We start from the raw sequence: 72,089 nt of genomic DNA, 5'->3' as shown, positions 1-72,089 counted from the left end.
CAGTATAATATTTAAAGTCTCTATCTTCAGCTTGGTCTCTCCTCTGGGGAAGTTACTGTCATTTCCTCTCTTCAGGAAATAACCTTGATTCTTCCCATCTATATGACCTTCCCTATGGAAACTCAGAAAAATACGGGACATGTCTAGTTATGGCTGTCCTCGGCTGTTCCTGACCAGCATGTAGTTGGCTCATTTAATCTTAAGATCGCATTCTCTAGTATTATATTTTAAAAACTTTGTAGTTTTTTGATGTCATTGCCAACTGCTCCAGTCCTCTTGTTGCTTTGATGGCTGAGGTGGTCGGTCCTGATGCTTCTCTGTCCTGCGGTGACTCTTCTCCTCTCCTCTCCCATAAGATGTTCTTTGGGAGAAAACCACTGCACACTGGGGGCACTTAGGTGGTCACTAGCTGTGCCCTGCCTCCTCAATGGCTGTGCATCTTCATGAATGATTTAGAAATCTTATACATGGGATATTGGTCTCCTGATGTACCAAGTAAAGTATTTACCAATATAGATGTGTGGACAGCGTGTATTTCATCTTATAGTTTGATGATGCTTTACTTAGTCCCACGTTTGACCACTAGGAGCCTGTGGAAGTTGTTTTTGTGTACCCGTTGAGTTCATCAGTATGGCTTTTTAAATTTAGAAGAGAAACGTCCTTCCTCTTTACCTCTCTCCTCTTTCCCTCTCTTCCCTTTCCTCCCCTCCTCCCTCATTTTCTTCCTCTTCCTTCTCTCTTTTGCCATAAGATACTCCAGTACACAACTCCTCCCCAGTCCTAGAAGCTTCCATTTCTCCAAAGAATGTTTCTTTTACAGAGAAATGGCAGTAGGCTTGAAGTTGGTGTTGGGGATGCTCATTGCAGTTAGTGTCCCACTGAGACTTGTCTTCAGTGATTTCTTTAACCATAGTTTCTGTTCTCTAACAACCTGCACTCGCCACATTGATACAATGTAACAGTATGAATTAGAATTCGCCTAGGAGATAAATGGAGGCTGCTCTCTAGGAAGAGCCTTTATGGCGAGAGTTATTTGCACTGAATGATCCATTTAAACTGCGAGTATTTTGTGCATCTGTTAATGTTTTTTGTTCCATTTATACAAATAGTTTTTTTGCTCAAAAGATAATAAAATCAGTATTAGTAGCTGAGAGAATCTCCAGCTGGGATTATGTAAAACCAATATAATTTCTCATTTTTTTCCCAATATAATTTCTCCTCATCCTTAACAAAAACAGAGACTAATTTACATGTGTATTTTAAATTTTCCCATTTATTTGTAAATGGTTGTTCATGCACTGAAACGTGGAACTCAAGATCAAAACTTTTGAAAGCCGGTTCTCGTTGCTTTCATCTGGTGGGCTCTGGGACTGAACCAGGTCTTCCATCTTGTGGGGGGGGGGGCTAGGTGTACCATAGCCGCTTAGAGACCCAGAAGGGAGTTGTATGGTCTCCTTGTGTGAATTGTCACCTGCTTCTGTAGAAGTTGGAGGCCGGTTGATAAAACAGGTCTGACTAGGTGGCACCTGGTCACTACTGATCTCATGGACTCTTCCTTTCCCCAGAGGACTGGCTCAAGAGCAAAGTTGATGGCCCCATTCCACTCAGCCTCCAGTACCGTCTTTGGGTGCTTGAGGTTGAAGGTTCAAAAACACTGAACTTTGTTCCTCACTCACTTCCTCATGGCCTTATGGTATCACCTGGCTCTGGCAGGGAGGTGGTTCTGGCTCCGGGTTTGACTGTAACCCTCTGGTTTATCGAGGCCTCTCACAAGTCTGCGTCAAAAAGGGAGTATGGTCTTATCTGAAGGTTTGGTTGGAAGCAGGGTCGGCCTCTGCTGACTGATGTGGGTGGATTTGATTCCTCATGAGTGGTTGGTCCGAGCGCACTGAGTCCTCCCTGGCTGTTGGCTGCAGGGACATATCAGCCCCCTGTCACAGCTTCTCTTACGTTTTAATCAGACACACCTTAGCTGTTGCCAGGTAACCGTGGGGGCAGAGCCTAGACGAAATGCCAACATCTCTAATATGACAACTGGCTTTATCACAGTGTGCAAGTTGAGGTGCCGCAGTATCACCTAGCAGATGTCACCTTCACCTATGACCCGTCGCAGAGAGGAAAGGTGTCCTGTTACTGTACCTATCTCAGACTCCCGCAGTGGGTGGGCGCCAAGTGTGTGATGAGCAGAGACCTCTAGTGTTAAATGGAACCTTCACCACACACTCTGGCGGGATCATGTTTCCTCTGGACTGGCCTGCACAGCAAGGAAAGAATGTACGCCAACAAGTGGCGAGGTACACCTGCTTAGTTTCGTTTCCACAAACCTTTCATGGCAGGAGTCCCCAGCTGACACCCTGTGAGTGAATAAAATTTTTTTAAAAATTAAATTCTTTTTACATTCTAAGCTTTACTTAATCAATTAGTTTCTCTTTGAGACAAGATCTTACTATGTAGCCCTAGCTGGCCTCAAATTCACAGAGATCCATCTCTACCTCTGCCTCATGAGCCCTAGAATCTAAGGCATGAGCCAACAGCTTGTGCTACTTGGGCACTAAGAACTGAACTTGTGTCCTTTGGAGAAGCAGCAAGTGCTCTGAATTGTGAAGCCATCATGCCAGTCCCTAAAAAAAAAAAAAAAAAAAAAAATCAGTCTTCTGTTCAGTAATACAAGACTTTCCTAAAAACCAGCACTTGTCTTAAATGTTATATATATATATATATATATATATATATATATATATATATATATATATATATATATATATATACTATGTTATTATAAACCCCACATCAGGTCTGCAGGGACAGCATTGTTACCAGATAATATGCTAGAGGGGCATCAGAGAGGCTTTGCAGCATCTGGCCATCAGATACCCTAAGAAGCTCACACCTGCTCCCATGAGTCCCTTGACTTCCTCAGTTGCTCCCTCCCTCCCCAAGGCTTTGTGTCAGAACAGTGTGCTGGGGCTAGAGTTGAATGACGTTTCCATCTCCCTTCAGATCTGCTGACTCTCCCTGGGGTTGGCCCCAAAGACACACTTGGCCTCCTTTTCTATTTCTGCTTCTCACCATACTCCCCTGAACAGACTACAGCCCAGAGACAAACTCCTTGGCTCTATCCCAACTGGATTTAACAGGTCAGATGGAATGGGGACACGAATAAATATATCCACAATGGTGATGTATCCACAACAAGTCATAGATGGTAGTCAAGGTCAGGAGAGGATGGGTGAGTACCAGGAGCTCAGGGCAGAGGTAAGAGTAAGGCAGAAGGATGTGGGCCTCTTTTACACCCCAGGATTTTGCTTCATGGTTGGAAATTGGGTGGGGTCTATCTCTGGTGATACCTCTACCACATCCAGTACACCCGAGACATTCAGTGTACTGTCTAGCAAAGGTCTGCCTCACCTGCAACTGCACACTTCAGTATGTCCCTGAAAGAATGATAGTGTTTTTTAAGGTTGATTTCAGAAAATGATAGGCAAAGCATCGAGAGAGAGAGAGAGAGAGAGAGAGAGAGAGAGAGAGAGAGAGACAGAGACAGAGACAGAGACAGAGAGACAGAGAGAGACAGAGGGGAGAGAATGTCACCCTGTCTGTGTGATGCTCAGTGAGAGGTAGACGTTGGATCTCCTGGAGTGCTTCTCCATAGTTCTCAGTAACCATGGGGACTCTCCAGTGGCCCAGACTTACTATTACAGTCAGCTGTTGGAGTTTCATTTTGGCTCAAAGAGCACGGTATTCACTGTCTTCCTTGAAAATGGTACATGGGCTTGTGAATTTCCTTTGCCATGGGGTCCTCTTTGGTCAACTGAATTTATTTATGATCTGGGAAGAGTATTCCCTAGTGTCTTTCTAGAAAAATTTCGACATTCCAAATGAGTGTCTGTCTGGGTTAGGATCCGAGTATGTGTTGGGATCTTGTTCCAGTCAGATCTTCCAGAAACACTCGATTCATCTGAGCAGTCTCTGAAAACCTGTCTGGAAACCTGCTGTCTCCTGGGCTCCACTTTCTTCCAGTCTCAAATGCAACCTAGTTTCTGCGGGCTCTGAGGTGCCCTCTTGTTTTAATGGTACTTATAATGAATGGGTTGTCCTAGGTTAGGCAGTCCTAATCTTTCTGGCATGACTTAAAGTCCTTGTTCAGTCCCCACTGTTACTTAACCACATGCCAAAGACTCAGATGCTGTCTCCAGTCTTCATGGACCACAAACTCAGGTTGTAAATATGATATGTTTCTAAATAAAAATAGCTTTATTTAAAAAAAAAGTCAGATCACCCCTCAAACACCCAAGTATAGCAAGTAGATTCCTTAGATTCCATATTTAGATGGAAGACTGCCTTCCACACTAAAGGCTGTGTTGTGAAGCTAGTTGCCCCAGTCCAGAAATACGGAGTAGGAGGAATTCAAGTTGGAAACTTACCTCATCTAGTGTCAAGACATTGTCAGTCAGAGGACATGTGCTATAGAGATATGCTATAGGCCTCCAGCAGGAGGTGTGGCCCAGATTAAAGGTGTATACTGCCACACCTGGGTCGGGACTTGCTTTGTCCCAGGCTGACCTTGAACTCAGAAATCTCCTTGCCTTAGTGTCCTGGTGTTAAAGGTATGCACTACCTTGCCTGGGCCCAAACTTTTCATAGCCACTATGCCTCAAGATCTCCATGTCAAGATCCAGGTCAGAAATTTGTGTCTTTCAGCCTCAAGATCTGTACCACAGGTGAGCCCTCCAGTTCTGGATTATAGTTCATTCCAGATAGAGTCAAGCTGATGACCAGGAATAACCATTACAGCCCTCAAGAGGCAATTATCCTCCATTTAATCATTATGCCACTCCCCTGGGCATTAGGAGAAATGGGGTAACAACATTCCTGAATACATTCAATGGTATAGTTAGACAAAGTCAGAAGGGGGTAGAGCTAGGTAAAGCTCCATTCATTTTCTCACACAGGAACAGGAGTCAGAAACCCCCATGTTACCAAAGTGTTTCTACACTTCATCTAGGTAGAGATTTAGCAGACATCATACACAAGGGACAAGGTACCTTGGCCCATAGAGCTCGGAGCTGGGTTGAGTTTTGGCAGACACCAGCAGGTACTCTAGTTCAGATTGTTTGAACTGTCAGTCAAGGAGTCTCAGGGACTTCAGCAGGGCTCATCCAGTCAGTGTTGGCTCCCAGGTTGAGCAGAGAAGTCAGTGGGCTGAGCACCAAAGATGTGGCAGAGTATGTGTTGGGAGAAAACCCCAACACACATGACTACTTTCTCTACAAAGGGTTCCTTGGGGGACTCAGCAGTTAAGAGCATTGGCTGATCTTCCACAGGTCCTGAGTTCAAGTCCAAGCAACCACATGGTGGCTCAGAACCATTTGTAATGGGATTTGATGCCCTCTTCTGGTGTGTCTGAAGACAGCAACAATGTATTCATATACATAAAATAAATGTATAAATTTTTAAAATATTGTACACAAGCACACCTGTCCTGTTTAGGGACCAGAGAGATAGCTCAGCGGTTAAGAACACTGACTGCTCTTCCAGAGGTCCTGGGTTCAATTCCCAGCAACCATGTGGTGGCTCATGACCTTCTGTAATGAGATCTCTTCTGGTCTGACTAAAGACAGTGACAGTGTACTCATATAAATAAACTAAATAATTCTTTAAAAGGGGGGGTCCCTGTGGTCTCCTACCATCACAGGGAAAAGAAGAGGGAAAGGCTGGATGCAAGAGAGGTTGTGACTTCCTTATCTAAAGCATCTCAGTCTGAACTAGCTCCAGTCTGAACTAGCACCATCTTTTCCTTACCTCCATCTCCTAGTGGGTCAGGAACCATGGGAGGAGCCAAAGTACAGGTACAGCTTTGAGCTTTGGGATTACGTTTACTGAAGCTGTCGATTTCTTCCACCAACACAGCCTGAGCTAAATAGTTTGCTCTTCCCCCCCCCCCCAAAAAAAACTCCTAGCTTCCCTAGCTTAGCTGTGAACCACATGGCTCCCCTCAAGCCTAAGGCCCACTTTGATGACAGGCCCGTCCCCTCTCATATGTCACCCACCAGCCCTCTCTATCCCTGGATGTGTCTAGAGACTTCCGCTTCTCTCTTCTACCACAACTCATTCTTGTACACTGGGCTGTAACATACCCTCTTGCTTTTGCTCTGGAGGTTGCTTCTGCATGGCACGGTATGTGCTATGAAAAGGAGATCTCTTTAGAGCTGGGGGTCACTTGACTCCATTGGCAAGAGTTCAGATTCCAGTACCCAATTGTTGTGACCACAGCTCTTGGGTGGTGGAAGCAGGAGGATCAGGAGTTCAAGGCCATCCTCGGCTGTATAGCAAGTCCAAGGCCATTTTGTCTCAACAAACAGCAGAACCCCTTCTTTCTAAGGATAACCATCCCTGTACAAGATACAGGGCTTGCAGTGTAGGCAAGTCATCAATCTTGGTCCCTACTGACCCCCTATGCCTGATGCCCTTGCAGAGTTCAACCTAGGAGGGCATAGCCAGCAGCTTTCCCTGCCCCCACTGTGACACCGGTGTAAATCAGGTTTCCTCATTCTGGTAAAGATCCTTGACTCAGAAGTTAGACTTGCAGCTTTCCATTGTAGCCTGTGATGCCCTTCCTGGTCTAACCTCTGCTTCCTTTTCCAGCCTCACAACTGGATCCCTTTTTTCTAACATGTTGCCAGTCCCTTTTGTTTTGCTCTTGTTCTGTGGGACTGCAATAAATGGCTTGGCTCCTTCCTGTCACTGAGGTCTGGCTGGGATCCCATGTCCTCAGGAAGGACTGACCTAAATGGCACGTTAATATGACCCTGCTGCAGCCTCTATCACATTACCTGTTGTTGCCCTAGAGACACTAATCGGCCTCTAAGATCACTCTCCCATTCAGCTGTTTGGATTTCACTCCGTTCCTTTTCCGCAGAAGTAAAATCTCCAGAGTCAGAAAGCAGTCTGGCCCTCTCTTGTCTTCAGAGTCTTGATCAGTGAATGGCGGTTGCTGAATAGACCCTCGGGGTAATGAATCTGTGGTTAAAGTTGCATATGGTGCTGTTGTGCACATCTCATGACAAGACCAGCAAAGCCAAGTCTTTAGAATTTCTAGGAGATGTCAGTGACATCAGTAAGAAGAGCAGAAACAGAAGAATGAATGCCAGGAAATGAAAAGCAATTTTCTAGGCAGCGAGCCTTGTCTCCGTGCCCCCAACGTAAACAACATGGCGGGTTGATCCCAGCACCGTTGGTGGTGCTCATCCAATGTTATAACTCAGTTTTCCAGAACTTCAGGAAGCTAAAACATAGTTGTTCCATTATGTGCTTGGGATATGAAACTGTTGATAAATTTTGTTTGTGTGTTTGTGTCTCTGTGTGTACACACCACACCACGGCACACATATAAAAATCAGAAGACAACTTGTAAAGGTCGATTCTATTGTTTATCTACCCTGTAGGTTACCAGACTCGAACTCAGATCATTAGCTTTGGTGGCAACTACAGTAACCTGCTGAGTCATCTCATCAGCCTTAGAAGAAAGTATCTTTAAAACACATTTATGGCTGAAATTAGATTTCTTTTTAGTGTATCCCCTCGAAGACTTTTACATAAACAAAACCCTATTTTTATTTAATGTTTACAAGTTTACTGAGGCTTGTTGATTGAATAGTACATGATCTATGATGGAGAATGTTGGGTATAGTTCTAAAAGTGAGTGTTTTTCTAGTTTGGGGTGTTCTCTAGACATTTATTATACCCATCTGTCTTGATAAAAAACATCATCTTAATGTAATTTATATAATGTGAATGGTAGTGAAATGCTTTCTCTTTTCCTCGATTATAAGGCCTGCATATAAACGAATGGGTAAGGTCTCTTTCGGCATGTTTATACCAGTGAAGACTCACAGGAAGTGTTGCTTGCCAGGACTGCATTTAAAAACTAGAAAATGGTAAGTTTTAAAAATGGTCACCTACTTTGACAAAGCTATGCAAAACACACTCTCTTAGTGATCATCTCTGTTTCTGGCACCCAAACATTTTTTTTCGTCTCAGCATAAGTCTTCTGCATCCTGTTTGTGGTTTGAAAAAAAAAAAAATCTGATCCGAGAGACTGATACACAGCTCATCCTGAACGATTGTCAGAGCGATCTTCCCACCTCCGCCTCTGCTTCCTCAAACACTCGAGTTTGTAAAAACTCTATTCACGGTGTCACTAAACCCACCAAGTGCCCACACTTTCACACGGTTTGCCCCAACATGGAGACTCTGAAAAGCCGATGGCGCCGCCACAGCCCTGTCATAGCAGTTCATGGAACCAGAATGATGAGGACTTCTATCGGGCGTCACTATCTCCTGTTACCTCACTCGCGCCTGATCTTCAAGCTCCTGTGGTCTGAGGTTTCTCTTGACTTTTTTTTTTTTCAGTTTAGGAAAAGCAGCTGCTTGACAGACCAGCTTCATGACATCCTTTGAAATCTGTAAGATACTAGCTAGCAAATTATAAGGTCTGTCAAACACAGGAAAGACTGTTTACTAGAAACTTGCTAGATTTTTCTTCCTTCAGTTCATTCCCTAGCTTTTCTCTCTCTCCCTGCTCCTTTCCAATATGATTGTGTAGTGATTTTCCTTCCAGATAAAACCTTCCATCTTAAAGGAGAAAGTTCCTTTAGACGCAGGAAGGGGTGAAACAATCCAAGCAGTAGGAATGCTTGCTTGCTAAGCTCAGGAAGAAAACAACTCAATAGCTTCAGGAAGTCCCTGAAACTGACTAGATTTCCTAGGTCCCTCCCCAAGTGCTATGTGAACAGTAAGGCCTCCAAAATGTTCCCCAGACCAAGCAAGCCACCCAAAAGGGACAGAAGCCAGCCCACTGACTAAAAGACTCTTAGGCAAGTCAAGCTGCTTAAATAGTTCAGAACAACCTGCCTGCCTAAAGCAGTGAGCAGCGGGACTGCCCAGCAGAGGTTGTGAACTGAGCTGAAAAAGATTCTCCAATGGGTGGGTAGGCTTCTCAGGGATGCACCTGCCTCTGAGTTAGCTAGGTGATTGTAGATAATCTAGAGAAGTTCACTGTGCACTGTTATACTTGGGTGGAATTGCTACGTTCTACCATTTATGGAAAATAGATATTGGTTCACATCTCCTCAGGTAAAGTCATACAAAGGGGATGAAATTCCTGTCTGAAGTGAAAAGGCTAGATGGTGACCAGGCCTGAGCTGAAACTCAGCATCCCCTACTCAGGGTTTTCCATTATTTCACTTTGGTCACGTAGATGGTACTGGCTGACCATATTTTGGAGTTGTGGGACTACTCCAGTGTGATGGGAAGTGTCTCAGTCAGTGTCCTATTGCTGTGAAGAGGCACCATGACCATGGCAATTCATATAATGAAAGCATTTAATTGGGGCTTGTTTACAGTTCAGAGGGTTAGTCTATTATATGCATGGGAGAGGTGTTGGGGCATGGTGACACACAGACAAACATGGTATCTGGGACTTCTACATCTGAATCTGCGGACAGCAGGAAGAGAAAAACTATGGGTCTGTCTTGGGCTTTTGAAACCCCTATATCCCACCCCCAATGACACACTTCCTCCAACAAGGTCATACCTATTCCAACAAGGCCATATGTCCCAATCCCTTCTAAGTATTGCTTCTTCACAGTGACTAAGCATTTAAACATAGGACTTCTGCTTTTTATTCAAACTACCACAAGTAACAAGCTAATTATAGGTTTAAAGCCTCATTACGTTGTGTGGTTTGTATTACATGATCTGTGGCATGGCTTAGCTGGTCATGTGAGCCACCCTTCCGATGACAGAGATGGCAGAATGATCTTGCTGAAGCACATGAGCAGTGCCCCACACATCAGGAGTGCCCTCGTTGGGACTTCCATTTCATGTAATAAGGTGAGGCACAGCTATACATGGCCATGGCTGAGGAGGTCCCACTGGCCTATCTCTCATCTCACACCAGTGAGACAGTTCGCTGTGATAGAGGAGGTGCATCCTAGGTATGCTGGGGCATCATAATCTTTTCCATGGCTTTGAGAGTCAAATTCTCCTGTCCAGACATAACGGCTGAACCTGGGATCTCACTGTGGACCTGACAGTAAGTAGTTTTGCTTCTGGTCACAATATATTCAAATAGTCATATAGAAACCTCACATGAGCTAGGCATCTAAGCTGTTATCAGAGGCTTTTCTGTGTGATTCTCTTTGAGAGGAAGGAGGTATCTAGAGAGAGGGTCACTGTGACAAGGGGCATACCATTAGGTTACTAAACACCAAAACACTTGGGAAGTTTGTCAGGGCTTGGTCTCACGAAGAGAACTTCTGTTGACCCAGTGTGACCAACTCGGAGCATGTGTGCCACACTTTGACCTCAGAGATGCTCTTTTGGTTAACCAGCAAGCGTGAGTCCCATTTCCACCTCAAAGCTCTCCTTCAACAATCTGTTCAACAGTGAAATACCTGGGTAGATGGAACAGAAGAAGTCACCTGAGGTGACTGGCTGGTCCAAAGATGCCATGAGACAGTATACAGTTGACAAGTAATTTCTCTTTTTTTCTTATGCTAATAATCCATACCATAATAGATTTCCTGAGGCTCAGATGACATTGTGTAAATGTCAGACTGCCACATGGGCTCATATCACCTATTCTTTTATAATATCAATGTGTCAAGAGCAAGTGAGCTCTTGAATCCATTAAGCCTCCCAGGGCTGCCTGATGTGCAAGGGTGATGTGTGACTATATGTAATTACAGTGCTCTCTTTGTAACATGCTTTAAGATCACCAGATGAAGGGCATTGGTGCTTAATGTATGAGAAATGCAGAATGCATAATGATGATGTGCTTCCTTTAACCTTCCATGGGCGTGCTCTATCTTGGGTTGTCTATGAATACTTGGTGCTGCTTTTCCTAGGGAAGAGACATTAGGCAGGACAGATGACTCCAATCTACTCATTTAACCTCCATCTATCATTTAACCATGCTAACCTCTCTCTCTCTGTACCCTGTCTTTATATGTGTCCAATTATCTTCCTACCTGTGTCTTCTCACGATAGGAACGGTTTTGTAAGATGCTGGGACTCTAATTTGCCCACCGCTGTCTGTGTAACTCTGTATTCTGGATCCCAAGCACAACTTAGAGTCATGGGGATAGAGTGGTGAAGGGCACAAACATCCAGCCTGCCTGAGGGGTATAGCAGGTGGTACTAGGAAGAAAGACGAGGCGAAGCTGCCTAACCAAAGTCCTGAGAGTGAAGACAACTGTTACTTAGGAGTTATCGTGCGGGTGGAAGGGAAAGCGGGTGCAGAGTCTGAGGTGTATGTTTAGAGGGCACAGCAAGGAGGACTGTATATGGAGAAGAGGGAGGGAAGAGAGTTATGGGAAGAGGGGACCAGAGACATGGGGTTGAGGGCAGATGGATGGAGGAGACATCACAGGTCCTGCTAAGGACTTTTACTCCGAGTCAGAGAAGGCCACTGGATGAGCTAGAGCAGATGCTGTGATAGTGACAGTTCTAGTTCCTGCTCTGAGAATTTGTGGGTGAGTACAGTAGAGGCAAATGGCCCATTAAGGAACATGATGACTCAGGCCGGTCTAGTGGCAGGTCACCGGTGATGAGACTCAGATTATGGTCACGTTTGGAAGGCGGGGGATTTGCTGACACGGGGACAAGGTTAAGAAATTGAAAGAGTCAGATAATTTCAAAGTTTAGCCCCAAGCAACTGAAAACTGGAACTTTTATTGGCTGACACAGGAGGACAGTAATAGATCAACTTTTGGAGACCATCTGGAACCCACTATGGACAGAGATGAGAGATATATATTACAACCTAATTGAAATGAAGTAGAGAGTCTGCAGTTCAAGCAAGAGACCACCTAGAGTCCTTTTGAGCCAAACCACCACAGGATGGCCAGGTTCCATAGGGACTACACAAGGCATCTCTCTATGTCCTCTGCCTACGACATCTCTCTGGCCCTAGGAGCCTGCTCCAGCTGAGTAGCCACAAGTGACCCAGTCTGATGGGGACCTGTTAAAGACATCCTCCTTCTCTACCTGTACTCCACCCTCTAGCCTCCCCCAAAATGGTCAATCCCACGGCTTGCCTCTAGGTCAAGGGCACTATACCCCCTTCCAAAAGCGCCATTCTCAGAGTCCAAAGGAAAAACAATCTAAATGAAATAGAAGACGTGGAATTCAAAAGAGCTCTGTGTGGCATTCATTGGGAGACTTGGTCAACTGTTTGAGGAATCAGCCGTGGTTCAAACAGTAGAGACTCTCATTGTTGCCAGCCCCTAGCTGTGCACACAGGAAGCATGCGGCTCACAGTCTTCTCTGACTTGTTGAGTACATCATTCTTGACTGGCAAATCTTTTGATATCTGTGTCTCTTTTTGCCCAAAGTCGTTTTAGTGACCCTGTTTTTAGAGGTGTTTTTTTTTTTTTTTTTTTTTTTGGAGGGGGGTTGTTTGTTTGTTTTTGCTGATAAGCTATTAAGTGGTTGCTTTAAATGCTATTTCTAGCAGCTGTGGAGATGGCTCAGCAGGCCAGAACATCAGCTGCTCTTAGAGGACACAGATTCAGTTCCCAGCACCCACATGATGGCACTAAACCATCTATAATTCCAGTTTCTGGGGACCTGAGCCTTCTCTGCCCTTTGTGACCATCGGCTATACAGACTGACATGTAGGGAAAATACTCATACACAAAAATAATAATTATAATAAAAATCTAAAAACATTCTAAAATTCAATTCCATTTAATTAATTTAGTTAGATATGTTAGTTAATTAGTAGAACTATCTGGGAGACTTGGCAAATCACATGAGGAATCAACAATGATTCCAAGAATTAGATCATCACTGCAAACCTCCCAGATAGGGCTTTTAGCTATTAAATATCACAGTACATTTCTGTATTTTGTCTGAAATTTATTCCAATTTTGTGAATCCAGTGTAAGAATCTTATAATTGTCTATTCCTTCTACTGAATTAAAATTAACTCAAATTTTAATTATTCCTATTTTATTTATTTATATTTTATGTGTATAAGTATTTTGCTCTCACACATGTCTGTGCAATGTTAATTGAGGCCTGATAAATCCAACAAGCTAGTGTGTGTTTGTGTATTTGTTACCCAATATTCAGATAACCCCACTTCACAGATCTCCAATTAACATGGGCAACCTTGCTATTAAAAAAGACATAAAGCTTGAAGCCTTAAGAGGGTGTGTAAGAAAGTATATCCATGTTGAATTTTTCTTTTTGTTAAAGTAAAAAAAAATCTAAGTGTTACTCTTGCTAATGATTACTCTTGGAAATGTCCGTCACCAAGGCAACTGTGAAGCGTCATCTGTTACCTAGCTTTCTTTTATTAAGGGGCTTTGGAGTGAATGCTCCCTTTCTCTCAGTGGTTCCAGGTTTGTGCCAACAAAGCAAGAAAATGGGGGTTTGTTTTTCACAAATATAGTACTCTGGAAAATTATCTCTAGACTAACAAAGTATTCCTGTGGCGTGTTTAGTTCAATGTGCCAATAGAATCATTTGATTATTTTTAAGCAGATTGTATTTACAGAGCCCAGAGTGGTTTGCCAGGACCCCAGCTTTTCAAACTACATGACCTACAAAGAGAGAAGCCAGGAGCCAGTGCTACACTGAACTGTAAGGACTGCTGTGCAGGAGATTCACTAGAAAAGTAGCAGGCAGCAGGTTAAAAGTCGTTTATCCTCCCTGCTTTAAAAAAGAAGTGGTTCAGGTCCACAAAGCGGAGTAAGACAAGGTTACCGTGTGCCAGAAGCAGGCGTTAATGAAATCGTGAGCTCTGTTCAATGCCCTGGCTTTATTGATTCTCCAAAGCAAGTGGTGACGTTGAGTCATCGTTGTCCGTGGTGACTAAGCCTGACCCATTTAGAAATGCTTCCTTCCTAATTTCCCATTCATGGGGGCTTCAAGCTTCGAGGACAGTCAAGTGCTGGTGAGTTCTTTGTTTAGCCATGGATTGTGAGAAACAGGATTTTTTTTTAAACGATTGGCCTTAATTTTTGATAAAATTGAATGTTTCACTTATTGATTTTCCTTGGGGGGTTATCTAAGAGATTATGAAGTAAAAGTTGTATTTTTTTACAACTTTTTAGAATATTTTTTTAGAAAATATTTATGTTGTAATCTAGTACTGTGGAAATTTATTTAGAAAATATTTATGTTGTAATCTACTACTGTGAAAATTTATTTAGGAAATAGATGATACATCCTTTTAAGTGAAAAAAAAATCATTTAATGACAAATAGGTATCCAAAGAATAATTAATTTAAAATAAAAGTCCAAGTGGAATAATAACAAAGGTAAAACTTTATACAAAACAGTGTGTTTAATTATCGCCAGTGTTGTGTGAGTGTATCCCTGTGCTTTGTTCATCTTTGCCCACTGGGAACCTTGTCTTAGAGAACCTTCTCCTTAATATTTGTATTAACTCTTGAGAACATCACACAATGTATTTTGATCACATTCACCTTCTGTTCCTCCCGCCGTACCCTCTCAGATCCACCCTCCCCTCCTGACCTCCGGTAGTGAATCCCCTCCTGACCTCCGGTAGTGAATCTGCCAGCACTGAAGACGCAACGGGTGAGACAACTCTTGATATAGTGAGCTCACTAGTCACACCATCCCAAATGACAACCCCCTTCATAAGAAAAGTTTGGAAGCAGCGGTGTTCAACAGTAGTAAATGCTTAGAGGTTCATTGTGGGTCCACTTCCCGTTAGCATTTCTACTGTCACATCTTCACTGGGTAGGAGAGAGCTAACATTTTGTATTTTTTTTTTATATGAAGACACTAATGTCATCCTTACCTCCAGTATCTAATTGGCTCCTCATAGCACCACATCCAGTAGCACCAACTTCCAGTTTAGAATTCAGCAGATGAATGGGGAGGACACACGGACATTCTCAGCAAAGCACTCATTGTGCGCCAGCTGATATCTAAGCCCTTGCTGTGAACAAATGCCTTAGCCAGTTCAGTAACTCTCTGAAAACAACCAGCACCCTAAGTTAGCTTGTCCTTGGTACAACAGGAAGTAGCGGGATCACCTCTCACTGTCTAAAACCCAGAAAGCAGAGGAAATGAGGCTCCTTCTGCATTTGTCCCTTAAAGGCAGGCTTATCATCTCGGCAAAGTCCTTCATGCAGGTTAACACATTAGAAGGCAGGGTCGGGTTTCTAAGGCCAGGCTGGCCCTGCTCTGTTCTTGTCTTATGTGGTTATGGTTCCCCCCTTTCTCATTTTTTTTCTTGCCTGATGACCATAAGTGGCCCTGTTTTCAGGATCCCTGTGCCTCTGCCTCCATGTTATTTGCGTCTGTACAGCTCCTCAGTCTAAATCTTTCCTCGTCTCTCTAGCATACTGTTTTGCCCCTGAGCCCACCCCGTGAATATTCCTTTCTATTGCTTGTTCTCTATAATATACTAACCACTAATATTACTGTATGCCCCCCCCATTTATAATCAACTACTTGGCTAGAACCTGTCCCTGCACAAGCAGGAGAACCCCGTCTGCCCTCTTTCTCCTAACCCCGACTGCACCAAGAAAACTCCCGAAGAAAGGAATGGTTCCAAAAGCCCAGTTCCTCATTTCTGGCAGCAGAGGCAACCTGACTTTGCCATGGCGAGCCCACCCCAGTGCCCACCCTGGGCCTTAGCTTTAGACTACATTTGGACACAGTCCCAGCTTCTGGGGGACACCTTATCACCCCTTTGTCTAAGGTCTATAAAACCTCCCCACCTTAACCCAGGCACCTGCCTGACTTCTCTGGCCTCACTGAATGCACTTGGGAGCAATGCCAAATAAACATCATTTATGTGCTTTTAATCTGGTCTGAGCTGGCCTTTGTGTCACAGATAGCTAACAAACAAGTACTAGTCTCTTTGTTCCCTAAAAGGATTGCAGCTTAAGGGTGTGGCTAGTTCTGACTGGGACAATGAGGTTATGAGGAAAGAACACACACATGTGCAGAAAAGCTGGGGTCAAGTAGGCCACAGGCACTCTGATGGAGCCGAACCGTCAGGCAACAGCAGCCTGGAACCGCAGCATGGGGGAGAGCAGTCTCAGGCTGAAACTGCTGGGCCAGGAGGCTACAGGAGTTACTTTTGCAAATACTAGATAATTGATCACCAGTGCCATACTTGTCAAGGTTTGCACTGGAACCAAAAGAAGATGTTGCCATTCCTCTGAACCTTACCCTCGGGGGCGGGGGGGGGGGGATACAACAACAACAAAACAAAAAAAAAACAAAAAAACTTTGCATCTCTCTGAACCTTCTAGGGTAAAGGCTTTGTCATTTCCCATGATGCATCAGGGTCCTTGACATGGCTGCGCTCACATCAACATATGTCATTCCGGGCTCGTGAATTTAATCTCTGCGTTCACTCAGGGCTTCTTTAGCTATGCATGAGGGTAAGTTGAATAGTTGACTATGACTCTGGTTTCTTCATATTAAGTTTAATCCTGGATAGACTTGCTGTCTTAGCCCATTTGCTATGCTACAACAAAGTACCATAAAGTGGGTAGGTTATTATCTTCATTAGGGTTTCTATTGCTGCAAGAAAATGCCATGACCAAAAAGCAAGTGGGTAGGTAGGGGTGTTGTTTCAGTTTACACTTCTATATTGCTGTTTATCATCAAAGGAGGTCAGGACAGGAACTCAAGCAGGGCTGGAGGCTGGAGGCAGAAGCTAATGCAGAGACCATGGAAGGGTGTTGCTTACTGACTTGGTCTTCATGGCTTGTTCAGCCTGCTTTCTTCTAGAACCCAGGACCATCAGCCAGAGTTGTTCCCACCCACAATGGGTTGGGCTCTACTTCACCAATCACTAATTAAGAAAATGCCTTACAGCTGGAGCTTATGGAGGCATTTTCTCAACTTTGGTTCTCCCTCCTTCTAAATAATTCCAGTTTGTGTGTCAAGCTGACGTAAGGCCAGCCAGCACAGCATTGAACAATGGGGATTTATTTATTTATTTATTTATCAACAGCAAGGAAGGGCTAGGAATAGAGCCTGATTCCCTAATCACCATTCTAACAGAAAAACAACAACTCAACCATGCTACAACCTCGTCCCTCTTAAACATTGCAAATGCTTCCAACTAAAATAACAAACTTCATTTAAATAATAACAAAATTACACCAACTACCTAGCTCCTTATATGCAAGTTCTGATGTAAAAATACAAGCAACAAATACAACAACGGCAAACCAAGAAATGTCTCTTCCAAATTCCACCCATCTGGAGTAACAGGAGTGACCTAGATGAGATTTCAGACAAAGGATTCAAAAAGCATGACGATGAATCCATTCCCAGAGATGAAAGAAGGCATAAACAAACAAAGATGAATGAAGTCCCGGAGAACACAAACAGCTGAATGAAATAAGGAGGTCGATGTAGTATGTGAATGGAACTTAGTAAAGTCAGAGATGCCTGGGAGGACAACCAGAAATGATGCTAAAACTGAAAACTCCAGTTAGTGAAGTAATGCACCATAGAGAGCCCCCAGACGACCATCACAAGGAGGGCAAAGAATCAGCGAGAGGAATTGGTATATTCATTCAAGGACAACAATTTAAAAAATGTTAAGACGTAGATGTAAGACTCACAATCTTTAGGACATCATGAAAAGGTAAAATCTAAAACTATGGGCACAGAATCAGGACTGTTTCCTTGAAACCGAAACAGCCCCTCCAGGAAAGTCTTAGGAGGGAAAGAGAAGATCATGTGCTGGGAGATGGAATCTGAGCCTTCTCGAGCTCCTCCCCAGTTGTGTAGAAGCAGTCCACAGCCACTGGGAGCCACACTCCCACCAGCTGAGCTGCGGACACAGCTTCCCTGATTGTTGAACTACCTGGGATCTGAGCAAAGGACTCCAGGCTTGCAACTTTCCAGTGAGTTGTCACCCGAGTTGGGGTGTTTTGTTTTGTTTTTCCCCTGGTGATATAGCTGCTTTCTGGGGATGGGGGTGGGGGAGCAGGAGTTGCAAGTTTCTTGCTATGGGTATTGAGATTTGTAACTAGGACTAGGCCATAGTGGGTCAGACTGGAGATCCCAAGTTATGCTGGTTCAAGATAGATCTAAGCTGAAAAGCCTTCCCTGAGGAACAAGAGCTTGGAAGTTAGCTCTTTGAGTGCATGAATAGAAGGGAATTTTCAGAAGTAGAGGTTTTGGCAAAATTGAATGATCTAGACTGATAAATGAATCTAAGTTCATAAGGTGACAAACAATCTCAGAGAGATCAAAGAAAGACAAAACAGGGGAGGGGAGGAGTCTGTCCAGGTCACTTGGAGGCAAATGTAGCAAGATCTGTGTCACCTGAATTCCTGAGGGTAAAGAGCTAACAGCTAGGTAACACAGAAATCAATTTATAACTCGAACTGCAAATTAATCTAAAATGTCAGGTCAGGGAGGATCATGACAGGGAATTACAGAGGAACCCAGGAGAATCTGGGGGAGACATATTCTGTGGTATGTTCCATTGTATGTCTGCTGTGATGGTTTCAAAGGCAAGAAAACTTAGGGAATGTTCAGTTTTTGTTTGTCAGCTACACAGCAGGAAAGCTGGACATTACGAATAGAATATGAGAGGCACTATATGTTAACAGAGAACTGTGTTCCAGAATGCTGTGCATGGCTTGATCTCATATTTTGAGACAATTTTTAAAACAAGCTTTAAAATCCGTAGCCCATTGTGCATTCTGTTCCCGCTGACAGGCTGGCAGCTCCCAGGTGAGCTTCTGCAGTCAGGACCTGAGAGGTTATCATTGCAACCTCTGATCAAGGTTCCTCATGCACGGTGGTAGTGGGGTGTCCTTCTCCAGTTAAAATCTGGAAACTGGAACTGTTAGCTTGGGTCAAGTGGTCAGTTATTTAACTGAATACTCACTAAACATACCGTAACTTGTCACTTAAGGAGCATTCTCACAGTGACCCTGGGACCACCAAAAGGCTTCTAGAGGCCTGGGCATCTGCATATGCTAGATGAGACCTTGGGCTCCACCTGAACGTCCTGGGACGGAACTTCTACCCATGGGCATTGCGCGGGCTGGCATCAGGGTCTGCCCCTGGGTGAACCCTAGACTTAAACCTAGTGGCTAGGGGTGGGGCCGGATTGACAGAGGCAGCCACTTCCGGGGGGGGGGCCGGAGTGTGTGTGGGGGGGTAGACGACAAGGGATGAAACAGCTGCTGAGGGCGGGGCGAGGCTGGCGGGTATTCGAGGGGCTGAACATTAGTATACTGGGTCAAGGCTTCTTGGAGGGGCGTGGTGTGGGCGGGGCTTGGCCTGTGGGGTCCATTCAGTCCCTCACTGTCCGCGGCTTTTGGCGAAGCCGGAGCCCCCCCACCCGAGAAGGTGGCTGCTGGCATTCCTCACGCAGAGTCCTGCGCCAGACCAGAGGACCTGCCTGGGGCTGGCTGCCCTCAGGCGCGCGTTCTGAGGTAATGTTTGTGGCGCAGCAATCAAGAGCCGGCGGAGCGGGGCGGGCCGACCGTGGAGGCGGGAGCGAAACCGAGTCTGCTCGGAACCGACCCTGCTGAGTCGAGCCTTCCCCCAGTCCGGGGGGGGGGGGGGGGGGGGGGGTTCAGCTCTCACGCCGCGTCGCCGCCGGTTCTGTGGAGGGTCTTTCGGCTAGGGTCCGGCTGTCCCCAGGCCCCGTTTCCCTGGACAATTAGAATGCAACATAAATTGCACCGAGCAGTTCGAGAGCGGTGCATTTGCACTGCCTTCTGTGTTCGATTTTGCACTCTGAACTCAGCCCCGGGTTGGCGTCACCTCTTTCTAGTCCAGTCTGGAAGCAGAGGATTCGAGGATATGATGGAGCAGGCTGCTTGGTACCCATCTACCTTAGGGATTTCTAAGGGATGGTCCAGGTCAAGTTCTGTGCAACCTCTCTGGCATCCTCCCCTCCCTCTCAAAAGGTGTTTTCAATCCAAGTATATTTTGCAAACTTGGGTCTTCAGATGATGTACTTTTATAATGAGTTTATCTTTTTAAAAAAAATTGAAGTTGCCTTTGAAAGTAAATATATCTTAATACCACAGAGAAGCTTGAACTATGCTGATTTGTACAGCCAATAAACCAATTCATGCAATTATGAACTACTTAAATTTTCATGATATCTCTCCTCAGATATTAAGTAAAATGTGTATTTTCAGAGTCCTTAACTGCCCGATATGTAATCTTAGTGTAGCTTGCAGCGAAACTTATAGCAAGTGCTGCGATATTTCCACAAACTAGTTTTCATATGGGCAAAAGATTGCTTTATTATTAATAACTTACTAATACAACCACTTAATTATATACCGACTTACAGATAACCTAAGCATAAAATTATTATGTGCCCTAATGGTGGTTTTGTGGTATCTTTACAAGACTGAAAGTGAAGTCCAATGGGTGCTGGTGAGACCTCCATGGCAGTGTCATTTCATTGGATCAGCTGGAACTGTCACTTGGAAGCCACCTTCAGGTAAGGACGTCTTGGAAAAGAAGCGATCCATTTCCTTAGCATGAAAGGAGATGAACAGGTTTTAAAAATAAACGGCCCCATATGATTAAAGTGGAATTTTTATATAAAGCTCCAAGAAAAAAATTTAAATGGGAATGGAATATGACCAAGTGGTGGTCCATATTCATAAATAATTTAATATGATTCTTATTATCTAACTAAATAATGAACACATAATCTAAAAGTATTTCTAACTAATAAAAATCAACTTATCTTACATTCTAAAATATTCTGACATGTAGCTACAATGTGCTATGTGAAGTTTGTTACTGAGAGGGTGGTTTAATGCTCTACTAATTTATGTGAGGAGAAAATTAACATATATTTTTACTAAATATTGCTATCAATATAATACTTCAAGAGGCTGATTTGTTTGTTTTGATATTTTGCCTGCATTTGTGTCTGTTTACTATGTGTGTGCCTGGTGCATGTGTGGGTGCTGGGAATTAAACAGGGGTCCTCTGTAAGAGCAGCAGGTGCTCTTGAGCACTGAGTCATCTTCTCAGCTCCCAGTCACACTGATGATTAAAAATGCTGGCTGTGTAATGAGTTAAGTAAATTGAACAGTTCTTGTTTTAGACAGCCAAACTTAATCCCTAGCACAGCCAAACTTAATCCCTAGCACAGTCCCCGTTAGAGACCCCTAAGATGGTTATACAACTTCTGGCATTTGGATGAAGTCTTTGTCTTCACTGCTTTCCTTGTCAAGTTTTATACCAGGAATAGCTTCTCTAAATTCGGTAAAATTTTAATGATTTTGTAGGCTCTGAGTGAAACAGTTACAGACATACTGCATGCATGTCTTCTGTCTCTGAATTTAGAATCCAGCTTCTGCTCCTCTACTACACACACATACATACACACACACATATATACATACACATACATACATACACACCCATACACATATATACACACACATACACATATTTACACATACACATACAATACACATCTATACACATACTACACACATACATACATACACACATACACAATATACATACACACATACTTACACATACACATACATATACATACACACATACACATATATACACAGATACACATACATACATACATACACATATACATACACATACATATATACATACATAGATACACATACACACAATCATACACTTATACACATACACACAGATATATACAGTCATACACATACATACACAATACACACATAAACATATACACACCGGTATACACACGTAAATAAACACACATACACAGTCATACACACATACATACACATACAGATACATACATACACACATATACATATACACACATACATACATATACATGCACATACATACACATACTTACACATATACACATACACACATACACACATATACATGCACATACATACATACACATACTTACACATACTCACACATATATATACATACATACATACACACATATACATACACATACACACAGATATACACAGTCATACACATACATACACAATACACATATAAACATATACACACACAGGTATACACACACATACACACATACATAAACATACATACAAATACACAGTCATACACAGATACACACATATACACACATATACATACATACTACATATACATGCATATATATAGATCTACACAGTCATACACAAATACATAATACATGCATATATATATATATATATATATATAGACACAGGTATACACACATACATATACAAATACACAGTCATATACACACACATATACACATACACAAGTATACACACACATAAACACACATACACATAAACACACATACACATTTACACACAAACATACACACATAAGTACACATATACACACATACACAGGTATACACACATACACATATACACGCACACACAGAAGCTACATATTTCTCTATGTGGGTTTCAGATCACCTAGAACAGTAGTTACAATTGTGGCTGCATCATCTCTTCAGCCTGTTTTTTGTTTGTTTGTTTGTTTAAAGCAGTCCTACATTTCTAAAAAGATTTATTTTATGTATGTGAGTACATCGTAGCTGTCTTCATACACACCAGAAGAGGGCGTCACATGCCTTTACAGATGGTTGTGAGCCACCATGTGGGTGCTGGGAATTGAACTCATGTCCTCTGGAAGAACAGTTGGTGCTCTTAACCACCGAGCCATCTCTCCAGCCCCCCACAGTTTTTAAGAGAAGTAGCAGTAAGGAGTTTAAGTACATCGTAGGCTGTGTTCTGAATTATTGCCTTACATTGCATGACAGGTTCTAAGTTACCTGTGTAAACTGTTCAGTCAGACGCTTGAGACACGGGCTGGCAAGGGCTTTGTTCTCACTATAGTTTCCAGGCCTTAAAAATGATTTTTTATATTTTTTCAGTGACTTTACAGGTCAGTCCTGCTTCTGGGATCCAACTTTATGTTGTGGTTAAGAAATGTATCACATCACTCAGACTGAACCACAAGACAGATGTACTTACATTATAAATAAATATTTGAGTAGATTTGAAGGTATGTTCAATTCTGACATTGCATCTGTGTATATGTTTCTCAATTGATGGGTGAAGTGAGGATTATGTCATTAATCAGAGTTAAACTCTGAACCATTTCGCCCTCCTTTTAAAGCCTCTCAGATAATTGTATATTTAATATTTTGTATTCTTTCATAAATCTGTAAGATTAAAGACAAATTGTTACATGTGTGGTCTTCAGAGCATTAGATACTTTGTAATATGCGCACTAGTTAACATTCAGAGAGTCTGAGGGAGAGCAGTGTCCGTTCTTATGTTCTCTACTATGACTGCAGAGCCTCAGATATGTGCATGCTGCTCTGACCCTACTATGTCCACATCTCCCAGAATAATTCTGTCCAAGCTGTCACCTGAAATTCATCGCCAATCATCTGGTTTTCTGTTGGAGCAGTCACTTGGCTTACGCGGCGTTTCTTGAGGATGCATGTGCTGTACACACAAAGCAGCCTAACCCTCATGGCAGCTTCATGACTGCTCCGATCCCTGTTTTACAGACAAGGGAGCAGGCTTAGAGTCACAAATGGGTAGGCCAAGGCTTTTCTGGTCTGTTAGTGGCACAGTCTCCCCGATTTCCCGGGGTTTGTAACAGAATTTGGCTGTGGTGTTTCCTCTGGAGAATACCATAAGGATCAGCATTTGGCCATGAGGAAAACACAAGTAGGGTATTTGCCACTCTGGATGCTTCCTCTTAGAGGTCGCCCAGCCTTGTGCAGTTCCCCTTTGTCCTTTCCTGCAGTTTGCCCAGCGCCAGTCACATTGTGTGCCGCTCATTCAGCCACGGAGCCTGGTTTCGAGTGCAGGTTTGCACTTCCCTCTCTGTCCTCGGTTGCACGAAGTAGCACCGATCAACGCGTGAAATGGAAGATTACTGTTAGGGTTGTGTCTGTTGGATTGCTTTCCTCTTTGGGTATTATTTTATACAGTGAGAGTACAGATTCTTTGTGGGAACGTGATAAAGAAACAAACCAACGCTTTCTGGTCCTTACAGAATGAAGAAGAATAATTTCTCTGCTGTGAATAAAGTTGTCCAGTCATCGCCAGCCGTAAAACAGCCCAAACGTGGGCTCTGCTCTTTCCCCCGCCAGACTCATACGCTGTCTGTCCTTCTAGATTGGGGGACTTTACCTCACCATGTCATACTACGGATTTTTCAGTATCTCCCCTTGATAGACCGAGCCCGAGCATCTTCCGTGTGTAGGAGATGGAACGAGGTGTTCCACATCCCCGACCTATGGAGGAAGTTTGAGTTTGAGCTGAACCAATCAGCAACTTCTTATTTTAAGTCCACTCATCCCGACCTCATTCAACAGATCATCAAAAAGCATGCCGCGCATCTCCAGTATGTCAGCTTTAAGGTACAGAGCAGCTCCCGTTGGCGTGTTTTCTGTGTTTGGATCCTTGCTTCAAGTACTTGGTAAAGCCTCAGGATTTTTTTTTTAATCCTGCCTCAATTTATTTTTTCTACTTATTACACAGACTAAGAGAGAGAACTTAAGCTGTAACTGAATGACATAAAATTCAGTTTTCTCATCTGGCTCTTATTAATTCCCACATAATTATAAAGGGCTGAAGGTGTGAAGGACTGAGTTACCATGTCATCCCTGTTTCTCCCTTGTGAGCTCAGACATTTTATGCCAAAATAATCCTTTATACTGATGAAAGGGATCAACAGGACTTGGTTACAGAATTCCATTAAATAATTGCACTTCCATTCAGAAATTTAGATTTTTAAATTGTCTTTACAGGTTGATAGTAGTACTGAGTCAGCGGAAGCCGCCTGTGATATTCTTTCTCAGCTGGTAAACTGTTCTATCCAGACATTGGGATTGATTTCCACAGCCAAACCAAGTTTCATGAATATGCCAAAGGTAAGAATACTGCCCTTGTGAAATATACTAAACTTTTTAAAATGATGTTTGCGTCCATGTATGTGCAGGCGAACATATGTGCACATGCATGTAGCTGTCAGAGACAACCTTATGTGACAACCCCAGTAACATTATCACCCTCCTCTAAGACTTGAGTTTCTCACTGGCTTGGAATTTACTGATTAGACTACACTGGCTGGCCAGCTAGCCCCAGGGTCTGCCTGTCAGTTAAAATCTGATCCTGGATAAGCAAAGAGGAAAGATGGAGCTTCTGAGGAGTAATTGGCATTGTTTGTTGCAGGGACCACTGTCTCACTTAGGCCTCGCCTATGTGTCATCAGTTCCTCTCCGACATCTCACTCTCTCCTCCTCCTGTCTTGGTTGCTTATCCTGTATCTGTGAGAAAAATAACCTGTCAAAAGCAAGGCAAGGGAGAAAGGGCCTACCATGGTGGTCCGAGGGCAGCAGGAGCTTGAAGTGTCTGCTCATGAGGCATCCTTTGTTAGCATCCTCCATGCTGATGTTCCGTTCCCAATCCCCCCTCACAGTCCAGGAGCCCAGTCAGGGAACGGTTTTACACACAGGCAGTGGAGTCTTCTCACCTCAGTCAGGGAATTCTGGGGCAGTGAGATGGCTCAGTGGGTAAGGGCGCTTCTCACCAAGTCTAAGAACATGAGTGTGATTCCCAGAACCTATACAGTAGAGAACCAACTCCTAAGATTGTGACCTTTGACCTCCATGAGTAGGCAAAAGCATGTGAACATGGGTGAACCTACACAAATAAATAAATAGATAAATAAATAAATACATGCATGCATGCATGCATACATACATAAAATGATCTCAAAGGTGATTCTAGGTTCTGTCAGATTGAGAACACATACTAATCACCTCATGTAGGACATTTTATTGTCTTTACATCAATTGTTAGCATTCAGTGCCATCTTAATAGTTAATTTAGCCTGATTATTGCCTTCTCACACTCTAACTTTGAAGGATGAGAATTTGCCCTTTTTCTTTTTTTTTTTATCACCATAAACCCAGGTTAAAATAGTATTTGGTCTTTAACAAACACTTTGTTACGGTTGTTGATAAAATCCACCTCATGGAAACCTCCCTCATTAGAGGACAAGGAAAACTATATCTTCTCTCCTATAAACTGGGTCTTGTCTCTCTGCTAGCCTGTTACCTTTTTAAGAGGTGTGCTAAAAAAATAAATAGGGTCATTTGGGGATTTAGAATTGTGTAAATAGTCAAATGAGTGCTAACTAGTTACTTCCTTGTTTATAAACCATAGTGTTAGGTTGGCCTGATGCTTCTTGGGTTCTAAAAGCTAGGGCTAGCATTTCCCAGCAGCCTCCTGGGCCAGCGTCTGGGTTCACTGGTGCAGTTCCCCAGCAGCTGGCAGGCTATAGGTAGCCTGCTCTGACCCAGTGAGCTCTGTGGCCTCTGGACATCTTGAGAGGCTCTCCGAGATCCATTCTTGGTTTCTCTACTTACAAGTTAGTGGGGAAACTGGATAAACATCAAGAGTGTAGCAAATTGATTCTGATGGTGCTGTCTCAGCGTCCCTCAGAATGAACAGCAAATTCAGAGCTGACTAAAGAGGGGGAAAAGATCGACTTTATAGTTCTTGAGAAGGAGTTACAGATCTATAATAATTCAGCAGGTTTTTAGCCCTACTGTGCATAAAACCATTTTTTAATTAGTGTAACTCAACCTGTTTACATGTTTATAAACCATCATGGTCATTCTTAATAGGGCTGGTAGAACCTTTAATACAGCCAATCAATTTTGTGGGAGGAAAAAAGGACTTTGCTTTGAAATCCAAAGCAGTTTCCCCACTTTCTGCCTTTACCAGAAATAGTAAATCTGAAAATGGAATTCTGCCTATAACCGAGGGCAAATAAGCTAATAAGCTTTATTTTGTGATCATTTAAAACATGTAACTATTTTTTTTTGTTTACAGCATTTAAATCTGCTAGAAAAAAAAACCCCTAAGATTATACCCCTTCATTCATTCTTTTGACAAATTTATTGACTACTGTGTGCCAGACACGGTCCTAGGTCTGAAAACATGGAAGTGAATGAAAGAGGGGAAGTGTATTTATTTCTCCTAGCAAGCGGCGAGAAAAGCCCAGAGAACAGGTAGTCTGGGTTTTGAGACCTCTGCAGTTCTGCCGCAGATCCTCAGCCCTGCTGTTGCCGTGGGAAGGCTGGCACAGACAACACAGAAAGGGAAGCCCATGGCTGCATGCCATGCAGACTTGGTCTGTGAGCATTAAAGTCTGTGCCATGCAGTTCTTGTGGCAGGCAATATTATGCCTCAGATTATTCTCAACCCTTTCAATATGTAAAAAAAAAAAAAAAAAAAAAAAAAAAAATCAAAAAACAAAAAACAAGCCTCCTCCCCCCAAAACAAACCTTATTCTTCACTCGTGAGACACAGAGAAGTGGATTCTGCACTGGGTTTGTCTGGTGGTCCATAATCAGCTAATCCCCATTCTAGGAAATAAATAAAGTTTCTCTTTTAACCTGGACATTACATTCCTACAGTTCAAGTAGCTGAGGCATCCTTTACAGGATACTGGGGCTCTTCCTTTCTCATCACCCCATTTCCTCTTGTGCTCTGGAACTTTTTGATATAGGAATGTGATACACATTAAGATATCTACAAAGTAGTTTTCCCCAGGGGTTCAAGGTTGACTTTGCATGTGTATATCATTCAATGTAATGTGACACACAAATAGGTTTAAAAATGCAAATCACATGATCATCTCCCTAGGCACACAGGAAGCCTTTCACAGAGTTCAACACCCCTAATGTTCCTCTAACATTAGATGAGTATGTTCACTTAAACCACTCTCATTCAATACTGGGCATGAAGCCTTGGTTAGAGCAGTAAAAGAAGAGAAATAAAAATAGAAAGACAGGAAAGGAAGAAGACAAATTATTCCTACTTGCAAACATGATTCTATTCTTACAAGATCCCAAAGAGTCCACCAGAGAACTCTCAAACTTCAGCAAAGCAACAAGATAAGAAAATCACCACATAAAAGATGCAGCCTTTCTGTTTATTAATGATGAAGCTGTTAAGAAAGAAGAAATCAAGAAAAAAAATACCATCTGTAATATCCCCAAAGACCCTGACAACTCAGAGTTAAACTTAACCAGCAAGCAAGGCAGCGAAAGACCTTTGTATCAAAAGCCTTAAGTCAGTGAAGAGAGAGATTTGAGAAGATACTGGAAGATGGCAAACTTCGTGACAGAATTAGTGTAGAAAGTAGCAACTGTAGCCAGAGGGATTTACAGAGTCAACAGGGTCTCCATCAAAACTGCATTGACATTCTTCACAGAGGGAGCCAAACCAATTCTGTGACTCTTACAGAAGATCAAATAAGCCCTCACTGCCAAGGCAGCCATAGTTGGAAAGAGCGATGTGCTAGAACAAACGCTGGCCTCAAGTTATAGTGCAGAAGCTGCTTGGAACCATCACAAAGCAGACGTATAAACACCAGTGTTAATAGACCTGAAACTGAGCTCAGCTACAGACACCTGGTTTTCTACAACACCAACAACAAAAACCCACACACACACTGGGAAAAATACAGCACAGCATCTTCGGCCAGTGTTGGTGGGAAACTGGACATGCACGTGGAGGAGAATATCTCTTACCTATGAAATGGTAATGAAACCAGGTTCATATCTCTTACCCTATAGAGAAGTCATTAGAATAGATTGTAATTCCTAAAGCTGAGCTCAGATATCTACCTCTATTTAATCCCTTACAGAAGGCAGGAACATTCACCAAAAGAACTGCGTTATGATCCAGTTATGCTCTGAGGTAAAGCCCAACTAAGTCACCTACACAAGATGCATATGTAGCCAGGTTTACTGATCTACTGTTCATAATAGCTAAGAAGTAGAACTAAGCTCACATACAGTCTCTGTCTCTCTCTCTCCTGTGTGTGTGTATGTGTGTGTGTGCGCACATGCACACGAGAGTTTGAAAGCAGCAAAATAGAGGGGAACCATGAAAGAGAGGGGAGGAAAAAGAGAGGCAAATGGAATATACCTGACCAGAGAGCATCAGTGGTATTTGAAGGGATCAGGGCATCAGAGACAGATACGTTGGGAGGGTAGGAATAGCAGAGAGAAGGGTGACTAAGAAGAAAGCATAAAGACATCCATGCGAGAAGCTGCCATAACAAAACCATTCTTTGTATTCTCAACTTGAAATGTTGTTTAAAAAGGAAGTAGAAATGTCTTCTACTGGTAGTGATACCGTGAAAACCCAATATAGTCATTTTTTTAACCAGTGTTTTTCTAGCATTTAGCAAATTTTCTTTTAAAGCCACTGGATCGAAACGGTGAGTTTTAAATAACGTTTCCATAACTTTCTCCCTGTTGCCATGCAAGTCTCACTTCGTGTCGGCACTTACGGTCGTGTTTGTCAACTCAAAATCGTTATCATCGATAAAAATTGAGGACACACCAGTGGACGACCCTTCCCTAAAGATTCTTGTGGCTAACAATAGTGACACCCTGCGACTCCTCAAAATGAGTAGCTGTCCTCACGTGTCCTCTGATGGTAGGTTGGCTTTTCTTTTTTCATATAGATTGAATGACAAGAGCTTTTATTATAGTAACGATAGATGGCTTATTGAAAAGTACATGCCTTTGGAGTGTAGCTTATTAATTTTCTTCCAAAGCAACCTTCATCTTTAAATGAGATGTCAGTCGCATCTTCAAAACATATTTTTCCCTTGGACTCTCGCTTGTGTCAAATTGACAGGAGACTACTTGCATAATTACGTGTGTTCCTTCTTATTCGCATCTTTCTAATGCTCTATAGTTCTTACAGGGAGAGAGGAGAAAGTGAGCAGCCTTGCTCTGGTCCTCATTTAATCAGACTGACTTGGGGTGTTCCCCGTTTCCATAAGGGCAGCTGTGGGTTCATCATATGTAACCTTCGTTGTGTTGAGATACATTTCTTTGGTTCCCAGTTTCTTCACAGCTTTCAACATGAAGTGTGGCTGGTGTTTGCTACTTTGTGGGTTCTTCTTTTTTTCACCCTTTATTCCCCAATTTTACCTGCTTATAGTAAATAAGAGAAAAAGAAAGGAGAGAGACAGACAGACAGAGATTCCTGAATCTAATTTTTTTCTTCTGTTTCTTATTTGAGCACCACTACTAACAAACCACAACCACCACAACCACCACAACCACCCACCACCCCTGGCCCCCAGACAGCCAACAATCACTGGTCCTGCCTCTCAGGGTCCTCACATTTATATAACCTCTCACAAGTTCCCAGAATTCAAGACATCATACAATTGAAGAAAGTATCCACAGCTGGCAAAACCACACTTCTGCTAGAGCATGAGGCAAATCATATTCAGCTGCCAAGGGCAGTCTGAAGCAGCCTCGTATCCCCCATATTCCCACGCCTGGGATCAAAATGAAAACCCATTCTTGTCACTACAACGGAGGAATGTGGCATTTTGTCAAAACTGCTTTCCAATTTGTTTGAGACACTGTTGAGGCTACCAAGCTTGCTATGCTGCCATGAGGACCCCCAGACCCGTGTGACACTGGAGGTGGCAGTGTGTCTGCGATCCTAGTGCAATCCTGCAAGATGGATGGTGGAGATGAGGAATCTCAGAAGCCCCTCGGCCATGTGACCCAGTGTACACAGCGGCAATCAACATGCCCTCAAACAAGACACATTTCAGGTCACATGTACCCCATTTCTCTCTTCTATTTCCCCCACATCTTCCTTCCCTTTCCTAGCCCTCTCTCATGTTCCATAGGGTTTTGTTTGTTTGTTTGGTTTGGTTTGTTTTTCAGCTGACCCAAACTAAGGTCATCTGGGAAAAGGAAACTTTAATTGAGTAAAGACCTCCATCATATTGGCCCAAAGACAAGGCTGTGGGGCATTTCTTAATTAATAATTAATGTGGTTCCACTGCAGGTGACACCACCTCAGGGCATGTAGCCCTGGGTGGAAAAGCAGGCTGAGTGAGCCATGGAAACAAACCAGTAAACAGCAATCTCCATGGTCTTCAGTGTCTGCCTTCGGGTTCCTGCCTTGTCGTCCCTCAAGATGGACCGTTATTTAGAAGGAAACCGGGACACCTTTAGAACATGCTATGTGTGTATGTTTGTGCATGTGCGTGAATTTACGAACTCTGAGTACGTTAGAAAGTGTGAAAGCGTATCTTTCTGAATCTGCCTTACTTTGTGTTAACATGATTTCCAGTTGACTCACTCTGCTGGCGATGTCACGATTTAATTCTCCCCATGACTCAGTAAAAGTCACTGTGTGTATGAACCTCAGTTTCTTTACCCATTCATCTGTCAATCGACACCTCAGCTGTTTCTGTGTCTTGGCTGATCCTAGTAGTGTATCAGTCAACATGGTTGCCCAAGTCTCTGGTATGCTGAGTTAGCCTTGTGGGTGGAGGGGGTAGATGGGGTATACAGTAGCCCTGCTTTCAGTGCCTCAGGACCTCCACACTGATTTCCACAGTGGGCACCCCACTTTGTGTCCCTCCCCCCAGTGTGTAAGAGTTTGGGGGAAACTTTAATCGACCTGCATACATATAATACACTTTAGCAGCCCGTTTCTCAGACATCATTAGTTATTATTTGTGTAGTAAAATAACTAATAGAACACTTACATTTACAAAGTCTGTTCTTGGCGCCTAAGGGTTTCCCCCAACTTCCCACAGGAATCCTCTGTGTGGCAGATCACTGCCAGGGTCTCCGAGAGCTGGCGCTGAATTACTACATTCTGAGTGACGAACTTCTCCTCGCGCTCTCAAGCGAGACTCACGTGAACCTCGAACATCTCCGTATCGACGTCGTGAGTGAAAACCCTGGACAGATCAAGTTCCACTCTATCAAGAAGCGCAGCTGGGATGCGCTGGTGAAGCACTCCCCGGGGGTGAACGTCGTCATGTACTTCTTTCTGTACGAAGAAGAGTTTGAGGCGTTCTTCAAAGAAGAAACCCCCGTCACCCACCTTTACTTCGGGCGTTCAGTAAGCAAAATCATTCTGGGCCGGATCGGTCTGAACTGCCCGAGGCTGATTGAGTTAGTGGTGTGTGCCAATGGCCTTCAGCCCCTCGACAGTGAACTGCTTTGTATTGCTGAGCATTGTAAAAACCTGACCTCCCTGGGCCTGAGCGAGTGTGAGGTCAGCTGCAGTGCGTTCGTGGAGTTTGTGAGGCGCTGTGGCAGAAGGCTCACCCAGCTGTCTCTCATGGAGGAAGTTCTGGTCCCTGATGAGAGATACACGCCAGACGAAGTCCACACCGAAGTCTCTAGGCACCTGGGAAGAGTGTGGTTCCCAGATGTGATGCCGATCTGGTAACCAGCTACTAAAGACTCCAGATTTTTTGTTAGTAGGGTTAGCTGTTGTCTGTGTATACGGATGTAAATTTTGAAATGAGCTGCTGATGTAGTTTAGGTTAAATATTTACTGTTTTCAAATTATCTTAGTTGGTTGCTGCAGAATCATTTGAAAACAATATACCAAATCTGAAATATACAGAGACCTTTGTCAGTAGGACATAGACACGGTGTGTGTTAGATGATTAAGAGGGTAAACTACAGGTGTCTAAGATTTACAGACTTATCAACCTTTGCAGGCTCATTTTAGCTTACTAAGTAAAACTATATTAAACTTCTGACTAATATATAATTATAGTACCCAGTATAAGATCCCTTTAAATGACATTTTATGTTACAGCCGTAATTTAATTTCATCTGGTTCATTTGGATACTGAACACGTTTTACAGAATACATACATACTGTTGAAAATCAAGGCTCCATCATAGAGGAATACTTATGAAATAGTTAGCATCTTGCAACTTTGAGTTCTAGGGTACTTAAATTTCATTTAGGTTAACATAGGGGCAGTTGGCATTATATTAAAAGTTAGTAATACTCTCCATGTCACAAAGACACAGCAAGACCCTGTGATTGTTACTGAAATGCGCGGTATGGGTAAAGAGGTAAGTTTGTGGGTGTGTTTGGGAATCAGTGTTCACTGCCCTGCTGCCGTCAATCTGGGTCTGCACCATGCCCCTCGAACATATGGCCTGTCATCTAATTAGTAACGCTGGTAACATCCTCAGAATGAAGATTAGTCTTAACCGTTGCCTGGGAACTTGGCTTTGTCGGCAGCTACTGTGCCTACCCTTTGCCCACCTCCCACCTTCTCAGCTGCCCAGCATTCAGCCATCACAAGGCATCTGTGCATCTCTCTCTGGGCTCTCGGAGCTCCCTCAGATCTTACCCATGATGCACTTCACGGAGGTCATCCTGACATCTTCCCAGCTCCTGGGTCAGACCCTTTGCTCATGTCCCGAGTGTTCGCTCTTTTTCATAGCATGCATTGCTGTGCTGGGTATGATCTGCTTGTCTCATATGGTCTATTTATTTAATTGTACTGTAAACTCCGACGGTACAAGATCACTGTTATTGTGTGTACAGTTACTATTAGAAGTCAGCTTTTACCAGAAAGAAATGTTTATTATTTTCCAGTTTTGAGTGTTTTTCATTATCAAAATGTGAGTATCCTTGCCTACCAAGCACTCGGGATGCACTGCAGTTTGTAAAAAGTTTGGGAAGTGGGCTGTCCTCACTCATGTGTGCTCACGTGAGATCTGTGAGTGTTCCTCATTCTTAGAACTGTGTGTAGCAACACTGAGTACTGGGTAAGAACAACAGTCAAACCTTTCTCAAAGACAGAGTTCCCACCGAGGCACATCTGAGTTCCCACCACTGCACATCTGAGTTCCCACCACTGCACATCTGAGTTCCCACCACTGCACATCTGAGTTCCCACCACTGCACATCTGAGTTCTCACCACTGCACATCTGAGTTCCCACTACTGCACATCTGAGTTCTCACCACTGCACATCTGAGTTCCCACCACTGCACATCTGAGTTCCCACCACTGCACATCTGGGTTCCCACCACTGCACATCTGGGTTCCCACCACTGCACATCTGGGTTCCCACCACTGCACATCTGAGTTCCCACCACTGCACATCTGAGTTCCCACTACTGCACATCTGAGTTCTCACCACTGCACATCTGAGTTCCCACCACTGCACATCTGAGTTCCCATCACTGTACATCTGAGTTCCCATCACTGCACATCTGGGTTCCCACCACTGCATATCTGAGTTCCCACCACTGCACATCTGGGTTCTCACCACTGCACATCTGAGTTCCCACTGAGGCACATCTGAGTTCTCACCACTGCACATCTGAGTTCCCACCACTGCACATCTGAGTTCTCACACCTTAAGATCCCAGAAAGGCACGCCATAGTTTAAAACTTGAAACAGCACTGCAGGCTTAAGAGAGATGGCTTAACTGCAGTGGAGCTGTGGTCAGGGTAAAGTGACTACAGAATGGGTAGGCCTAAGCCTGTGGCCTCACTTGCTGTGCACACCTGCACAGAAAGGTGATGCTGTGCTATTGGTGTTTGCCCTATAGGATAAGGAAGCAGAACAGGGATTAGAGAAGAGCCACCAGGAGGTGGTAGCACCAGAAAAGGAAGACCCTGGCCCCTCTGAGAAGCATGAGGTGTTCTGCACTAAGTAGAGTTTTCAGTGGCCTCCTGTGGGAACCTCATGAACTAAATCACTGTGATGAGTCAGAAGGACACAGAGTGATCTAAGTTCATTAATTCAGGGTTGTTTCCCCTAGTTGGTAGCCTCCTGGGCTTGTGAAAGGAAGGAGAGACCATTTTAAAGACAGTTGAAAACAACACAGGGAAAGACTATGTTTAATGCCCCTCTCCCCACCCCTTGGAAATGCCATGTTTAAACGCCCCCGCCCGGAAGCACCACCATGTTCAGGAAGCCTGAGTACTGATGCACCCGGGAACAAAGGGTCTGACTAGATGAACAATCATAAGCTTTAGCCTTGGAGCACATCGTGAGCCTGTTCATGTTAAAGGCATTTGTTTGTGTTTGTTGAGGAATTCTGGGAACTTCTGGGTAGTTTTGTGGGCAAAAATAAGAGGAGAGAGTAAAGAGAAAGGTCCTTCTGTACATCAGATAGACAAAACAAAGAAAAACAAACAGGATTCTTCCGCCCTCAACCCCCACCCTGCTTTTCTTCCTGTGACCCTTGCGCTGTGTGGGGAGATGTGTCGGGAGGATGGGCATGTTCACAGGGCTTTTGCATTGCTGTTGTGCCCCTGACTGTGACATCATTCTGCGGACCTAACCCTCTTAAGTTAGCAACTGACCTTGCTGCTCCATTAAATTAATTTTCTACAACTAATTAAAAGCATTCTCAAAGTCCTTTTATTTGTATTAACTTATGGCTATCAAACCCAGCAATGTCTGGCACCACACTTTTGAGGTGTGTGTTACTGTAACGTTTACGAAGAAAAGCAAGTTACTTTATACTCTTTTATCTTTTGTCACTTGAACTTGACATCTGAACTGGTAACCTGATAGGCATAGCACTAGAGGGCGCTGTGTTCTAGGTCTTCTTAAGACAGCAGTCTTGGTCCAGACTTTGCATTTCTACCAAAAGGGTGGCAATGGCAGGCGGAAGGCAGCTTGCTCTCCTGCTCTGTGGACATTCTCCCTCCCCAGTCGGGGAATCAGCTTGGTTTTAAAAATGCTGTCCCTGTGTAACTGCACATCACCTCCTAAGCGCCAGTCCGGAACGTTGTCTAACTGGGAAGTTGAGCACAACGTCCCAGTTCAGATAATTCACAGCCCTTCCAGGCGCCTTCAGAGCTTATGTGGCACTTCCTTTCGTGTCCTCAGCAGGATGCTTATCTACTGAAACAATCCTAGGTTGTGGGACACTAGTGGACAATACAGGAAGCCATCAGATCAGACACTGATGGATACATACTTTTTAAATCCAAACTTCAGTTCGAGATGTGTGCTGACTGTGCAGTGGGTCCTTCTGTGCCTGGGAACCGTCACTGACTCTTCTAGCCACATGCAGGCGTGTGTGTGTGTGTGCAGTTGCCTCTGTAACACTCTATTCGCTCACACGAACTGCACATGAACGCCCGTCCCTGCACATCGGCTGCTGCCAGTGACTGGCTGTGATGCGTGGCTTTGCTCTCTCCCTCCCTGAGGTAATTCACGCTATTATTTCCTTACTCTCTTCCTTAATTTGATCTCCTCCGTATGTTCCTGGGAACTGTGTTGTCTTATCTGTCATAACCTTATAAAAAGAGCATCCTGCTTTTCTTGCGGATTTTTTTTTCTTGAATTACTGTATGTTTCTATGATCTGTGTGTGCTGTTATATTTAATGGCGCTCCATTCGGTCTGACTGCTGTGTAATTTTTGGTTCTGTAATTATGGCCTGGTCTTTAAAACCTATCTCTGTTAAAGGGCATCTGGAGTATCCCTGGTTTTACCGACAAGTAGTGTTTTCGTGCGCATTCTTGTGCATAGGGAAAAGATGGAGCCATCCCTTCGGTCATAAAGTTCCATTGATTGTCTTTCCTTTAATGTATCTACAAGTTAGGATGGAGCCATTGTATACTTTTAAAGGACTTAAGCAAAGTTACACGAGGAAAATTTCCAGATAATTACTCCAGTTTAGTCGTTTCTTATTGTTCAACTTGAAGCCAGAACTTATCTCTCCCTTTACACATTTGTGTGGTTTTATTTTTCTCTCAGGCGCTTCCTGTCAGCAACATTAAGAAAGAATGATATAGAATATATCGTTGGGTCATTGTCTCCATAGCGGTGAGTGGAAGTGAGATTTGGTATGTATATGGTGTTGCTGGATTAGGCCGCCTGACTCAGTTCATGTGCATGCAGCTAAGGGTAGTGACGTTCCCACCCTGACATTCCTACGTGAACACAGCCCTCGCTGAGACCCCAAATAATCCTTTGTAGGGAAGATGCCACCATTCAGTTCCTAGGAACCTGTTACTCTTGTGGGGCACAAACGAGTGTGGATAGAAAGGCCAGCAAATGTTAACCCTGTGAGTAGCTGGTCCTCCAACTAGTCTGACAAGAAAAGAACATTGCTAAGAAAGTCGCCAAGAACAGCATATTGTTTTGTCAGCCCGTGTTTACTAAGTGTGGTGTTTGAGGCCTGGTGAGCAACCCTCCCTCCATTCCAGTGTCAGAGGCAGCCTGTCAGGTTCCTGCTCACTTTCAGTCAGAGAAGGGGCTGGTTCAGCACAGTCCAGACATGTGGGAAATCATTTGTTTAATTCAGTCACCAGAACTTAATAATCAAAAACGTGAAGCACCCTGGCCCTCCAGGTGGCAGGCAGCCCATCCAGCAGAGTGTCGATGAGTTGGAATCAGAATTCTAAACGTGTACACTGATTGGGTTTCTGTTAGAATGCACATTTCTCCAGGAGCAGGACGAGGTCTGGTTTCTGGGATGGCTTTGAACTTAGGAGATCCAGTCTCTGTCTCTGCTTACAGGTTTGCAGTGGGATCGCTGGAGTCACAGTTTTCAATGTGCACATGCGACTGTATGCCAGGGTAGACTTTCTGCAGGGGCAGCAAGGTGCCCAGCTTCTCTCCCTTTTTGATAGAACCTTTATACTTAATTGGCTTAATGTAGAAAATTTTGACACAGAAACCTAAAAGAAAATGAAGAATCAGTTTGGGTTTCTGTAGCCTTGAGCCAGACATTTAAAACATGGGGCTAGGGACAAATTTGTTGGTACAGGACTTCCCTGCAGGTCTGGGAAACTGGGTTTTATCCCTATAATCAGCAAAGGCACTGACAGTTATGGTTTGTGCTTGGAATCTCTGCCCTGGGGAGGTTGAAGCAGATGTCTTCCAGCTGATGCATTCCCCAGCCATAAGATACCTTGTTCTAAACAACCACTTTGGAAAACTGCATGACCGTATCTCCTGCAGCAGAAAATACACACTAGGTATGACATAGCACACTGTTGAGGTCTGAGTGTGCTGGCCACAGTGGGATCTGGAACCAGAGAAGTAGCCACAGGCAGGTGGGATGCCCTGGGACCACTTGGACATGAACCCTAGTACATGGATGCATTAATCAGCTGACCCAGTAACCTCCTAGTCTTCCTGGAGGAAGGTGTTATTGTGGCTCGAGGGTAATTTGACTGATAACAGTCAGTGTAGACTCATATATTTGAATGCCTGGTCCCAGTTGGCACTGTTTGGGAAAAGTCAGGAGGTGTGGCCTTGTTTGAAGAGATGTGTCACAGAGAGTGGGCTTTTGGGAGTTTCAAAGTCTGCTCCATTCCCAGTTATCTCTTTCTCTCTCCGACTTGCTGAGTGTTGGGCCAATAAGATACCTTGTTTCAAACAACCATCTTGGAAAACTACAGAGTTCTCTCTCCGATCCTCTCCCTCTCCCTCTCCCCTTTTTCCCCATTTCCCTCCCCCTCTCTCCCTCCCCCGCTGTGTCTATGTATCTCTCTGTGTGTGTGTGTCTGTGTATGTCTCTGTGTGTGTATGTGTGTGTGTGATTGGCTTGGAGGTCATCTACTATGCTAGGCTGGTTGGTCAGCAAGTCCCAGGGATCCACTGCCTGGAACTCCCAAGTACTGGCGTTAAAAGGCATAGCACCATGTTGGGGTTTTGATGTGGGTTAAGGAGGTGCCACTCAGTCCTCGTGTTTTAGGGGAATGAATTTTACAGAACAATCTCTCCCCAGCTTCAACTTGTAATAACATGTATGTCCACTTCTGCGGTGGTGGGAAAGTGAGTAGTTACTGTCTGTCTGACTGGAGTTAGAACCATTAGAAGACAGTCAAAGGATTTCCACAGAGGTTTAACCAAGGAGGAACGCTCTTCCTAATATGAGTGGCACCATGGGCCCCGGGGTTCAGACTGAATCACTGAGAAGGGAGAAGGAGCCTGCTGAGCACTAGCGTTCATCTCTGCTTCCTGACTGCAGATCCAATGTGAGCAGCTGCACTGTGCTCCCACTGCTGTGCTCCCACTGCTATGCTCCCACTGCCGTGCCTTTTCTGCCTGACAAACTGCATGCATTTTTTTTTGTCACAATAAGGGGGGAATGTTCTGGGGAACAACTCATCACCAAGCTTTTGAGGGATCCCAAGCCTTTGAACAGCTATTTCCTGGCTGTTTTCTGCTGCTTAAACGGCAGCAGAAACCAATGTCATTAAACTGTGTGTCTGCAGTGATAATTCCCAGCCAAAGCCAAGGTCAAGGTGGCCAAGAGATAACAAAGCAATCAGATTCATCCAAACCTCACCGATCCTGTGACCCTAGAAAGGAATAGATGGATGGCCTCCTAAAACCTTACTGAATATCCTCACCTGCACAATACACACGCACAAAAATAAGTAAATGTCAAAAATTGAAGGAAACAGAAAACCAAGGTAGATGTCACCAGAGGAAAAACATGCAAGGTTGTTCCGTTACCTCCATAAGCACTGGTGTGCATGCACATACACTCATGCACTCTTGCACATAGGAACTTGCATGTGTGCACAGGTGTGCGCGCACACACACACACACACACGCACACACAGAGTATAAGAGGGACCAGGCATATACACCCCAGTGATAGAGCCTGTGTGCATACTACACTAGCTTCAGTCCTTGGCACTGAAATGGGCACCAGAAAATTTCTATCAGCATTTTTCTGCTCACCTAAAACTGGAAGTTACTACAGTATCTGCCAGAAGATGAAGGGGAATGTGGATAATACAAGAATGAATGTGGGGGCTGTGATGGTTTGCATATGCTTGGCCCAGGGAGTGGCACTAGTAGAAGGTGTGGCCTTGTTGGAGGAAGTGTGTCACTCTGGGGATGGGCTTGGAGACACTCCTTCTAGCTGCCTGAGGATGCTCAGTCTGTTCCTGGCTTTCTTTGAATGAAGATGTAGAACTCTCAGCTTCTCCTGCATCATGCCTGCCTGGATGCTGCCATGCTTCTGCCTTGATACTGGACTGAACCTCTGCACCTGTAAGCCAGCCTCAATTAAATGTTTTTATTTATAAGACTTGCCTTGGTCATGGTGTCTGTTCACAGAAATAAAACCCTAACTAAGACAGGGACCTTTGGGGATTTTACGCTCAGCTCACTAGCCCTCTTCCATTATCAGGAATGGTCTCTGTTGTCTAATAAGCTGCATTTATCCATTTCTAAACAAAAAGAATGAACATGGAACACAGGGATTGGGGTGGGGGTAAATTTCACAACCGCAATAGGTAATTCAAGGAACTTCATAAGAAATAGTGCAGACTGCTTAGCTCTACTTATCCTTCCAAACAGGCCAGACTAACTTGTTTTAGTGGTCTGTGACTGTCCTTGTGGAGAGTCATGGTCTATTGCCTGCACAAGGGGTATCTGGGAGGCTGGCCCTGTTCTGCCTTGGTGCCACAATGTTAAAAGCTCATGAAATTTCACTCTTGCAAGTAGACAGTTTTGCTCACGTATCAGATCTCAATAGAATCTCAAATGCAAAAGCCAGTGCAGCCTCTGGGGACCAGCCTTACCAAACAGAGGCATTGGGAAATAGTTTGCACCCTAGTGCTGCAGAAGTGGGGATGTTAGTGAACTGTGGGGTTCTGGTAAATGGAAGTCTGCGTCTGTTATGGTCACTGCTGTGGATATCAGTTCTGCCCGAACAGCCTTCTAAACATACGTTCCTGGGCCACAGAAGGGGACAGCATGGTCAGCTATGGATCTTTATGCATAGGCAGGCTTCAGGGGGAACATGAGGCCCCTTTTAAGTTATGCTTGGATCATCCTGTATATTCTAAATCTTTACTATCTTGGAAGAAACATGGAATGTGTATGTATGAAACCTGCATTAAATAAAAAGTTTCGGCACCCAGACCAAGTCCCAGATCTTACCTCTTCCAGACAGTCGAACACCATCGTTGATGGCATTTTTGTTTCTGTAGGGTTTCTCCTGGCCCACTATCTTCCCGGTGAATGGTGCATAAACTGCAGATCCATCTGAACACAGGACGTCCACACCTGGGTGATGATGCCTTTGGGTTCTGGGATACAAATCAGCAGCATCAGAGGGCGTGTCCCAGGAAATGTGTCCCGGGACTGTGATCTTAGTACACAGCTCACAGCCTTGGGCATCGAAACTTGAAGCAGCCAGAAGATATCGCGGTGCCCAGGATATTTTTTACTCAGTTTAGCCCAGTTTTAACCTCTCTGTCCACATGTACTAATGATCATATTGTGAAGATCAAATAATTTAAATTCACATTTGATTTACAATAAGCCTTAGATGATGATGATAATGTCTAAGGCATATAAAAATATCATTTTATGTGGTATTTTGAAAACAAAGTATACAAATATATCTTTTTGAGTCTTTACTCCTTCAAGGCCTTTTATTTTTCAGTGCCGGGAATCAAACCCAGGGCCTGGTGGCAGTAGAAAAGTGCTGGACACTGAGGCACACACTTCTCTCAAAACCAGTTTTAAAAAGTTACTGTTTTAAGGAACCTATTGTATAACATATATAATGTGTTTCCTAGGTCTTTTTTTTTTCTCATAACAAAAGTACTTATAAACTTCATTTGGTGTAACTACTTTTCTATCACAGCGAGGGATCCCTCTCAGGCTTGTCAAATTGCATGACGTACAAACTAAATCATTCCATGTAGTGATTGAATGTGTTTCTCCGACGAAGCAGTTCTTACTGCCTGTCTTCCCAGGATCCTTCCCTTTTTTTAGTGGGCACCACTGAACCATCAGATTCACAAGGATGGGATCTTTAGACTTGTGTATAAGGCCACATTGATCAGTGTCCATAGGAAGAGCCTAGAAGTCACTTTTGAGTGTACATTCAGGCAAGTCTGAGGTCCTTCTTTCTGTTTGCCACATCTGTGTAAGCAGTACCATGTGAGATCCCTACTCTGATTAGGGTGGAGATCAGTAATGTAGTTAGACAGGTGTCTGCTTTGTGCTCGGTGCACATGTTATTGGAACCCCAGAAGTGTGACCCTCATCTGAAAGGGATTAACATATTCTTGCCTGCCTCTAATGGTCAAGGATCAGCCTCTAATGTTCAAATTCCAAGACCTTGGTCAGTAACAGTATGCTGAATGCAGAAAGAATCCAAAAGGCTGCATTTGAATGTAGCCTTTACTATCTCCAAGTCTGCTGGATGATGAACCAGTTCAAATTCCTTCTCTATAAAATGCAATCAGATAGTTTTGTTTTTCATACAGGAAAGCCAGGTACGACACAGGTGGAGAATTTGAGAAGGAACAACTCTAACAACAATAACAATATTAACAACAATAATAACAACAACAGTAACAACATCAACAGCAATAACAACAACAACAGCAACAACAATAACAACAGCAACAACAATAACAACAGCAACAACAATAACAACAGCAACAACAATAACAACAGCAACAACAATAACAACAGCGACAGCAATAACAACATCAACAGCAACAACAATAACAACAGCAACAACAGTAACAACATCGACAGCAATAACAACAACAATAGCAACAACAATAACAACATCGACAGCAATAACAACAACAGCAACAACAATAACAACAGCAACAACAATAACAACAGCAACAACAATAACAACAGCAACAACAATAACAACAGCAGTAACAACAGCAACATTGTTTTGATTCCTTTCCCTTCTCTCCGGCTCCATCTCCAGTGCAAACCCCATGCTTGAAGCAGACTTTTGGAAGTTGCTCCGAATACAGTCGTTGCTGCACACAGCACCGGCTTCCAGTCCATCAGAGGGAGGTCACTGTGGGCCCAGACAATGCGAAAAGAGAGGAACCAACGAGTCGGCAGCTGTTGGTGATCCCTCATACCTTTGAGCAGAGAACTGTCCACAGCCATAGCTGTCACATGTCCGGATCTCGTTGGAAGATTTGCTGGCACATATGTTAGCCCATGGTCCTGCCAGGGCTGCAGAGGAGAAATGTGAGAGGCATGGGCACCCACAGCCTGTGTCTGTCCTGTGCGTCTCCCCAGGACACTGGGGTCTAATCCCCCCTCATTTGGTTCGTTTCTCCTGTGGATAGCTGACTCGGATATAAAACATAGTCCCCTGGCTATGTAAGTCTGTGGCATATAAAATGCTCATTTATAAGCACAAACCTCTACTATGTTGTTGCTTGAAATCATTCATGAATACCAGGTACAAATGTGCTTTTCAGCTTTGCTTGTTACCAGACCTGCGGTCTACTATGGCTAAGCAAAAGTAAAGAGCACCACTTAAAAAGCAAACAAACCTCAGGAAGCTGTGTGGTGACATTGCAAGGTTGTTGTATAATCAGGTCTGAGAGTAGCATCCAAGCAAATGTTTGACTCACAAACGAGGCATACTCCGAGGTCGCCAACTTTACTCGGCATGAGCTAAATCTCATATTTGCAAGCAATGAAGTGGATTTTTGAGACGTGATCAAAAGTGACAAACCACAGTTAGCCTGAACTGAGACCCAGAGGTATGCTGGGAAGGGAGCAGAGATGATTGTGTGAAGGCTCTGAAGAGTAAGCCTGGTCAGAGGTGCTGTCTCACCCTATTTTGTGCAAACTTTAAGTGCAGCTTGCCCCTTTAATATCTTAAGTAATATCAGTTGGATTGAATTCCCTGATTCTCAGTATTAATATTCACAGGAGTACAGTTAACAATTTTAGCCACCCATATAAAAGCAAAAGCAAGAGCCTGCTAATTTAGTGGTTGGTTTTCTTAAAAGTCATTTTGCTCTTCACTAATATGATATGCTGTGAAGAAAAGCTACAGAATATCAAGTAGCTTCATTACGCTAACTTCACATGTGAGTCTCAAAGCCTTCTAATGTGGAGCTAAGCTTCAAATGAACGCTGTGATCAGGCTACAGCTGAGTAGAGTCAGCATTATCCTTGGCAACTGAGGAATCTAGTGGGCAGTTTATTAACCTGTTGTGTCTGCTGTGAGAGCCAAGAAGACTTTCCCCTCAACCCAAGCTGGCCTTTGCATCAGGACCCTCCCACATCCAAGTCTTACTTGAGACTTTTCATCTTCTAGGGTTTGGGGAGAAGGCTGGGGGCGGGGGTGGTGCATGTTTCTGATTAAGTTCCAGGCCAGGATCGAAGGCTTGTCTGAAAGTCTCCCTGCACCGAGTTTACATTTCCTGACTGGGCATCAGAGCATCAGGAAGGGACGGTGGAGAAATTCAACTGCTCTTCCTGCTACACCATTCCCACCTAGTCCAGCTTTAATTATTAATACCAAATTCCATGTCACATTCTGCTATGATTGACTTTTACGTCTACGCCTGAAATCGGGGGTGAATTGGATGTATAATTCTTATGTTAGTAGGCATTCTAACGTTGTACTTCTTTCTGACTTACCAGTGGAAATCAGAGCAGCTGACATCAGGATTGTGGGAAACATGTGAATTTGGCTTCCTGTTCCTTCCTCTAGTTAGAATTGCTTCCTTTTGTACACTCGATCCACGACCAAGGCAATCTTCTCTGGCAATGGAGCTCCAGAACCCCGTGTTTCTCTGAGATGGAGCTTCAGACATGGAAAACAAAATGTGTTCAGTTAAACTGTAACATTCTGATTGCACAGGGACCTCTGCCAAAGCCTTTGATCTGGAGAGGCAGCCGATGCAGTCAGAAATACCGACTGCATATTAACAGGGATGATAAATCAGGGTGCAGATTGATGTCTTCTGGGGCTGGGGAGTGAATGGTGATAGAGTTGTTACCGCTGCTGGAGACCTTTCTTTCTGAGGACCATGCATGTTTCAGGAAGGAGTTGACAAGTTAACATTGGAGGACTCACACTTATAACAGCAGATACCTTAGGTGTGGCGGGTTTTTAACCATCCAATTAGATTTCATCTGTATAGGATTTATAGATAATATTGACAGTTTGGTCAATTATGCGCTTGTTTCTTTTGAGCATGTGATTTTAAAGGCTTATAACTGTGGAAATTAACACCTAAGGACTCTATCAGTAGAGGAAATTATAGTTGAACCACGATCGTACAGGTCATTCAATGGAGTATAAGAGCTTAAATAAAGACCATATGTGTGTGTGTGTGTGTGTGTGTACACGTATATGTATATGTATATGTATATGTATGTGTATGTGTATGTGTATGTGTATGTGTATGTGTATGTGTATGTGTGTGTGTATGTGTATGTGTATGTGTGTATGTATATGTATATCCTAAATACACTATTGAATGAAAAGGCACTTCTAGAATTATGTACCGTATAATTCTTCCTTTCCTTAAATTTCCCGAACAAAAAGCATAGTCCTTCGTGCATATTGCGAGTATAGTTATGACGAAAAAACACGCAGCACAGACTGGAGAGGAGCGAAGCATGTGGAGAGTCACGGCTATGTCAGCTCTAAAATATTTTGTTTCTGAAAAAAATAAACTGGCAAATCTGCAAAACATTAATCTCTCCATTATTGGAGACACGGATGTAATGTTCTCTAACTCTCTCTGTACTTTTTATTTGAAATTACATTTTCCAAATTGGAATTTTCATATCTAAACGACCAGCTCCTTGCTACCCTTAGCATCAGACAAGGACCAGACTTTTCCATGAAGCCTTTTCCCCTGCATACCTACTCTGTAGCTGTAGGAAACTTGGGCTGTAAACACTTCCACAGCTTAGCCACACCCTGTCCTGTGTCTTCCTGGACACTTCCCCAGCACTCGGTTTTGGCTCAGCTCTGTGGCTTTGACCAAGTGAGTCAGAGGTAACAGTATGTCCCTGCAGCCTGGCCTGGTCTTTGTCATTGCGCTCTGCTTCCGAACAGAACACCCCATAACTGAGCAACACTGGATGCCGCTCGAAGCCATGGAGGCTGCGACAGTAACAGAACCGTGCGGGCAAGACTGCACATGACGTCTTCCTACGACTTTCCTCGGGGTGTGGCGTGTACAGTGCCACCACAGTGCAGGCCTCGCAGAATTGATTCTGAGCAAGAACAAGACTGGATCACTGGGGAGAAACGGAATCCAGAGCAGGCCCAGATGCATTCAGTACATAGTGCAAGGGGACCTCAGACCACCAGGGAAAGGATACAGCTGCAGGGTAGCATCTGGAAGGAAACAAAAGCTTCATCTGTACATCAAAGTGGACCAGTATTTCCTTGAGAAAGAGGAAGAGAGGAAGGGGAATTGTAAACCATGAATTCACATAGAATTTTTTTTTTCTTTTTACAGTTTTGGAATAGATTAGGCCTTTCAATATCCAAAACCCCAGAGACTGAAGGAACCATTTGCTGATTGGTTGTTGCAGCAATAAAGAAAATAATATCCTGATGAAAGTCAAAGATAATAATCAGTCAACAATACCTGCAACAAAAAGATATATATATACATATATGCAATATATATACACATATATACAACATATATATACATACATACATATACATACATACATATATGCCCTCACTCACAATGCCCACAAAACTGGGTAGGATTTCCAGCACCTCATACAACGGATGTGGTGGTGTAAACCTTTGATTTCAGCACTCAGAGATAGAGGCAGGGGCAATAAGAAGTTCAAGGTCATCCTAGACTACATACTGCGTTCAAGGTCAGTCTGCGGTGCACTCACATTCATTCTCTCTATACTTATGGCACAGACACAACCCATTTCCTAACCAGACATTCGTGTGTGTGTGTGTGTGTGTGTGTGTGTGTGTACTATTTAAAGCTTTTATTAAATTTGTTCTTTGACAACTCCAAGCATGAAGGTAGTGCATTCTGATTGCTATTACCCCCTCCCCCCTCATATAAGGTAAGAAACCAGTAGGCAAATGGACTTTCACAACAGAATGGACACAAATCAGTGGCAGGTAGTGGGCATGAGCAGCGCATCTCTTACAGATAGTTACAAAACAGGGGAAGAGTTTCACCTGTCAGCTAGGCAGAGCTCGGAGACTTGGCCACCAGCACACTGACTGGAGATAAAAGGCAGTTTAACCTTCTTCAGAGGACAATTTAGCAACACTCTCACATTTGCAAAGGCCCCAGACCTTTGTCCTTGCAATTTTATTGCCTTTTCTGCCTCTCTCTCTCCCTCTCCCTGCCTCTCCCTCCCCTTTCCCTTTCCCCTCTCCCTCCCCTTCCCTCTCCCCCTGTCCCCCTCCCCTCCCTCTTCCCCTCACCCCATCCCTTCTCTATCTCCCTCCCCTCCCTCTCTCCCTCCCTTTCCCCCTCTCCTTCCCCTTTCCTCTCCACCTCTCCTTCTTCTCTCCTCTTACCCTCTCCCTCCCTTTCCCTCTCTCTTGTCCCCCTCCCCTTCCTTTCCTCCTCTCCTCCCCCTCTTCCTCCCCTTCCCTCTCCCCCATCCCCTTTTCCCTCCCCATCCCTCCTCCCCCATTTCCCTGCCTTCCTTATTGACTTTTTCCAACCCATGTTTCTCTCTGAGACCACAGTAACTCTCCAAGCTGAGGAAGAGATTGTAGAGGACTGTCTGGAGGCTGTTGGCAGTAGTGTCCGGGCAGGAGTGACTGAGGTACAAACCTGTGGTGAACAGAACTGGGGTGGGACAGGCTCACGGGGTCCCAGCCCCACCACTACAGACGAACAGGGAAGGAGGCATTTTGTTCCTCCTGATATTGTTACCTCAGACCCAAGGAAGGACTTCGCTCTGCTACCAGATTTAGGGAGACTAGGCCTGGGTCAAGAGGAAGAAGAATAACACTGTGATGCCTTCAGCCAGGCACCGACTGTGGGAAGCTGTCCGGTGAAGAGCAGCATAAGCCCAAGCAGCAAAAGGCAGTGGTGGGTCTTGTTCAGAGATTACTCAGGGGAGAGGTGAGCCAAGGACGGTGTCACCGCTCAGTTTAACGCCACCGGGCCATGGGAGGTTGATTGCTTATGGCAAAAGAATCCCTGTGGATTTCACTGTCCTTCTCTTTCCAGAATACACAGGAAATGTGAATGAATCTCAAATTGACTTCAAAATACCCATGCGCCTGAAACGTGGGCGGGTGTATGAAGCATGACGTCACAAATGGATAGTTATCGAGGGTGGGTAATGGTTTCTAGGACGTTGCTGCTCTGTGCTTTATAGTTACTCTATGTAGATCTACATTTGACCTGGTCAAACCCCGAGCTTTCTGCTGGTCTCCTCCTCCAGAGCCCACTCAGAAGAGCACTGCTTTCTCACCACGTGCATTCAGAAGTCGAAACCAGGCCCTCTCCACTGAAGTGTCTGCCATAGTCATTGTCAGAGAGAAAGAGGTACAGGTTGTACAGGCTTTGGGGACTGGGATCTTGTCATAGTGATGAGACCTCACCCTTTCAGCAAGTGCCCCACTCCTCCAGGCATGTGCACACACACACACACACACACACAGAGAGAGAGAGAGAGAGAGAGAGAGAGAGAGAGAGAGAGAGAGAGAGAGAGAGAGAGAGAGAGAGAGAGAGAGAGAGGGAATGGGAACAAATGTCCTGTGCCGCTGTGGGTGGCCAGATGTCCTTTGTCCCCCCCCCCATTGTTATCGCTCTGTAAAGCCATTAGACATGGCAAGTTGTCTCTTCTTGGGAATTGTCCTGATTTTCCCCATGACTTTTAAGAAGTAGCTACATTTAATGTTTTTATTACACAAGCATTGCATGTTTCTGGCAAAACCCATCCCCAAATTTGAGTCAATATAAAACAAATGTCCACAACCATTTGGGGCACATGTATTTCCTTTCCCCACCGCTTCACACCTCTTTTTGTCCTGAATACCAGCATTTTAATGTATGTGTGCTGTCTTCAGCATTAGAGCCGTAGAAGCCAAGTAAAACAAAACCCTGAAGTTGCTTCATAGAATACTAACTGGTAGAGGGTTAGAAGTGTCAGGAAGGATCTGAGCACTCCTACTAGGACAACTGATGTGCACCCATTTTCATCTTACTCAGCTACAGGAAACAATCGGAGAGTACAGGAGCTGGTGTTTGAAATTTCATTTCGTAGAATTTCGCAAGGCCATTTTCACGCAGGCGTGTAAAGTGCTTTAGCTATACTTCCCACTATAGACCACTCCCTGCCCTCTGTCCCCTTCCCATAATTCCCCTTTTCCCCCTCGAGTGTTCTACTTCTATGTGTACATGTATGATTTTCTCTACCTACACAAACCCTAGGGCCTACAAATGAGCAAACACATGAAATCATCTTTCTGAGCTGATGGGTTTAATATGATTACCTATGGTTATAACCAGTTTTCTGTAAATAGCATAACCTTGTTCTTCCTTATAGCTGAAAAAACTTGAATATGTATATGAATGTGTATATGTGTGTGTACATGTGTGTATGTATGCGTGTACATATATGTGTGTATATGTTTGTATATATGTATGTGTATGTGTGTATATGTATGTGTATATATGTATGTGTGTATATGTGTGAATGTGTATATATGTATGTGTGTATATATGTGTATATCTGTGTATATGTGTGTGCATGTGTGTGTATGTATGTGTGTATATATATGTGTGTATATGTTTGCATATATGTATGTTTATGTGTGTATATGTATGTGTATATATGTATGTGTGTATATGTGTGAATGTGTATATATGTATGTGTGTATATATATGTGTATATATGTATGTGTATGTGTGTATATGTATGTGTATATGTGTGTATGTGTGTGCATGTGTGTATGTGTATATATATGTGTGTATGTTTGTATATATGTATGTGTGTATATATATGTGTATATATGTGTATATATATATATGTGTGTGTATATATGTGTGTATATATATGTGTGTATTTTAAATATGTGTATATATGTATGTGTATGTGTGTATATGTATGTGTATATATGTATGTGTGTATATGTATGTGTATATATGTATGTGTGTATATACGTATGTGTATATGTGTGTGTATATGTATATGTGTGTATATATGTATATGTATATGTGTATGTATTTATATCACCTTTTCTTTCATTTTTTTGTTTATTTTTGAGATTTTATTTTAGCTACAACATTTCTCCTTTCTCTTTCCTTTCACCCATTTACCTCTCCCTCCTCCCCTTCAAACTCATGGCTTATTTTTTTTTTTCATCAAAATTAGTCTTTGTATACATATATTTGTATATGCATATATATTCCACTGTATATGCAGATATAACCTGTTGAGTTCATACAATGTTACATGCATGTATCTCTTCAGGGCTGACCATTTAAGCACTGAACAACCAACTGGTGTGCTTTTCCCAGGAGGACCTCCCTCCACCGCCCTCTCAGCTTTCCTCAGTTGCCTGTAGTTCTTTGTATAGGATTGAGGCCTCTGGGCTTCCCCCTCCACTTTGGTGTGTTAGCTGTGCCTGCCTTGCTCAGCTCACACTTAGGCAGGCATGTTGGTGAGACTTTCAGGTGCAGCTTCTGATGTTACTGGGAAACACAGTCTCACAGCAAACTCCCTGCTCCTCTGGCTCTAACAATATTTCCACCTCGTCTTCTGCAGTGTTCCCTGCGCCTTAGGGGCTGGAGTGTTCTGTAGATGAATCCACTGGGACTGGGCTCCACAACTCTGCATTTTGATTGGTTGTGGTGTTCTGTGGTAGTATGTCTATTGCAAAGAAACTTTCCCTTGATGAGGGGGGAGGACTGGACTGGTCTGCAGGTAGAAGAATAAATGGTTATGGAGTGTTGTTGGGGTGATGTTGGCTTAGTAAATTAGTGGTTGTAGATTCTCCTCCAAAAACCAGGACTTCACCAGCACTGAGTGGTTTGCTAGGTTCCTAGTACCAGTCATGGTTTCCTCTTGTTGAGTGAGTCTTACCTTAGAGTCTTAGGTTAGATATCAGTTGGTTAGCACCCAGGTACTTATACCACTTCTGCATACACAGGGTTACTGTGCCATGTTGGTCATTGATGTGATCCACAGGCATCATAGATGGGTAGACAGATGGTTGCCTCTCTCCTTGGGAAGCTTTCATGGTGTCATGAAAGCAAGTCCTCAGGGAGGGGACACTGGGCTCAGTTACAGATTAGAGCCTCTGGACCCTGCTTTTGAAGTGTGTGGTGCCTTCAGCAATGGGGACTTATTTCCACCTCTAGGGGATAACCAAGGACTAGAGCAGTAGGCTCGGGAGTCTCTTAGACAGCCCTGGGCAAGAACTCAAAAGAGGTCTGGTTTGGAGATTCTGTTAGGTGGCCTTTGTCCCTTGCACAGAGAGCCATCAGCTCAGATGAGAAAAGTTTACTAAATTATGTATTTTCATATGCTCAATTATATGTTAAGGGAAGTAGTTAATAGTATTCTTTCCTGTGGCTTTTCCAGACATCCATATTGTTATATTACCACCCTCCTTTATCTTCCTGAATTTATCTCCTCCCTCTTTCCTAAGGAGTCTGTACTTTCCCTGATCCCCATCAGCTCCAAGTGTATCTTGCTAGCCTCCTGTTCCCATCTCCCTGATGAGATTCCTTGTATCCTACTGCTCCCTTCTCTATTGCTCCCCAGTGCCCAATCCTGACAATAGTCCTACTTTATTCTCCTGGTTTTTACAGTTACTATAGGTTATACATTCAGATCTGGAGATTTGGTACTAGAAGACTCCAGCAAGTGAGAGATGCAATGCTTGTCTTTCTGAGTTGGGTAAGCTACCCTTTCTTTGTCTGTTTCCCAGTTGTTGGGTGTGTGAGTTGGTCAGCATTTTCACATCAGTATCTCTGATCTTTAATTTGACCTGGAGTTTGAAAGCCTTCAAGTAAAGGTAAGGAGAGTAAATGTACCTTCAAAGGACTATCTACCTTAGTGGCCAAGCATTCCAGGATTCCCACTGCTCCTCTCATCAGAGTTTACTCAGAAGAACCAACCTGAAGGTATTGGTCCACTGGCCTCTCACCATGTGAATTCAGAAATCTAAAATGAGGCCAGAGCCTTTTTATTAAGGCATGTCTGTCATAGTCATAGTCAGAAAGGTGGCACTACATGCACATGCTTTGAGGACTGGGGACCTTGTAGTGATGAACTCTTACCCTTTCTACAAATCCTCTCCTCCCTCAGGCACACACATCCAAATGAAACAGAAACAACTTTAAGCATTAGTGGGGAATTAGTGGGAACATTTTGGGTGGTGGAATAAAAGAAGGGAGATTTGGTAGAAAATAATTTTAAATATAGAGAATGACTTCCAGGTTTTCTGATGGATGGAGGTCATCAGTTTATCCTGTAATCTAACAAGTATCTCACAGCAAACTATTTCTTTTTGTATTATTGGGATTAATAATCATAGATGGGGCAGGGCCGTGACCCTTACAGCAGAATAGAGACCAGACTTGATTTATTTTAAATTTGTTTGAAGCTATGGAAGGTACCACTGTCTCTTGATACAATATATAGTTTATATACAGTGAAGCTTTGTATCATGGGTAATGTAGCATTTCAAGAGTGAAGTGATATTTTATGAGATTTTCTGGCCAGAGGCCCCTTTAGAAAAAGAGTCTATTTCTAGCTGGCAAGTGTGCAGAATACATTCCATGAATTCCTTCATGTGTCCAAAGCAGATATTACTAGTCAACCCTTTGGAATCTGTCAAACTATATTGATGTTATCATGGAGATAAAAATCCACTGGCCACTCTTAGTAGAGTAGAATTTGCCTTGCCCCAGAGTATGGCTCTGTAAGGGTGGTTCTGATGCTGAGGTCCTGTTTCCCAATTGGTTCTTGATCTGTAAAAGAAGAAAGCCATGGGCCAATTGCTGGGCAGAAGGAACGAGCAAGACTTCTGGGTCTCTGTAGAAAAAGAGAGACACAAGGAAAGAGAGAGGGAGTTTTTCCATGCTTCTGATGGAGAAGGGTTGAAGAGCCATGTGAGATCTCAGAACAGAGTAGCCGCACAGGCTGCTCCTACAGGTAAGAGGTTGGGGCGTCTAGCGGGGGCCAGATGGGACAAGACACTAAAGTTTAGGGTAGGCAGGAGGTACGGAGGTAAGAGTATTGATAAGGGCATGCTTTCCCAGGCAGGAGATAGTAACACCCAGCAACTGTATCCAAAGGCAAGTTGAAAAGGAACAACCATGTGTGTGTGTGTGTGTTATCCATGGATTCAAGGGAAGCCAGCTGGGGGCTGATAAAGCAGTTCATTCCCAGAGCTTAGGCCTGGTAGTAAAAAGCTACACGCAACATGGCTCTGAGTTTTCTCAGTGTTCAAGTCTCGAATGTAGGGAAAGTGTGTCAAGTGACTGGGGAGCACATTAGTGAGCAGAGGGAGGTAACAGCTTGAGAGGCACATAAGTATTTGATTATGATATTCAATGGAGACAGTTCCTGTAAAACACAAGACATACTTTCTATGGCTCCAGTTTTTGGGAGAACGTTTTAACACCCCAAAAGGCAAAGAATTTAGAACCTTTCCAACCTCTATTGTGGTCCAGTATGAAATCGTCTCCTTTCCCATGACAACACGGGATAAAGAGTACTCCCCACCAGAGGTCACGAAACAGACTCAGAACCTCAGGTTTCCAGACTTCCTTTTCTGTTCAAAGGCCCATTTTTCACAGTGAGTCCCTGGGAGCTGGCCAGGCAGCACAGCAGCCACAGTGTAAGGGGCCAGTCAGGGTTTCCTCATTTCTTTAAACGTGGGCACAAGGAGGAGGAGGAGGAAGTACCACATGTACTAAATGTCTGTCTTTACACCTGTGATGGACTGAATTTTTTTCAGTTGAGATGTCATATGACCTAAAACATATCCTTTCAAGTTTTCTAGCACTTGGCTTCTCAGTATCTTCACAGAGTCACAACACAACTCTCCAGAATGCTGTTGTCACCTCTAAATAAGATATATATTATCAGCCACCCTCCCCCCATTGCCTCCCCTCCCTTCAGAATCTACCTTTCTTTCTATGGTCTTTACTATTCTGGATATTTTACATGAGTTAAATCTGGTGACTGTTGATGTTTTGTGTTTGGCTTCTTTCACTTTGAATACTGTTTCCCAGGTCCATCCACAGCATAAATGTACCACGAGTGGACACTTAGGTCCCCACACTTTGAGACTGTTATGACTAATGCTTGTGTAAGCATCTGTGTACAGGTTTTTTTTTTTTTAAGATGTATTTATTGTTTGGATATGAGCACACTGTCGCTGTCTTCAGACACACCAGAAGAAGGCATCAGATCCCATTACAGATGGTTGTAAGCCATCATGTGGCTGCTGGAAATTGAACTCAGGACCTCTGGAAGAGCAGTCAGTGCTCGCAACTGCTGAGCCATCTCTGCAGCCCCACCCCACCCACCGTGTATGGGTTTTGGTGGAGATAAGAGCTCAGCTTGGATGCACACATAGGGGAAGAATTGCTGACACAACTGTGTTGAACAAAGACAACCAAGCCAGTCTCCAAGGTGAGCTCTGATCTGCATTGAGCCCTGTGATGTCTGAATCTTATTTTCCCACAACTCTGCCAACACTTGCTTCTAGCCATCTTATGGCAGTGGGTGAGAGGTAGAATTTCAGGTTTATGTTTTAACTCCTTTTGCCTGCTGACTCATGACCCTGGATGTATTTTCACAGACCAAAGCACACTGGCCCTTTGTTTCTCTCACTTGGAGAAGTACCTACTGGAATCTTCTACTCCATATTTTGTTTTGTGCTATTTGTCATTTTGTTGTTTAGATGTCAGCAATCTTTGCATATTGTGGATACTAGACCTCTGTGGAGTAACTAACTGCTGTCGCATGGGTTGTATTTTCACTCTCTGGATCGTCTCATGTTCTCTGGCTAAGACGTCATGCCTGCAGAGCTTGTTATGTTTCGATCACCTCTACTCCCGCCAACCATCTTCCTGTTCTCATCTGCTAAGTGTTTGTTCTCAATCTCTCACGTAAGGGGAATCATGACTTTGACCTTCTGTGCCTGACTTGTTCTACTTTAAGTAAAGTATCCTCCAAGCTTATCCATGTAGAGCCAATGGATATTTTAAGATTGAATAATGTCCTACCATGCTTCACTTGGTCATGGGTGGACATATTGATTCTATTGATTGACATTTGGTTGTATCTTGATGATTGTGAATAATGCTGCATGTGAGTGTGTGTGTGTGTGTGTGTGTGTATGCATCGTTGAATATGGAGGTACAGGTATCTGAGACCCTAGTTTCAATTCTTTTGGATGTTTATGTGGAATGAATGGTTAAGTCATGAGTCACATGGTAGTTATACATTTTAAACATTACAGGGATGGAGACATAGCTCAGTGGTTAAGAACAGTGATCATTCTTGTAAAGGATTCAGTTTTGATCCCCAGCACCCACACGGCGGCTCACAACCATCCGTGTAACTCAAGTCCGAGGTGGATATGATACTGTCTCCTGATCTCTGCAGGCACCGCACACTTGTGGTGCATAGACCTTTATGTAGGTAAAATACCCAGAGCCATAAAACAAAAATAACATTAAAATTTTTTTGAGGAACTATTACACTGTTTTCTATTCCCACCAAGAGCACATAAGGGTCTTGAGTTTTATTGAGACTCATTGAGTTTAATGTTTTTTATAATAACTATCCTGACAGGTGAGATAATATCACTGTGCATGCATGCACACATGGGTGGGCAGACAGACAGACACACACACACACACACACACACACACACACACAGAGAGAGAGAGAGAGAGAGAGAGAGAGAGAGAGAGAGAGAGCCTCCACAGGAAGCATAGCTAAATGGAATGTGTGTGCATGTATCCGCTGTGTGCTGAGGGCAGACATGTTCAAGGTGCCTTCTAAGTTTCTGGGTCTCCATTATAGCTCCGGTGTGAAGACTCACATGGAGGTGTCTCCTGGGGAGAGACTGGAGGAGGACTTTGTCTCTGCAGTGCTTTCATGACCAAAAGACTCTGGTGATAATTGGTACAAACCAAAGTACAGTGCTCAGTCAGTACCGTCTGGATACTCCAGCCCACCCAGCAAGACTCAGCACCTACTCACCGAAATCCAGTCTTTGCAACCGAGACTCTCCTGTCTTTAACCCTGCCTGGGATTTGATTTCTAGAAACAGACTATTCCAGAACATCCCAAACACCGAGTCCCAGCAGGCACGCATCTCGCTCAGCTTCCCTTGCTTTGACCAACAAAAAGCAAAAAGGTGATCGCCACCTAGGGAAACACAGACTTAGCTTACCCTACGCCGGGGTGAACACTGAGCTTTGGACGCAGAAGTTGCACCACACAGAGATGAGCCACTGTTGCCAGCAGTTACAACACATACACTCTTGGCACCATTGCTGTGATCGACTCAGAGCAGCTGAACGTCTCTAAGCAAGTGATAACTCCATTACATGGATGCTTGTCTGCTCAGGGATCCGAATACTCCTCTAGCTACTGGCATCTCCTACACATAGAAATTGCCAACATCCGGTCCACCAGGCACTGGCTCTGAGTGTGGGCAGAGGATGGAGCTCCCAGGGAGGCAAGCAGACCTACTGAGATCAGTACCTCAGAGGGTACAGCTTGGGGGACAGATGAAGGATGATGAGTGTGTACCCAGGGCCTGGATGGGTGAGAGAAACAGGAACCACTTCAGCTTCTGACACATTTCAGAGGTAGGGATCCTTCCCTCTGGCCTATTTCTGACATTCTTCTGCCTCCAGGGAGACCTGGCCTATCTTAGGGTTTCTATTCCTGCACACAACATCGTGACCAAGAAGCAAGTTGGGGAGGAAAGGGTTTACTCAGCTTACACTTCCACATACTGTTCATCACCAAAGGAAGTCAGGACTGGAACCCAAGCAGGTCAGGAAGCAAGAGCTGGTGAAGAAGCCATGGAGGGATGCTGCTTACTGGCTTGCTTCCCCTGGCTTGCTCAGCCTGCTTTCTTATAGAACCCAGGACTATAAGCCCAGGGATGGCACTACCCACAAAGGAGTGAGCCCTTCCCACTTGATCATTAGTTCAGAAAATGCCTTACAGCTGGATCTCATGGAGGCTTTTCCTTAAGGGAGGCCCCTTTCTCTGTGATAACTCTAGCTTGTGGCAAGTTGACACAAAACCAGTCAGTACATGGCCTTACCCTGAGACCATTTCTGATGGAAGCTAGCAGAGGGTGTAGTAGACATGTAATCACTGGACAGTCTCATGCATTCATGTCATGATGGGGCATATCATTCCATGGCTTTGATCTGTTTTCAAGGCTTACTGCCAACATGTTTTATGAGAAGTTTAAGAGTTGATAGAATCATGCTTGCTGTATGATAGATCAGGGCTATCAAGTAAAGAAACTCGGTTAGATCGGATGCTTCTCACAGTGGTGACCTTACGTGGGTGGCCTGAGTTTAATCATATCTTAGCCAGGCTGTTAGTGAGAAGTAGAGCTTTCTAGGAAAAATGCAATCTTTCTGCCCTGGAGGCATATTCTAAAAGCCAGAGAGGGAGGGAGAGAAAGAAAGAAAAGATGGAGGAAGAAGGGGAGGTTGAAAGAGAGGGAGAGGGTAAACAGAGTTTTAAACATTTGCCCAGGCAATTGTGAGAGTAAGCAGGGTAGGAAGGCTGGAGAGCTGGGAAGAGCTAACTCTGCAATGTGAGGTCCAAAGATGTTCAGGAGGCAAAATTCTCTCTTTTGAAAGGGTGCCTTCAACTGATTGGATGAGCCATGCCCCATCTTGTAGAGAGATCTGCTAATTTGAAGTCTACAGATTTAAATGTTAATCTGAGGCAGATCTTGGGCAGGACAGATGGCCCAGCCGTCTGCCAAATCTGGCAACCTGAGTTCAGTCTCCTGGGCCCACATGGTGGAAGAAGGAAGCAGAGTATAGCAAGTTGACCTTTGACCTCACACTCACTATGGCATGCATCTGCCTACTCAGGTACACTCCCATGGACAAATAACAAATGTAACAATTAGCTTTTAGAGAAATGTTTCAATGTTAATGTCATAGACAAAAAGTAAGTTCTCAGTCACCTTCTTCCACAGGTATTTGAACAAACATCTGGAAACTGACCAAGCCAAGAGGACATGAAGTAACCATCTGGCCACCAGGTATCTTGGGTTTGACAAGGAGTTGAGCTAGAACAGGCCTGCTGCAGGAGCCTGACTTGTGGGTGTCACCTGGGGACTTCTGTGAGTTTCATCTTGTTGATTTGATTTCATTTACCTAATTACTATCTCAAGGATCCATGGAGTCTGTTTAGTTTACTGTGTTCGACGAAGAATCAAGGGGGAACAATAAGACAGGAGGAAAAAACTCTGAGCCAGGAGAACATCCCTGAGTCCCACCTTCCAGAGTGTCAAGAGAGCATCTGCCCCAGCCCTTGTTTTTTCCCAGGAGCAAATGAAAGGGAAGAGGAAGGCTTTCTGGAGACCCAAGTGGAAGGCGAGCTGAAGCTGGCAGGGAGGATTCCACAAGGGAACATAAAGAACTTGGCCCCAGGCCCCCTCAGCCCCAGGCCCCCTCAGCCCCAGGCCCCCTCAGCCCCAGGCCCCATCAGCCCCAGGCCCCCTCAGCCCCAGGCCCCCTCAGCCCCAAAGGAAGACAAGCTAGAGAGCAGGAAGAGCAGGCTGAGTTGGTTGAGGATCTTTCCTAGATGACTTTTGTAATGACAGTCACCTTTAAAAAAGCAATTCGTACTTTTTGTTCTTTTGTGGATCCGTAGTAGCCATTCTTTTGAAACATTCCCTTTTCCTGATTGAAAGTTTCAAGTTTGCTTCTTTTATAATCCAGCAAACCATGCTTGCCTTTTTTTTTTTTTTTTTTTTTTTTTTTTTTTTTTTTTTTTTTAATTTAAGGCCAACTTTGTCTTGCCAAGGGAGAAGGATTTCGATGACATGTAGATTCTCTATTAACAACTCCAGGGATGATGTTCCTTGGCGTTTCTCTCAAAGGGAACAGAGCACCTTTTGTTTTCCGGTTTGCTGCTCAGCCTTGCTTGGCCACAGCTGGAGCTCACACAAGCCACAGCGAGGGACCTTGAGCCATGGAAACCACTCTCCTACATCCATGCCCCTGATCCAAGCACAGTCTCTCTGAATGGTAGCCAATGAATATCCCTGAGACTCTGGGAGGTCCCTGTGTGATGAAGATTTCACCGTGTGTATTTCTGATTGAACCCAAGCAGGAAATGGCCAGAAGGAAAGAACGGTCTATTCTTCCAGAGCCTGCTAGCAGAGGCAGGGTACCTAAAGATGGAGCCTGGTCTAAGGACAGGGTGTAGGGGTGGCAGGATAGAACAGCCCCAATCTTCTAATAGATAGATAAGGAGGTGACCAGGAGGCTGGAATTGAACAGGGTGTGGGCTCAAGTGCTTCTGATAATAGGACCCAAGAAAGGTCCCTGCCCCTCCCCACCAATGTCTGCCTGCTCAGGAGGAACAAGAGGAGGAGCAAAAACAGGAGGTTGTCAGCTCAGCTGTGAGTTCTAGGCTGGACTCAGAGACAGGAAAACCCAGCAAGAGCACAGGTGACGTCAGAAAACCTAGTCTTAGAGAGACAAGCAACACACACAGGATCTTCCTGGATACCCGAGTTCTTCATGCAATGCGTCTTTCCTGCAGAGTCCTAGTGGGTTCGACAGCCCTGTGATTCTTTCCTCCTTCCCTCTACTCAAAGAACCTTCCCACCTTCTTACAACCGGCTCCTGTGTGTGCCGCACCGTTCTCCCAGCTGGTCACAGGTTTCCACCGCTGTCCCTAAACAGCTGTAAAATGTTCTTATGAGGCATTTAAGTTCCTTCAGAACCCTAACGCCATGTGTATCCCTCAGGTGTCTCCCATTTCTCTGTGAAAGTGAGCAGCTTGACGGCTAAGACCAGGGTCAGCCTCTGCACTTTGCTCCTAATGTGATCAAGTATTTGAGCACAGTTAAGCTTTCGTTCTTTGTGTACGTACACCAGTGAACACCAGTGTACCCACCTGGGCTAGTGTGCGCGTGTGGGATCCCAAAGCCGGTGTCATGTGGCTTCCCCTGTTGCTCTCCACAACACTTTTTGAGACAGGGCCCCTTACCGAATCCGAAGGCATCATTTGGGCTACACCGGTTGACCGGGAAGGCCCCGGAATCCACCTCCGGTCCCCTAGGATTGCAGGCACACACTGCTGCGGCTGGCTTCGGTGGGTGCTGAGGATCCAGCAGTAACGGTGGCGTTTTGCCCCCTGAAACTCTCCCGATGTTCAGTTTTGATGCCCTTTAAGGTATCAGTCGCTTGCTCTGTAGACACACCCCCCTGCAGATGCGCATTCACTCTAAGCTTATTGGCAACTTTTGTCAGTCTCTTTTCATATTTTGAGTTTCGATGTGCGTTGTCATCTTAGATGAGATGCTAAACATGTTTGACAGATAATTCTTCCTTCCAGTACTGTTTGTTGACATAGATTGAATAAAAATGTTCGTGGGAGAGGAGACCCTAAGCATTCATTTGAATAGTTACCAAATTACATGAATCTAAAAGCGGCTAAGATTTTGCCCAGACTTTTATATTTCCTCAGATTGTTGTCACTGTGGGTTGCTTTCCTGTCAGAGCACAAATGAATAAGGACTAGGTTGTGATGAGTAACTGGAGTTTTGTGTAGAGGGTAATGTCTCTCATGGACCAGGCAGGGCCACTCCTGTTGCTTCTCCCTCAGTTTCCCCATCTGCTCAGAACTTCCGTTGGAATGCCTGAGTCAGACAATGGCCACAGCTCTAGGCTCCACTAGTGGGCGCCAATGAGCAGACTGTGAACCCTTCAGATGCTGCTGCCGTTTCAGTCCTGAAGTGAATGCTTGGATTTTTTTTTTTTTAATTAATTAATTTATTCACTTTACATCCTGATTTCAGTCACCCTCCCCTTCTCCAGAAGGGGAGACCCCACCACCACTAGATTCCAACCGTTCTGGCACATCAAGTCTCGTTAGGACTAAGCACACCCTCTCCTCCTGAGGCCAGACAGGGCAAAGGGATCCAAAGTCAGGCAACAGAGTCCAAGCCAGAGACAGCCTCCACTCCAATTATTAGGGGAACCACATAAAGGAACTATCATCCCGAGTGAGGTAACCCAGACCCAGAAAGACACGCATGGTATGTACTCACTGATAAGTGAGTAATAGCCATAAAATACAGGACAACCATGTTACCTGCAATCCACAGACACAGAGAAGCTAAGTCACAAAGAGGGCCAAGGGAGGATGCATGAATCTCACCCAGAAGGGGAAATAAAAGAGACATAGGAGGTAGATGAGAGAGGGAAGTGGGTGGGGGAGGAGATGGGGAAGGGAACGGTGTTTGGGATCAGGTGTGGGGAGAGAGAAGGGAAATCGGAAGGGGATGGCAGTTCTGGGACAAGCCAGGGACCTGGCACAGGGAAGGCTCCTGGGAGGATATGGGGGTGTCCCTAGCTACATTCCTAGTAGCAGGGTGATACAAAGCCTGAAGTGGCCACTTCCTGTAAACAGACAGGACTTTCAGTGGAGGGAGGGGACACCAGCCCACCCACCAAACCTTTGACCCAGACTTTACCCTGCCTACAAATTGTGCAGAGATAAAGATGGAGCTGACACTTAGGCAATGGCCAACCAATGGCTGGCCCAACGTGAGACCTACCCTAGGGAAGAAAGCCAGCCAACACTGTTAATGACACTGTTATGTTTGCAGACAGGAGCCTAGCATAACTGTCCTCTGAAAGGCTCCATCCAACAGCTGATGGAAACAAATGTGGAGACCCACAGCCAGACATTAGGCTGAACTTGGGGAGTCTTGTGGAAGGGTAGGGGAAAAGATGGAAGGAGAAGGAGGGGTCAAAGACACCACACGAAGACCCACAGAGTCAATTAACCTGAGCCCACGGGGTTTCCCAGAGATTGAACCACCAGCCAAGGAGCACGCAGAGGCTGGACTTAGGCCCTCCCATATATGTAGCACATTTGGATCTTAAATAACCCAGGGTCGTGGAAGGTGCGAGGATAACTGAATCCACCAGCTCTTCTCTAGGTCTGTGGTGGCCTGGCCTTCTGGTTGTTGAGTCCTACCCACAGTGGAAGCTTGCAGTTTTGACACTGGGTGTGTTGCCATGGAGACGGCTTATCCTTTGTGGGGAAAGCTGGTTTTCAGAAGTTGCTGCACCTGTTTCCCTTTAAGAAGGAAATTAACGTATGGCTATATATTGAAGGCAAGTGGCAGTTTTGAGCAGTCTTCACAGACCAGAGATAGATAGATAGATAGATAGATAGATAGATAGATAGATAGATAGGTAGGTAGGTAGGTAGGTAGGTAGATAGATAGATAGATAGATAGATAGATAGGTAGATAGATAGATAGATATGGGGGGGCGGGTCTTGAGTTGTTTAAATTTAGAACAGAAATCACAATTGGGAATTTTTAGTATTTCTGCCAAATCTCTGTACCCACAGACCCTCAGTGCCTGGGGCAAGGATAGACAGCAGAGACAACCTTAAGGCAGATGTGGGTCCAAAAAGGGCTTCCCAGATGTTCCTATCTTGCTTTTCGGCCCCCATAAAAATATCCTTCACTGCCCCTCCCCCACCCTGTACCGGTAGCTCATAATATGCCAGGTCCTGAGCGCTTCATACACTATCCTGGGCTTTGTGTTAAGGAGCCAGTACACCTGGACTCAAGTCCAGCCCCACTCCCCAAGAACCTCAATGGGGAAGAGACAGATTATCCTGCACCTTCCTCTCCTCTGCTGAAGTTGGGGGATAATAGCAGAGACTCATTGTATTTGGTCAGTTTTGTGATTTGGGTCTAGAGTAGCTCCTGTGTTAAAGGCTCTGTCCCCAGAAAACTGTTCTTGGAGACAGGGTATGTTCAAAGGCCTTGTGGGACATTGAAGAGTGCCCTTGATGTGGGATGCCAGGCTCTTCCTCCTCTGGTTTTCACACCTCAGCCTTACTCCTTCTTCCACACCATGATGCACCACCTCACCACAGGCTCAAAAGCAAAACGGTCAGTTGACCATGAACTGTGATCCCTCCCCCAACAAACCTTTCTTCTCTATAAGCTGATTCTCTCAGGTACTTTCTCACTGTAACAGAAAGCTTACCAACAGAGTGAGACAGAGTATACAAACCAGTGAGCACAGAACCCAGTCTGCAGAAGGAACCTGGAAATGTTCACTGTCCTTGACAGATACATATGTTCACTCCCTGTACACAGACATTCAATATAGAAATCTCTCTAAATGTTCAATTTCACATAACATCAATAAATTTATTCAAAGTATAGATACAAGTGTGTCCATCACTGTTGTATATTTTCTTTCTTTTTTTTTTCTGAGACGGGTGTATAAAATCAAAATTAAATGGCTGTTAAAAAGACCTATGATATTGTTTTAAAACATTAATTTTTTTCCCTTGATGGCTCTCTTCAACCTCTAGTTTGAAAGATTAAAAAAGGAAGCCAAGAAATGACTACAGATAAAAGGCATTATATTTCTTCTGTAGCTCCCTTTTTTAAAGTAAAAAGATGCTGTTTATGACTGATTAATGGTCCTTTCAACTCTAATCTGGAGGAGACAATTAGTTGCAGTCACTTTTTTTCCCCAGAAGGGAATAGTGAAGTGTTTGACTTCACACGTTGGCGAACATGTTGTGGGTGTTGCTCAGAACTAGGCCTGGGTACCAGGTCGTAATATAGCCACATTTTTCACATGACATGAATTCTCCTCTTGACACTGGTCAAAATTAGCACATCACCGCCCCTGCCAAAGGAGGCTCCAGGACGGGCTTGGCCTTCCAAGCCTCATACTCAGTTCGGTGCATTCCGAACCTGAGCGTAGGAGCCGGGGCTATAAATAGTGTGCCCAGTTGGACGACAGCATTGCCATTGTAATGAGATCATTTCCCGGAAAACATAAAAATGCAGCAATGGGAATAACATCTGGCCGCCCAGCAGTCGCCTTTGATTTAGGCAGCTCGCTGTGCAGCTCCCTCTCTAACATGAGAGGCATAGAAAAGGTACAAAGCTCTCTTGATTAACGGTGTTTGTCCCTGGCCTATCTGAATCCACTCCGTCCCACCGCCAAGGAACACAGTCTGTGGCTTGCAACGTTTGAGCTGGGATGTCTGAACTTTATGATGGCATCAGAGCAACATATATATTGAGCGGAAAGCATGTCCATAGCTTGAGTTGGGATGCTTTCCTGAGCCAGCACTGTGAGGTTTGGTACTTGGTTGCAGCCTTCTGTGAGTTAGATGGGTTATAAGCAGAAAACATATTTGCAAGATTTACAACATGTTTTTCTTTTTTTTTTTAAGTGTGTGTGTGTGTGTGTGTGTGTGTGTGTGTGTGTGTGCACATGGTCAGAGGAAGACATCAGATTCCTTTGGAGCTAGAGTCACAGGCACTTGTGAGCTGACCCATGTGGGTGCTGGAATCCAAACTCTGGACCTCAGAAAGAACAGTGTGACAGTTTGTATACACTTGGCCCAGGGAGTGGCACTATTTGGGGGCATGGTCTTCATGTAGTAGGTGTGGCCTTGTTGGAGGAAGTATGTCATAGTGGGCATGGGTGTAACTTTAATTTTTTTCTCAAACCTTATTTTTAATGATGGTTCTTAAACGCTTTAACCTCTCTTGTAACCCACCACCCACCAGAGGTAGTGAAAAAGAAAAGATATGAGGGAAGTGGACCCGTTTAGCAAGGTTCTTTGGGGCAACTCCCGTCTGTGTTGTCTGGAAATCGGCAGTTCGGTTCACAGGTCAGCAGCAGCTCGATCCACTCGCAAACACTTCAGCCGTCCAGTTCGGTAGAGTCGGGTGAGCAACAGCAGTGACATGACCTAGAGACAGCCAGGCCTCAGGCTAGACTAGAGTCAGCAGGAGGGACCCACAGGAGCACCAGGAGTTCTCTGCTGTGTCTCTCTTAGGGAAGTGAAGATTAGCAGAAACGAGAGACCCACACGTGTTGCACAGCCAGCTGTCCCAGCAAGCCAAGCTCTGTCTCTGTCACTCCACGGAGTCCTATTTATTCCCTCCAAACATCACGTGTCCTCCACGTGCCTCAGCACGTGCATCCAATCAGCCTTGGACTCGGCAACGAACTGCTGAGGGTTTTTTGAAGCGTTTCTCTCTATGGAGTCCCAGCAAATGCAGCTCAGCTACAAAATGTAAGGCAGACCAGTACATGTGTGTCATTAGCAACTTCCTCACGTGTCCTTTCACGTGTTTGCTTCAGCAGAACATCCTCTCTCCCCTGCATCTGCTTCAGCCAAACGTTCCTTCGTGAGCCGGTCTTAGCCTTTCACAAGTGTGTCCGGTTTAATTAAACATTCCTTCATGTCTTTGCCCCAGCAAAACTCTATCCAACCGACTTTCCAAAGAACCCTTAAGTTTCCACTTCACACAGGCTTTAAGACCCTCGTCCTAGCTGCCTGGAAGCCAGTCTTGCCTAGTGGCCTTCAGATGACGATGGCGAACTCTCAGCTCCTCCTGCACCATGCCTGCCTGGATGCTGCCATGTTCCTGCCTTGATAATAATGGACTGAACCTCTGAACATGTAAACCAGCTCCAATTAAATATTGTCCTTATAAGACTTGCCTTGGTTATGGTGTCTGTTCACGGCAATAAAATGCTACCAAAGGAGCTGGAGAGATGGCTCAGCAGTCAAGAGCACTGACTGCTCTTCCAGAGGTCCTGAGTTCAATTCCCAGCAACCACATGGTGGCTCACAACCATCTGTAATGTGATCTGATGCCCTCATCTGGTGTGTCTAAATGTATATATATATAATATATATCTAATGAATATATATATATATATATATTCTCACAAATACATAGAATAGTCACAAAGAAAGCATGGGAAGAAAAAAGGAAAGCACACAAACAAAAGCAAAGGTAAACAAAATGACCCTCCCCCATCTCACTGTTCATGACCTGGTCTCTGATGGAGACAATTCCATTTTGTGGAGTTTGATAGCTACAGGTTTTCAAGCATCACCCTTCTGGTTCCCTCTCCCTTTTGGTCCATCTGCTTGAGGGCTCTAGTGAGAAACTGGTTCCCCCTGCTTGCAGCCATCCATCTCTGTGTCTGCCAGCAACCCCTTGTGTGAGATGAGGAGGGCTCCTCCACACATCCTGTTAGACTGTTTGGACCTTGAGCAACCTGGCCAGTCTCCCTCCTCATCTATTTTGTCCACCATTAAAAATGATCCACTTTTTTTTCTCCTAAACATTAATTACTATATTTCTAATTTCTAAACCTTCCAGGTGGTTATTGGGACAAAAACAGACACGGAGACCAAGACCCAGGGAGAAATCCACACAGCTGTAAACATGAAGGTGTCACAAACATGCAATGGGGATTTGAAAAATAGAAATCTTTTACCATGATTGATGCTGGCAACAAAGCAACACATGAGAATGTTAAATCTACATGGTAAATCCATTGACTGAGACCCATGTGGATTTATCACTCCTCCCAGAGCTCCCAGGGTTCCCTTATGAAGCTCTGACACTGAGCAGCCCTGGTCATTTTTATCTTATGGTGAACCTCGTATTTATAACAAATATGAGGTTTTAACTGCAGAAAGGAACTGCGTTTTCTTCCTCCAGATTCCCCAGAACCCCTGCAAGACGGGGAGAGCTGGAAAGAACTTCAGAGACTGGGATGACTCAACGTGAGGACAGTCCTGCCATGCCTAACTCCTCTGGAGGCCACTGCTGGTTTTCAGGCTTCACCTAAAGCAGGGTTTGTGTCACTCTTCCTCAAGTCCAGGGGGAGATCTGCTTGATCCCCAGGGCTGTAAAAAGTCTGTTCAGATATGCCCGAGCCACAGATCTGATCAATCCTGTAGAAGGCATGAATAAACATGGTCCTTCCATCATACAAAATGGCTCTTCTACTGTATGCTATCTCTACCTCGTCCTTATAATATGGAAGCCCCCCTTTCCAGTCCTGGTACCAACTAGATGATGTAAGACTGCCCTGCTTCCTCCCTTTCTAGGAAACTCAATTTGAGTAGAATTGGAAAAGATGAGGATTCTGTAGAATTTGCTGGGGACACTGAGGTTGCACACCCCGGAATTGTGAAGTCGGAGTGTTTCTCCACAAACTTTGTGGCATGATTTTAATGTAGGAGACGCCTCCCAAGGCAGTTTATAAAAACCCATTTGCAATGAAATGGTATGATTGATTTGCAGGTGAGGGTAGGTGTAAGATAAACCAAGGCCAGTGATTGGACAGTGAAAAAGTAAGGCAGGGAGAGAGTTTTGGAAATATCAGAGAGATGGGGGAGGAGTAGAAAGCCAAGATGGAGGAGGAAGAAGACAATCTACCCCTGTGTGACTTTAGATAGCCACAGGTAGCTATGAATATCTTATAAGGGATGGATTATCGTAGGACAATTTGTCTTATGTAGGTGGGCAGTTTATACCAATATCAATTGGATTTGAGTTTATTGTGTGGTGTTTCCCTTCACGTGGCAACTTAACTAAGTTTAAGAGGAAGGTATGGTAGCGGGAATTAGGATGTGTGGGGCTGGTGACGCAGCGACCCACCACTGGAACTTAGTGAGTTGGGTGGAGAGGTTTTGAGAGTTCTGGGTCAGAGAGTCTGCCGAGTCCAGCTAACCGAGAAGAAAATACCTCAAAGATGCCGTGTGATGCCCGTGATAGCCAGAGTTATTGCTTCTTTTTATAATACTTATGGCTACCAAGTGGATAGTCTATATGTTGGTTCTCCCATTGTCTTGCTCTGAGAACTTCTTACACAATTCACTCTGTATCCCTGAGTTTAATAATTCATCATGGAGAGACGGGTTACTGACCGGGTCCTCAGATGCTCTGTGGGTAAATTTGCCAAGCAAACAGCACCTGCTATTGCCTGTCCCCAGACAGGGAGCCTCGTTCTGTGGTGTGGTCTCCTGCCGGGCAGGTTTTACAACAGATGTTCTAGGGTCCTCCTTGTGTGTTAGTGTAAACTCAGGCTGTCTACAACACTGTTGCTATGATTTCAGTTCGGAACTAAAGAAAGGTCTGTTTACACCCAGCAATATCACCCTCAGCTGTTGGCATGTTAGTGGAAGGTTGTGGTTCTTGGGTGTAGCTGTGTGTAAGGTGTACAGCTGGTTCTGGTTCTGGCCACTCTCTGTACCATTGTAAGTCACCTCCTAAACTCCACACCACTCTCTTCTGCTATTGGTGCCTTCCTACTCCAATGGATTAACACTTCAGAGAACAGGCACCCAAAAAACGGTCTTTCTGCTACAAGGTTGTGTCTGCTGATCACGGTGACCCAACAGTGACCAGTAGCACCTCTATTTTTAGTTATCTAGGGGTTTTAAGACAAGGACTGACAATATAGCTCTGGGATAGCATCAACCCTGTCCTATAATCCGTGTTAGCATTACACCAACAAGTGTCCTTGTCCAGCCTCAGCTAGTGCTGGGGTTTGCAGATGTGTGCCATGATGCTCACATTGCAGCGGCATTCTCCATGACCAAGTGTGGTGTTAGCCTGTATGTGACTATTCACACCACCCTAGTGCCACAGCTTTGGGGGATGGGCCAGAGGTGACATAGATGTCTGAGAATGACCTCGGGACTGCTGGTCTCCATTTGGTTTTCACTTGTCTGGCTGTCCACGAATGGCAGACAGTTGGCTCTGGATGACTTTAGTAGGAGGAAGCTTGTAATTAGACATTTTTGTCTCTGACCTGGACTCACTTTAGATTCTCTGAAGTCTGGCATGACCCAGGAGTCCCAGCCTGCCAATAGAACAGTTGAAAATCGTCCAAAAACTTGCTGTTAACTCAAGATGGCAAATAGAGATAAGGAAATAAAACCACTGTGGGTCTTTCTGGTCCTTGGTCAAAGCATGATTTGTCATCTTTAAAGCAAAGTGTCCATTTTGTTTTTAATGATCGCTTGGAGGTGGCGTGTAAAAACAGAAAGATAAGGCTAAGAAAGGTACATGCTAGCTGCTCATGGAAACTGGCCGCAGCTGTTGCCTGACTCGATTGGATGGCACACATTGTAGTCATGAAGGTATTTATAAAGCACCCATTGTATGCGGGCTTTGTACCAGGAGTAAAGATTAGACACAGAGCCCTGTGTAACCATGTTCCTGGAAAGAGCTGGTACCTCTGTAGTGAGCTGATTCTCTGATGACTCATTACTAATTTCAGATAGCAGCTGGAGGGGCAAAGACACGAGTCTCACACAGTCAAATGGCAAAGTCCTTGGACAGGATCCAGGTTCAAAAAGAGCGCTAAGACCATGACCTTTGACCTCTGATTGTTCATATGTCATGACGCAAAGGGGTGAGATCATGACGCAAAAGGGTGGGTCAAACAGGGTTTCCCAGGCTACACGAAGGGTTGGGGAATCCCATCCCGGCCATGGTGATGCACTCACTGGCCATGTTTGAGCAGAACGCCTCTGTGTCTATAGCCGTGGTTTTGAAAAGATGGCTCATGGGCTATGAGACAAGGAGACTAGAGAAAGTCAGAGACTGGGCAAGGCAGTTGGTGTGATGTGGCATTGTTGACTTTGGCCTAGCAGTGGAGTTGGGAGTGGGGTGGACAGTCAGAGCAGCTCTTGTGTTTTGAATCACACTCCCCTGTACCTTGTCAGTGATGGCCAAGCAAGAAGTGTCCAGATGGGAAGAGGGAGGCCACCATCCTCTGTAGTCAGCCAAGCATACGGTGAAAGTGTCAGTGGCCCAGTGGCCCACAGTGACACAGGGGACAGGTCTCATCCCACCCAGCACAGGGGTGAGAGAAAACTGAAGGCTGAGAAGGTGGCCCCCTGGGTCACAGTGGCTGTTGGCTCCTGGTTCTGGCAAAGGCCTTCCCCTAATCAATAAAGATTGCAGGCGTACCAGTCACTGGATGAGGAATAGGTGGAACTTCCAGGTTGGGGGGAGGAAGAGGGGAGGAGAAAAGAGACTTGGAGATTTTTTTCGGATGGAGAAAGAGTTTGGGATACAAGAGGTGTCAAACTAGAGGCCCCCAGTGAGATGGCGGTCTCCAAGGGAGAAGGAAGGAAGATGGAAGAAGAGAAGGATGACCCAGATCCATGTGATTTTAAGTAGCCAGAGGTAGCTATGAGTATCATATAAGGGACAGGTTATTACAGGACAATTTGTCTTATCTATGTGGGTAGTTTATATCAATATCTGGCTCTGAGTTTATTGTGTGGACTTTTCTGGAGTGGGAATTGCTGATATAAATCTGATTGATGAATTACAAGCCTCTAGAGTTTTGATTTTATCAGGTTACAGGGATTTGTGACAGCCAACCACAAGATAGGTGGCAGTCTCTTCATGGTGTTAGTCATGGAAGCCGAGAGACCTCTGGGGCCAGAGAATATCTGGTGCTAATGTGTCATGGTGACTTTTTTCACTTTTTACTATTTAAGGCAACACCTAGAGCTCATTATCAAGGGTCGGGGAAAGTTGTCTCCTTCCTTCTTTCCTGCCTCCCCATCTGTTAGCACAACTGGTGTCGTTACCACACCCATTTCTTTGCACAGAGAGTAATCCATGAACTCAGAAAGCCATTCCCCAAACATGTCCTAAGAAAAACTGCCTGTCCCACCCCCCCATTTCCTCCCATGACATGGCTCCTCCCTCTTGATCATAGTTTTGAAGCAAGTTTTTCCTCTGTGCTTCCTATCCGTGTTGGGAACAAATGACATGCTCATATGTTCAACTGGTACCATATGTGGTGGCTTTGGAAGGATGTGCCAGACTATTGAGGGAAGTTATGGGGCAGTGGAAAGTGTCCATGGCAACACCATCCTGTTTAGCAAACACTCTAAGAGAGCTGGTGCCGAGACAATCGAACATAACGTGGAGGTAGGCTTAGACAGGTCCAAGTTCAGAGCCAGGAGTTTCCACTGGGGTGTGGTGAGACAAAAACGGCATTAATATACTTTGTGCCCTGAACATCACCTTACTTGTGAGGTAGACTTTCCCAGACCATGCCTATGTGTCCAACTGTCTCAATGTCTTCAGGAAGTAGATGCAACTCGAGACGATATTGAATTCCAATTAGGAATTAATCTCCACGTCCTTTTCCTGCAGTGAGTTGGAACACGCCTAGCTCAACAAATATTTCATCTTTATTATTGTTTTGTGTGTGTGCGTGTATGGGGGGTGTTATGTAAGTACTTTAAGGCAGAAACATTTTTTAAGAGAAATAAAGCCTTCTGTGTGAGCCAAAACTACTCAGGTAATGTGATCAGCAGTGATGAGAAGCTAAGTCCTTGGGAACGTCCCCCTGGTAACATGGCTCCTCTGCTCATCAAAACCCTGGTGTCCAGAATCCTTTGTGTGCTGCAGCTCAGGAGGAATTACCTGAAGTTTATGTCTCTTGACCAAACTTGGCCAAGGAAGAAAGATCAAAAGCAATTGCGTGATGCGGTTTTCTGGAGGAAATTGGAAGGGCCGTGTTAGGCCGTTCAGAATGCTTGAATGGAGCACTATAAGCCCAGTTGCTTATAAACAACAGCGACTTATTTCTTGCAGGCTAGAAGCTGGGATTTCCCAGATCAAGGGGCTGGCAGATGTGGCGTCTGGTAAGCAGCTAGCTCCCGATTCACAGAATGGAGCCTTTTCACCATGACCTCACATGAGCCTCTCTTCCCACTCACGAGAGCTGCAGATCCGTGATCTAACCACTCTTCAAAGACCTTTTCTTCTTAACACTGTCACACTGGGGGCGGGGTGCACCTTCAGACCTTAGCAACTTGCTCTCAGGATGGTCAAATCAACACATTTTATTTTTACACATACAAGGAATAACTAAAGAAATTAGACGGTGACATATTTCCTTGAGGACTTGAACCTTGAGTCGCTCCCAAGTTATCCCCTTGAGTTTGTGTACCACAAAGTTCTGAAGACATCTCAGGGCTTCCAAGTGCAGTGAGTGACCAGTGTGTGTGTGTGTGTGTGTGTGTGTGTTGGAGTGAGGGCTTTTTCCTAGCAGTCTGTGTTAGATCTTCAGTAAGAACATTTCTGTTTGAGATACTATAAGAATGTGAAAGTTGTGTATTATCAAATTGCCCCAGAAAGCTTGTGATATACAGGAATCTCCTCACACTGAAACTTTGGCCATCCCCAGGTCAGCTGGGCCACAAACCAAAGATGGTCACAGCTGAGTTGATTGACTGTTGGAGTTCAGCTTAGAACAAGGCAGGCAGGGGACAGGGGACCCTCTCCTGAGAATTCTGCCAGTCATTTGCATGTAGTCCTGGCCCTAACTGCTTGTGGCCTCGGGGTTTTTGAGATACAGGTGGGGAAGGATGGGGGGGG

The 72,089-nt window shown here is 44.5% G+C and overlaps 2 protein-coding genes across 2 annotated transcripts; one reads left to right on the top strand and one right to left on the bottom strand.

The window, feature by feature from the left end:
• Nucleotides 1-20,420: 20,420 nt before the first annotated feature.
• Nucleotides 20,421-32,318, top strand: LOC308439548 (F-box/LRR-repeat protein 21; the record flags this gene model as incomplete). Its single annotated transcript, XM_080941390.1, has 5 exons — nt 20,421-20,497; nt 24,061-24,427; nt 24,818-24,940; nt 29,360-29,531; nt 31,675-32,318. The coding sequence occupies 5 exons, from the start codon at nt 20,421-20,423 to the stop codon at nt 32,316-32,318; spliced, it is 1,383 nt and encodes a 460-aa protein (XP_080797516.1).
• Nucleotides 32,319-37,384: 5,066 nt separating this feature from the next.
• On the bottom strand, nt 37,385-44,315 carry LECT2 (leukocyte cell derived chemotaxin 2; the record flags this gene model as incomplete). Its single annotated transcript, XM_080912128.1, has 4 exons — nt 37,385-37,551; nt 40,781-40,929; nt 42,748-42,844; nt 44,273-44,315. 4 exons carry the CDS (start codon nt 44,313-44,315, stop codon nt 37,385-37,387), a joined length of 456 nt encoding a protein of 151 aa, XP_080768254.1.
• Nucleotides 44,316-72,089: the final 27,774 nt, after the last annotated feature.

This window comes from Micromys minutus, assembly GCF_963924665.1.
Source record: "Micromys minutus genome assembly, chromosome: 1".
Taxonomy (NCBI): domain Eukaryota; kingdom Metazoa; phylum Chordata; class Mammalia; order Rodentia; family Muridae; genus Micromys; species Micromys minutus.
Note: the sequence above shows the minus strand (reverse complement) of the source record. Positions and strands in the feature narration are given on the sequence as shown.